Source organism: Eschrichtius robustus, chromosome 9, assembly GCF_028021215.1.
Source record: "Eschrichtius robustus isolate mEscRob2 chromosome 9, mEscRob2.pri, whole genome shotgun sequence".
Classification (NCBI taxonomy): domain Eukaryota; kingdom Metazoa; phylum Chordata; class Mammalia; order Artiodactyla; family Eschrichtiidae; genus Eschrichtius; species Eschrichtius robustus.
Window position 1 is genome coordinate 90,696,906 of NC_090832.1, and position 72,089 is coordinate 90,768,994.

Below are 72,089 nucleotides of genomic sequence, written 5' to 3' on the forward strand. Positions count from 1 at the left end.
AGAGGGCGGCAGCCTTTCTATGTCCCCACCATGGTAACTAGGGAAAAGCCCTTGCGGCCTGTGGTGTTTCTCGGTTATAAATTAGAGTGGAGTGTTCCCGGACAAACCCACACAAGCTGATGTCTCCTTACTTTTGTTGGATTTTTAAATTTAATTTTTAGTTTTTATTGGAGTAATTCCCCAGTGTGCACGTGGACCACTTCTACTTTGCGCATTCCTCGGTTGATGGACATTTTCATTGCTTCCAAGTGTTGGCTATGGTAAATATTGTTGGAGTGCAGGATTGCCAGCCTGTGACTTTTTGATTCTCATTTTCTCAGTTGATAGGCCCAGCAGTGGGTGTGACTGATTGACTGGTAGCACCGTGTTTCCCTTTTCAAAGCACCTTCTTTGTGTTTTCATTAGTGGCTCTTACCACGTCCCCCTTAGAATCGAGGGTATGCATTTCTCCACAATCGATTTAGCATTTATTGTTTGCTGCCTTTATGCTAATGGCCCTACTGGCTGCTGTGTGCTGATAGGGTTTTGTAATTTGGGTTTGCATGTCTTTGAAAATTCGTAAAACTCATCATGTTTCTCCACCGTTTTCTTTTCTGTTAAAAAAAAGGAAACAGGTGGGAGTACAATATATTTCTTGAAATTGTCTTCTTGGAAGGTTGCCCTATTTTGAAATTTTTGGTCGATTTTCCACCTCAGAATTTTTTTAGAGAGCAGGTGTCATTTCCCGAACTGCAAGTTTGGTGAATATTTAGTGACCCTTAGCAATGGGTTTAAAGCTGCTGTTGTGGGAAGTGGCCTCAAGCAGGCAGCATTTCTCCACTCCCAAATCTGGGTACTAGGGCAGCAGAGCCTTTCTGGAAGTCGTGTTCCTAGGTTGTAAATTAAATTGGAATGTGCCTGGAGAAACCCCCATAAGTTTATGTCTCATTATTTCTTCTTGGTTTTAAATTTTTTTTTAATTGTGGTAAAGCTTCGAATATTGTCTGTCCTAGGTGTACACAATCTGGTTCATTTGTACATTATATATGTCTATTCAAGTACAGATCCTCTTCCCATGTAAAATGTTACAGAGGGTTCCACAGACCTCCCTTGCTCCATGGTCGGTCTTTTTGAGATATGTATATACTATGTGTTTGTATACATAGAGCAACACTAATCTTAACTTATCCATTCCCCCCACCTTTCCTTTTAGATGAGCATAGTTTGTTTTCTAAGTCTGTGAGTGTCTTTCTCTGTGGAAATATATTCATTTGTGTCAGTTATTAGATAACGCCTATAAGTGATATCATAGAATACAGGTCTTTGGTTTCCGAGCTACCTCATGTTTCGTGACTATCTCCAGACCCATTTGTGGTGCCTCAAAAAGCAATGGTTCATTGTTTTCCATGGCTAATATTCCATTGTGTACATGGACCACTTCTTCTTTATCCATTCACCTCTTGTTGGATATTTTGATTGCTTCACTGTCTTGGCTATTGTGAATAAGGCTGCACTGCAGCTTTTGCGGCCTGTGTCTTCTCGATTCTTGTCTTCTCAGGTGAGAGGTCCAATGGTGCGCCTGCTGGATTGAATGGTACCTCCATTTTTACTTTTAAACACAGCTCCTTTCTCTTCTCATTATTGGCTGTTACCCCTTTACGTCTCACCAGCAGGTAGAGGGGATACAGTTCTTGAAAACCCCGTCAGCATTTATTGTTTGTAGACATTTTGCTGATGGTCAGTCGACTGGTCTAAGTTGAAACTTTTTGTAGATTAGATTGCATGGGTCTAACACTCCCTGAGGTTGAGCTTTTATCCATTTTCCTTTTTTTTTTAAAGAGCGTGAGTAAAACTTAACTCCTCATACTCTCTTCTTGAAACATTTGCCTGTTTTGAATGTTTTTGTCCATTCCCTACTTCAGCACAATTTTTTAGGGCAGGTGTCCTTTACAGCCCTGAGTCCTTGTGAATGTTAAGTGACCATTAGCTGTGAGTTTAAAGCTGCTCTTGCAGGAAACGGCCACAAGGTGGCAGCATTTCTCCTTTACCAAATTTGGTAACTGGGGAAACAGAGCCTTAATGGAAGTGGTGTTCTAGGTTGTAAATTCGAATGGAATGTGCCAGGAAAAAAGCACTTTATGTTTATGTCTCATTACTTCTTGTTCATAATTGTAATTTACTTTTTATTTTTTATCCCAGCAAATTTGATTACAATGGTTTGTTTGTTCTAGGTGTGCAAGATGTGGTTCTTTCACACATATACGTGTATCTATTCTTCCTCGCATCCTTTTCCCATGTAGGTTATGACACAATGTTGAGTAGTCTTCTCCTGGTCTTCCGTACGTCTTTGGTGATTATATATTTCACATGGTATGTATATCTCTGTTAACCCCAATATGGTAATGTATCCAATCCTCATCCCTTTCTATTTGGTGAACCATCAGTTTTTTTAATGAATCTGTGATTGCCTTTCTCTGTGGAAATATCTTCATTGGTATCAATTTTTAAGTAACTCCTAAAAGTGATATGATAGGATATGTGTCTTTTGCTTTCTCACTGACTACAGGTGGCGTGATTACGTCTAGACTCATGTATGGTGCTGCAAATGGCATTGTTTCATTTTTTTCACTAGCGAATATTCCATCTGTACATGGAGGAGTTCTTCTTTGTCCACCCATCTGTTGGTGGACTTTTTGGTTACTTCCATATCTTGGCTATCGTAATACTGTGCCATGCAGATTTGCCTGCCTGTGTCTTTCCAATTCTTTCTTCTTAGAGTATAGGTCGAGGTGTGGGCCTGCTGGATCATACGGTAGCTCAATGTTTACCTTTTTAAGGCACCTCCATTCTGTTCTCATTCGTGGCCCTTTTCAAGTTACGTCCCACTTGAAGTTGAGGGTATGCATTTCTCCACAACACCTTCAGCATTTATTGTTTGTAGTTTCCTTGCTGATGGTTATTCTGACATGTGTCAGCTGATACCTCTTTGTGGTTGAATTCGCCTGTGCCTCATAATCCGTTGAAATTGAGCTTTAAGGCATGTCCTTTTTTATTTTTCAACCTGTGATTACCCCTTAGTTCTTCAAAGTGTTCTCTTAAAGTATGTGTCACATTTTGAAATGTTTTGGCCATTACCTCCCTCAAGACATTTTGAGGGAAGGTTTCATTTACAGTTCTGCAGTACTTGTTCCTATGAAATGACCATTAGCACAGGCTTTAAAGCTGCTTTTGCAGGTAAATGCCAGAGGGCGGCAGCCTTTCTATGTCCCCACCATGGTAACTAGGGAAAAGCCCTTGCGGCCTGTGGTGTTTCTCGGTTATAAATTAGAGTGGAGTGTGCCCGGACAAACCCACACAAGCTGATGTCTCCTTACTTTTGTTGGATTTTTAAATTTAATTTTTAGTTTTTATTGGAGTAATTCCCCAGTGTGCACGTGGACCACTTCTACTTTGCGCATTCCTCGGTTGATGGACATTTTCATTGCTTCCAAGTGTTGGCTATGGTAAATATTGTTGGAGTGCAGGATTGCCAGCCTGTGACTTTTTGATTCTCATTTTCTCAGTTGATAGGCCCAGCAGTGGGTGTGACTGATTGACTGGTAGCACCGTGTTTCCCTTTTCAAAGCACCTTCTTTGTGTTTTCATTAGTGGCTCTTACCACGTCCCCCTTAGAATCGAGGGTATGCATTTCTCCACAATCGATTTAGCATTTATTGTTTGCTGCCTTTATGCTAATGGCCCTACTGGCTGCTGTGTGCTGATAGGGTTTTGTAATTTGGGTTTGCATGTCTTTGAAAATTCGTAAAACTCATCATGTTTCTCCACCGTTTTCTTTTCTGTTAAAAAAAGGAAACAGTTGGGAGTACAATATATTTCTTGAAATTGTCTTCTTGGAAGGTTGCCCTATTTTGAAATTTTTGGTCGATTTTCCACCTCAGAATTTTTTTAGAGAGCAGGTGTCATTTCCCGAACTGCAAGTTTGGTGAATATTTAGTGACCCTTAGCAATGGGTTTAAAGCTGCTGTTGTGGGAAGTGGCCTCAAGCAGGCAGCATTTCTCCACTCCCAAATCTGGGTACTAGGGCAGCAGAGCCTTTCTGGAAGTCGTGTTCCTAGGTTGTAAATTAAATTGGAATGTGCCTGGAGAAACCCCCATAAGTTTATGTCTCATTATTTCTTCTTGGTTTTAAATTTTTTTTTAATTGTGGTAAAGCTTCGAATATTGTCTGTCCTAGGTGTACACAATCTGGTTCATTTGTACATTATATATGTCTATTCAAGTACAGATCCTCTTCCCATGTAAAATGTTACAGAGGGTTCCACAGACCTCCCTTGCTCCATGGTCGGTCTTTTTGAGATATGTATATACTATGTGTTTGTATACATAGAGCAACACTAATCTTAACTTATCCATTCCCCCCACCTTTCCTTTTAGATGAGCATAGTTTGTTTTCAAGTCTGTGAGTGTCTTTCTCTGTGGAAATATATTCATTTGTGTCAGTTATTAGATAACGCCTATAAGTGATATCATAGAATACAGGTCTTTGGTTTCCGAGCTACCTCATGTTTCGTGATTATCTCCAGACCCATTTGTGGTGCCTCAAAGAGCAATGGTTCATTGTTTTCCATGGCTAATATTCCATTGTGTACATGGACCACTTCTTCTTTATCCATTCACCTCTTGTTGGATATTTTGATTGCTTCACTGTCTTGGCTATTGTGAATAAGGCTGCACTGCAGCTTTTGCGGCCTGTGTCTTCTCGATTCTTGTCTTCTCAGGTGAGAGGTCCAATGGTGCGCCTGCTGGATTGAATGGTACCTCCATTTTTACTTTTAAACACAGCTCCTTTCTCTTCTCATTATTGGCTGTTACCCCTTTACGTCTCACCAGCAGGTAGAGGGGATACAGTTCTTGAAAACCCCGTCAGCATTTATTGTTTGTAGACATTTTGCTGATGGTCAGTCGACTGGTCTAAGTTGAAACTTTCTGTAGATTAGATTGCATGGGTCTAACACTCCCTGAGGTTGAGCTTTTATCCATTTTCCTTTTTTTTTAAAAGAGCGTGAGTAAAACTTAACTCCTCATACTCTCTTCTTGAAACATTTGCCTGTTTTGAATTTTTTTGTCCATTCCCTACTTCAGCACAATTTTTTAGGGCAGGTGTCCTTTACAGCCCTGAGTCCTTGTGAATGTTAAGTGACCATTAGCTGTGAGTTTAAAGCTGCTCTTGCAGGAAACGGCCACAAGGTGGCAGCATTTCTCCTTTACCAAATTTGGTAACTGGGGAAACAGAGCCTTAATGGAAGTGGTGTTCTAGGTTGTAAATTTGAATGGAATGTGCCAGGGAAAAAGCACTTTATGTTTATGTCTCATTATTTCTTGTTCATAATTGTAATTTACTTTTTATTTTTTATCCCAGCAAATTTGATTACAATGGTTTGTTTGTTCTAGGTGTGCAAGATGTGGTTCTTTCACACATATACGTGTATCTATTCTTCCTCGCATCCTTTTCCCATGTAGGTTATGACACAATGTTGAGTAGTCTTCTCCTGGTCTTCCGTACGTCTTTGGTGATTATATATTTCACATGGTATGTATATCTCTGTTAACCCCAATATGGTAATGTATCCAATCCTCATCCCTTTCTATTTGGTGAACCATAAGTTTTTTTAATGAATCTGTGATTGCCTTTCTCTGTGGAAATATCTTCATTGGTATCAATTTTTAAGTAACTCCTAAAAGTGATATGATAGGATATGTGTCTTTTGCTTTCTCACTGACTACAGGTGGCGTGATTACGTCTAGACTCATGTATGGTGCTGCAAATGGCATTGTTTCATTTTTTTCACTAGCGAATATTCCATCTGTACATGGAGGAGTTCTTCTTTGTCCACCCATCTGTTGGTGGACTTTTTGGTTACTTCCATATCTTGGCTATCGTAATACTGTGCCATGCAGATTTGCCTGCCTGTGTCTTTCCAATTCTTTCTTCTTAGAGTATAGGTCGAGGTGTGGGCCTGCTGGATCATACGGTAGCTCAATGTTTACCTTTTTAAGGCACCTCCATTCTGTTCTCATTCGTGGCCCTTTTCAAGTTACGTCCCACTTGAAGTTGAGAGTATGCATTTCTCCACAACACCTTCAGCATTTATTGTTTGTAGTTTCCTTGCTGATGGTTATTCTGACAAGTGTCAGCTGATACCTCTTTGTGGTTGAATTCGCCTGTGCCTCATAATCCGTTGAAATTGAGCTTTAAGGCATGTCCTTTTTTATTTTTCAACCTGTGATTACCCCTTAGTTCTTCAAAGTGTTCTCTTAAAGTATGTGTCACATTTTGAAATGTTTTGGCCATTACCTCCCTCAAGACATTTTGAGGGCAGGTTTCATTTACAGTTCTGCAGTACTTGTTCCTATGAAATGACCATTAGCACAGGCTTTAAAGCTGCTTTTGCAGGTAAATGCCAGAGGGCGGCAGCCTTTCTATGTCCCCACCATGGTAACTAGGGAAAAGCCCTTGCGGCCTGTGGTGTTTCTCGGTTATAAATTAGAGTGGAGTGTTCCCGGACAAACCCACACAAGCTGATGTCTCCTTACTTTTGTTGGATTTTTAAATTTAATTTTTAGTTTTTATTGGAGTAATTCCCCAGTGTGCACGTGGACCACTTCTACTTTGCGCATTCCTCGGTTGATGGACATTTTCATTGCTTCCAAGTGTTGGCTATGGTAAATATTGTTGGAGTGCAGGATTGCCAGCCTGTGACTTTTTGATTCTCATTTTCTCAGTTGATAGGCCCAGCAGTGGGTGTGACTGATTGACTGGTAGCACCGTGTTTCCCTTTTCAAAGCACCTTCTTTGTGTTTTCATTAGTGGCTCTTACCACGTCCCCCTTAGAATCGAGGGTATGCATTTCTCCACAATCGATTTAGCATTTATTGTTTGCTGCCTTTATGCTAATGGCCCTACTGGCTGCTGTGTGCTGATAGGGTTTTGTAATTTGGGTTTGCATGTCTTTGAAAATTCGTAAAACTCATCATGTTTCTCCACCGTTTTCTTTTCTGTTAAAAAAAAGGAAACAGTTGGGAGTACAATATATTTCTTGAAATTGTCTTCTTGGAAGGTTGCCCTATTTTGAAATTTTTGGTCGATTTTCCACCTCAGAATTTTTTTAGAGAGCAGGTGTCATTTCCCGAACTGCAAGTTTGGTGAATATTTAGTGACCCTTAGCAATGGGTTTAAAGCTGCTGTTGTGGGAAGTGGCCTCAAGCAGGCAGCATTTCTCCACTCCCAAATCTGGGTACTAGGGCAGCAGAGCCTTTCTGGAAGTCGTGTTCCTAGGTTGTAAATTAAATTGGAATGTGCCTGGAGAAACCCCCATAAGTTTATGTCTCATTATTTCTTCTTGGTTTTAAATTTTTTTTTAATTGTGGTAAAGCTTCGAATATTGTCTGTCCTAGGTGTACACAATCTGGTTCATTTGTACATTATATATGTCTATTCAAGTACAGATCCTCTTCCCATGTAAAATGTTACAGAGGGTTCCACAGACCTCCCTTGCTCCATGGTCGGTCTTTTTGAGATATGTATATACTATGTGTTTGTATACATAGAGCAACACTAATCTTAACTTATCCATTCCCCCCACCTTTCCTTTTAGATGAGCATAGTTTGTTTTCTAAGTCTGTGAGTGTCTTTCTCTGTGGAAATATATTCATTTGTGTCAGTTATTAGATAACGCCTATAAGTGATATCATAGAATACAGGTCTTTGGTTTCCGAGCTACCTCATGTTTCGTGATTATCTCCAGACCCATTTGTGGTGCCTCAAAGAGCAATGGTTCATTGTTTTCCATGGCTAATATTCCATTGTGTACATGGACCACTTCTTCTTTATCCATTCACCTCTTGTTGGATATTTTGATTGCTTCACTGTCTTGGCTATTGTGAATAAGGCTGCACTGCAGCTTTTGCGGCCTGTGTCTTCTCGATTCTTGTCTTCTCAGGTGAGAGGTCCAATGGTGCGCCTGCTGGATTGAATGGTACCTCCATTTTTACTTTTAAACACAGCTCCTTTCTCTTCTCATTATTGGCTGTTACCCCTTTACGTCTCACCAGCAGGTAGAGGGGATACAGTTCTTGAAAACCCCGTCAGCATTTATTGTTTGTAGACATTTTGCTGATGGTCAGTCGACTGGTCTAAGTTGAAACTTTTTGTAGATTAGATTGCATGGGTCTAACACTCCCTGAGGTTGAGCTTTTATCCATTTTCCTTTTTTTTTAAAAGAGCGTGAGTAAAACTTAACTCCTCATACTCTCTTCTTGAAACATTTGCCTGTTTTGAATTTTTTTGTCCATTCCCTACTTCAGCACAATTTTTTAGGGCAGGTGTCCTTTACAGCCCTGAGTCCTTGTGAATGTTAAGTGACCATTAGCTGTGAGTTTAAAGCTGCTCTTGCAGGAAACGGCCACAAGGTGGCAGCATTTCTCCTTTACCAAATTTGGTAACTGGGGAAACAGAGCCTTAATGGAAGTGGTGTTCTAGGTTGTAAATTCGAATGGAATGTGCCAGGAAAAAAGCACTTTATGTTTATGTCTCATTACTTCTTGTTCATAATTGTAATTTACTTTTTATTTTTTATCCCAGCAAATTTGATTACAATGGTTTGTTTGTTCTAGGTGTGCAAGATGTGGTTCTTTCACACATATACGTGTATCTATTCTTCCTCGCATCCTTTTCCCATGTAGGTTATGACACAATGTTGAGTAGTCTTCTCCTGGTCTTCCGTACGTCTTTGGTGATTATATATTTCACATGGTATGTATATCTCTGTTAACCCCAATATGGTAATGTATCCAATCCTCATCCCTTTCTATTTGGTGAACCATAAGTTTTTTTAATGAATCTGTGATTGCCTTTCTCTGTGGAAATATCTTCATTGGTATCAATTTTTAAGTAACTCCTAAAAGTGATATGATAGGATATGTGTCTTTTGCTTTCTCACTGACTACAGGTGGCGTGATTACGTCTAGACTCATGTATGGTGCTGCAAATGGCATTGTTTCATTTTTTTCACTAGCGAATATTCCATCTGTACATGGAGGAGTTCTTCTTTGTCCACCCATCTGTTGGTGGACTTTTTGGTTACTTCCATATCTTGGCTATCGTAATACTGTGCCATGCAGATTTGCCTGCCTGTGTCTTTCCAATTCTTTCTTCTTAGAGTATAGGTCGAGGTGTGGGCCTGCTGGATCATACGGTAGCTCAATGTTTACCTTTTTAAGGCACCTCCATTCTGTTCTCATTCGTGGCCCTTTTCAAGTTACGTCCCACTTGAAGTTGAGAGTATGCATTTCTCCACAACACCTTCAGCATTTATTGTTTGTAGTTTCCTTGCTGATGGTTATTCTGACAAGTGTCAGCTGATACCTCTTTGTGGTTGAATTCGCCTGTGCCTCATAATCCGTTGAAATTGAGCTTTAAGGCATGTCCTTTTTTATTTTTCAACCTGTGATTACCCCTTAGTTCTTCAAAGTGTTCTCTTAAAGTATGTGTCACATTTTGAAATGTTTTGGCCATTACCTCCCTCAAGACATTTTGAGGGCAGGTTTCATTTACAGTTCTGCAGTACTTGTTCCTATGAAATGACCATTAGCACAGGCTTTAAAGCTGCTTTTGCAGGTAAATGCCAGAGGGCGGCAGCCTTTCTATGTCCCCACCATGGTAACTAGGGAAAAGCCCTTGCGGCCTGTGGTGTTTCTCGGTTATAAATTAGAGTGGAGTGTGCCCGGACAAACCCACACAAGCTGATGTCTCCTTACTTTTGTTGGATTTTTAAATTTAATTTTTAGTTTTTATTGGAGTAATTCCCCAGTGTGCACGTGGACCACTTCTACTTTGCGCATTCCTCGGTTGATGGACATTTTCATTGCTTCCAAGTGTTGGCTATGGTAAATATTGTTGGAGTGCAGGATTGCCAGCCTGTGACTTTTTGATTCTCATTTTCTCAGTTGATAGGCCCAGCAGTGGGTGTGACTGATTGACTGGTAGCACCGTGTTTCCCTTTTCAAAGCACCTTCTTTGTGTTTTCATTAGTGGCTCTTACCACGTCCCCCTTAGAATCGAGGGTATGCATTTCTCCACAATCGATTTAGCATTTATTGTTTGCTGCCTTTATGCTAATGGCCCTACTGGCTGCTGTGTGCTGATAGGGTTTTGTAATTTGGGTTTGCATGTCTTTGAAAATTCGTAAAACTCATCATGTTTCTCCACCGTTTTCTTTTCTGTTAAAAAAAAGGAAACAGGTGGGAGTACAATATATTTCTTGAAATTGTCTTCTTGGAAGGTTGCCCTATTTTGAAATTTTTGGTCGATTTTCCACCTCAGAATTTTTTTAGAGAGCAGGTGTCATTTCCCGAACTGCAAGTTTGGTGAATATTTAGTGACCCTTAGCAATGGGTTTAAAGCTGCTGTTGTGGGAAGTGGCCTCAAGCAGGCAGCATTTCTCCACTCCCAAATCTGGGTACTAGGGCAGCAGAGCCTTTCTGGAAGTCGTGTTCCTAGGTTGTAAATTAAATTGGAATGTGCCTGGAGAAACCCCCATAAGTTTATGTCTCATTATTTCTTCTTGGTTTTAAATTTTTTTTTAATTGTGGTAAAGCTTCGAATATTGTCTGTCCTAGGTGTACACAATCTGGTTCATTTGTACATTATATATGTCTATTCAAGTACAGATCCTCTTCCCATGTAAAATGTTACAGAGGGTTCCACAGACCTCCCTTGCTCCATGGTCGGTCTTTTTGAGATATGTATATACTATGTGTTTGTATACATAGAGCAACACTAATCTTAACTTATCCATTCCCCCCACCTTTCCTTTTAGATGAGCATAGTTTGTTTTCTAAGTCTGTGAGTGTCTTTCTCTGTGGAAATATATTCATTTGTGTCAGTTATTAGATAACGCCTATAAGTGATATCATAGAATACAGGTCTTTGGTTTCCGAGCTACCTCATGTTTCGTGACTATCTCCAGACCCATTTGTGGTGCCTCAAAGAGCAATGGTTCATTGTTTTCCATGGCTAATATTCCATTGTGTACATGGACCACTTCTTCTTTATCCATTCACCTCTTGTTGGATATTTTGATTGCTTCACTGTCTTGGCTATTGTGAATAAGGCTGCACTGCAGCTTTTGCGGCCTGTGTCTTCTCGATTCTTGTCTTCTCAGGTGAGAGGTCCAATGGTGCGCCTGCTGGATTGAATGGTACCTCCATTTTTACTTTTAAACACAGCTCCTTTCTCTTCTCATTATTGGCTGTTACCCCTTTACGTCTCACCAGCAGGTAGAGGGGATACAGTTCTTGAAAACCCCGTCAGCATTTATTGTTTGTAGACATTTTGCTGATGGTCAGTCGACTGGTCTAAGTTGAAACTTTTTGTAGATTAGATTGCATGGGTCTAACACTCCCTGAGGTTGAGCTTTTATCCATTTTCCTTTTTTTTTAAAAGAGCGTGAGTAAAACTTAACTCCTCATACTCTCTTCTTGAAACATTTGCCTGTTTTGAATGTTTTTGTCCATTCCCTACTTCAGCACAATTTTTTAGGGCAGGTGTCCTTTACAGCCCTGAGTCCTTGTGAATGTTAAGTGACCATTAGCTGTGAGTTTAAAGCTGCTCTTGCAGGAAACGGCCACAAGGTGGCAGCATTTCTCCTTTACCAAATTTGGTAACTGGGGAAACAGAGCCTTAATGGAAGTGGTGTTCTAGGTTGTAAATTCGAATGGAATGTGCCAGGAAAAAAGCACTTTATGTTTATGTCTCATTACTTCTTGTTCATAATTGTAATTTACTTTTTATTTTTTATCCCAGCAAATTTGATTACAATGGTTTGTTTGTTCTAGGTGTGCAAGATGTGGTTCTTTCACACATATACGTGTATCTATTCTTCCTCGCATCCTTTTCCCATGTAGGTTATGACACAATGTTGAGTAGTCTTCTCCTGGTCTTCCGTACGTCTTTGGTGATTATATATTTCACATGGTATGTATATCTCTGTTAACCCCAATATGGTAATGTATCCAATCCTCATCCCTTTCTATTTGGTGAACCATAAGTTTTTTTAATGAATCTGTGATTGCCTTTCTCTGTGGAAATATCTTCATTGGTATCAATTTTTAAGTAACTCCTAAAAGTGATATGATAGGATATGTGTCTTTTGCTTTCTCACTGACTACAGGTGGCGTGATTACGTCTAGACTCATGTATGGTGCTGCAAATGGCATTGTTTCATTTTTTTCACTAGCGAATATTCCATCTGTACATGGAGGAGTTCTTCTTTGTCCACCCATCTGTTGGTGGACTTTTTGGTTACTTCCATATCTTGGCTATCGTAATACTGTGCCATGCAGATTTGCCTGCCTGTGTCTTTCCAATTCTTTCTTCTTAGAGTATAGGTCGAGGTGTGGGCCTGCTGGATCATACGGTAGCTCAATGTTTACCTTTTTAAGGCACCTCCATTCTGTTCTCATTCGTGGCCCTTTTCAAGTTACGTCCCACTTGAAGTTGAGGGTATGCATTTCTCCACAACACCTTCAGCATTTATTGTTTGTAGTTTCCTTGCTGATGGTTATTCTGACATGTGTCAGCTGATACCTCTTTGTGGTTGAATTCGCCTGTGCCTCATAATCCGTTGAAATTGAGCTTTAAGGCATGTCCTTTTTTATTTTTCAACCTGTGATTACCCCTTAGTTCTTCAAAGTGTTCTCTTAAAGTATGTGTCACATTTTGAAATGTTTTGGCCATTACCTCCCTCAAGACATTTTGAGGGCAGGTTTCATTTACAGTTCTGCAGTACTTGTTCCTATGAAATGACCATTAGCACAGGCTTTAAAGCTGCTTTTGCAGGTAAATGCCAGAGGGCGGCAGCCTTTCTATGTCCCCACCATGGTAACTAGGGAAAAGCCCTTGCGGCCTGTGGTGTTTCTCGGTTATAAATTAGAGTGGAGTGTGCCCGGACAAACCCACACAAGCTGATGTCTCCTTACTTTTGTTGGATTTTTAAATTTAATGTTTAGTTTTTATTGGAGTAATTCCCCAGTGTGCACGTGGACCACTTCTACTTTGCGCATTCCTCGGTTGATGGACATTTTCATTGCTTCCAAGTGTTGGCTATGGTAAATATTGTTGGAGTGCAGGATTGCCAGCCTGTGACTTTTTGATTCTCATTTTCTCAGTTGATAGGCCCAGCAGTGGGTGTGACTGATTGACTGGTAGCACCGTGTTTCCCTTTTCAAAGCACCTTCTTTGTGTTTTCATTAGTGGCTCTTACCACGTCCCCCTTAGAATCGAGGGTATGCATTTCTCCACAATCGATTTAGCATTTATTGTTTGCTGCCTTTATGCTAATGGCCCTACTGGCTGCTGTGTGCTGATAGGGTTTTGTAATTTGGGTTTGCATGTCTTTGAAAATTCGTAAAACTCATCATGTTTCTCCACCGTTTTCTTTTCTGTTAAAAAAAAGGAAACAGTTGGGAGTACAATATATTTCTTGAAATTGTCTTCTTGGAAGGTTGCCCTATTTTGAAATTTTTGGTCGATTTTCCACCTCAGAATTTTTTTAGAGAGCAGGTGTCATTTCCCGAACTGCAAGTTTGGTGAATATTTAGTGACCCTTAGCAATGGGTTTAAAGCTGCTGTTGTGGGAAGTGGCCTCAAGCAGGCAGCATTTCTCCACTCCCAAATCTGGGTACTAGGGCAGCAGAGCCTTTCTGGAAGTCGTGTTCCTAGGTTGTAAATTAAATTGGAATGTGCCTGGAGAAACCCCCATAAGTTTATGTCTCATTATTTCTTCTTGGTTTTAAATTTTTTTTTAATTGTGGTAAAGCTTCGAATATTGTCTGTCCTAGGTGTACACAATCTGGTTCATTTGTACATTATATATGTCTATTCAAGTACAGATCCTCTTCCCATGTAAAATGTTACAGAGGGTTCCACAGACCTCCCTTGCTCCATGGTCGGTCTTTTTGAGATATGTATATACTATGTGTTTGTATACATAGAGCAACACTAATCTTAACTTATCCATTCCCCCCACCTTTCCTTTTAGATGAGCATAGTTTGTTTTCTAAGTCTGTGAGTGTCTTTCTCTGTGGAAATATATTCATTTGTGTCAGTTATTAGATAACGCCTATAAGTGATATCATAGAATACAGGTCTTTGGTTTCCGAGCTACCTCATGTTTCGTGATTATCTCCAGACCCATTTGTGGTGCCTCAAAGAGCAATGGTTCATTGTTTTCCATGGCTAATATTCCATTGTGTACATGGACCACTTCTTCTTTATCCATTCACCTCTTGTTGGATATTTTGATTGCTTCACTGTCTTGGCTATTGTGAATAAGGCTGCACTGCAGCTTTTGCGGCCTGTGTCTTCTCGATTCTTGTCTTCTCAGGTGAGAGGTCCAATGGTGCGCCTGCTGGATTGAATGGTACCTCCATTTTTACTTTTAAACACAGCTCCTTTCTCTTCTCATTATTGGCTGTTACCCCTTTACGTCTCACCAGCAGGTAGAGGGGATACAGTTCTTGAAAACCCCGTCAGCATTTATTGTTTGTAGACATTTTGCTGATGGTCAGTCGACTGGTCTAAGTTGAAACTTTTTGTAGATTAGATTGCATGGGTCTAACACTCCCTGAGGTTGAGCTTTTATCCATTTTCCTTTTTTTTTAAAAGAGCGTGAGTAAAACTTAACTCCTCATACTCTCTTCTTGAAACATTTGCCTGTTTTGAATTTTTTTGTCCATTCCCTACTTCAGCACAATTTTTTAGGGCAGGTGTCCTTTACAGCCCTGAGTCCTTGTGAATGTTAAGTGACCATTAGCTGTGAGTTTAAAGCTGCTCTTGCAGGAAACGGCCACAAGGTGGCAGCATTTCTCCTTTACCAAATTTGGTAACTGGGGAAACAGAGCCTTAATGGAAGTGGTGTTCTAGGTTGTAAATTCGAATGGAATGTGCCAGGAAAAAAGCACTTTATGTTTATGTCTCATTACTTCTTGTTCATAATTGTAATTTACTTTTTATTTTTTATCCCAGCAAATTTGATTACAATGGTTTGTTTGTTCTAGGTGTGCAAGATGTGGTTCTTTCACACATATACGTGTATCTATTCTTCCTCGCATCCTTTTCCCATGTAGGTTATGACACAATGTTGAGTAGTCTTCTCCTGGTCTTCCGTACGTCTTTGGGGATTATATATTTCACATGGTATGTATATCTCTGTTAACCCCAATATGGTAATGTATCCAATCCTCATCCCTTTCTATTTGGTGAACCATAAGTTTTTTTAATGAATCTGTGATTGCCTTTCTCTGTGGAAATATCTTCATTGGTATCAATTTTTAAGTAACTCCTAAAAGTGATATGATAGGATATGTGTCTTTTGCTTTCTCACTGACTACAGGTGGCGTGATTACGTCTAGACTCATGTATGGTGCTGCAAATGGCATTGTTTCATTTTTTTCACTAGCGAATATTCCATCTGTACATGGAGGAGTTCTTCTTTGTCCACCCATCTGTTGGTGGACTTTTTGGTTACTTCCATATCTTGGCTATCGTAATACTGTGCCATGCAGATTTGCCTGCCTGTGTCTTTCCAATTCTTTCTTCTTAGAGTATAGGTCGAGGTGTGGGCCTGCTGGATCATACGGTAGCTCAATGTTTACCTTTTTAAGGCACCTCCATTCTGTTCTCATTCGTGGCCCTTTTCAAGTTACGTCCCACTTGAAGTTGAGAGTATGCATTTCTCCACAACACCTTCAGCATTTATTGTTTGTAGTTTCCTTGCTGATGGTTATTCTGACAAGTGTCAGCTGATACCTCTTTGTGGTTGAATTCGCCTGTGCCTCATAATCCGTTGAAATTGAGCTTTAAGGCATGTCCTTTTTTATTTTTCAACCTGTGATTACCCCTTAGTTCTTCAAAGTGTTCTCTTAAAGTATGTGTCACATTTTGAAATGTTTTGGCCATTACCTCCCTCAAGACATTTTGAGGGCAGGTTTCATTTACAGTTCTGCAGTACTTGTTCCTATGAAATGACCATTAGCACAGGCTTTAAAGCTGCTTTTGCAGGTAAATGCCAGAGGGCGGCAGCCTTTCTATGTCCCCACCATGGTAACTAGGGAAAAGCCCTTGCGGCCTGTGGTGTTTCTCGGTTATAAATTAGAGTGGAGTGTTCCCGGACAAACCCACACAAGCTGATGTCTCCTTACTTTTGTTGGATTTTTAAATTTAATGTTTAGTTTTTATTGGAGTAATTCCCCAGTGTGCACGTGGACCACTTCTACTTTGCGCATTCCTCGGTTGATGGACATTTTCATTGCTTCCAAGTGTTGGCTATGGTAAATATTGTTGGAGTGCAGGATTGCCAGCCTGTGACTTTTTGATTCTCATTTTCTCAGTTGATAGGCCCAGCAGTGGGTGTGACTGATTGACTGGTAGCACCGTGTTTCCCTTTTCAAAGCACCTTCTTTGTGTTTTCATTAGTGGCTCTTACCACGTCCCCCTTAGAATCGAGGGTATGCATTTCTCCACAATCGATTTAGCATTTATTGTTTGCTGCCTTTATGCTAATGGCCCTACTGGCTGCTGTGTGCTGATAGGGTTTTGTAATTTGGGTTTGCATGTCTTTGAAAATTCGTAAAACTCATCATGTTTCTCCACCGTTTTCTTTTCTGTTAAAAAAAAGGAAACAGTTGGGAGTACAATATATTTCTTGAAATTGTCTTCTTGGAAGGTTGCCCTATTTTGAAATTTTTGGTCGATTTTCCACCTCAGAATTTTTTTAGAGAGCAGGTGTCATTTCCCGAACTGCAAGTTTGGTGAATATTTAGTGACCCTTAGCAATGGGTTTAAAGCTGCTGTTGTGGGAAGTGGCCTCAAGCAGGCAGCATTTCTCCACTCCCAAATCTGGGTACTAGGGCAGCAGAGCCTTTCTGGAAGTCGTGTTCCTAGGTTGTAAATTAAATTGGAATGTGCCTGGAGAAACCCCCATAAGTTTATGTCTCATTATTTCTTCTTGGTTTTAAATTTTTTTTTTAATTGTGGTAAAGCTTCGAATATTGTCTGTCCTAGGTGTACACAATCTGGTTCATTTGTACATTATATATGTCTATTCAAGTACAGATCCTCTTCCCATGTAAAATGTTACAGAGGGTTCCACAGACCTCCCTTGCTCCATGGTCGGTCTTTTTGAGATATGTATATACTATGTGTTTGTATACATAGAGCAACACTAATCTTAACTTATCCATTCCCCCCACCTTTCCTTTTAGATGAGCATAGTTTGTTTTCTAAGTCTGTGAGTGTCTTTCTCTGTGGAAATATATTCATTTGTGTCAGTTATTAGATAACGCCTATAAGTGATATCATAGAATACAGGTCTTTGGTTTCCGAGCTACCTCATGTTTCGTGACTATCTCCAGACCCATTTGTGGTGCCTCAAAGAGCAATGGTTCATTGTTTTCCATGGCTAATATTCCATTGTGTACATGGACCACTTCTTCTTTATCCATTCACCTCTTGTTGGATATTTTGATTGCTTCACTGTCTTGGCTATTGTGAATAAGGCTGCACTGCAGCTTTTGCGGCCTGTGTCTTCTCGATTCTTGTCTTCTCAGGTGAGAGGTCCAATGGTGCGCCTGCTGGATTGAATGGTACCTCCATTTTTACTTTTAAACACAGCTCCTTTCTCTTCTCATTATTGGCTGTTACCCCTTTACGTCTCACCAGCAGGTAGAGGGGATACAGTTCTTGAAAACCCCGTCAGCATTTATTGTTTGTAGACATTTTGCTGATGGTCAGTCGACTGGTCTAAGTTGAAACTTTTTGTAGATTAGATTGCATGGGTCTAACACTCCCTGAGGTTGAGCTTTTATCCATTTTCCTTTTTTTTTAAAAGAGCGTGAGTAAAACTTAACTCCTCATACTCTCTTCTTGAAACATTTGCCTGTTTTGAATGTTTTTGTCCATTCCCTACTTCAGCACAATTTTTTAGGGCAGGTGTCCTTTACAGCCCTGAGTCCTTGTGAATGTTAAGTGACCATTAGCTGTGAGTTTAAAGCTGCTCTTGCAGGAAACGGCCACAAGGTGGCAGCATTTCTCCTTTACCAAATTTGGTAACTGGGGAAACAGAGCCTTAATGGAAGTGGTGTTCTAGGTTGTAAATTCGAATGGAATGTGCCAGGAAAAAAGCACTTTATGTTTATGTCTCATTACTTCTTGTTCATAATTGTAATTTACTTTTTATTTTTTATCCCAGCAAATTTGATTACAATGGTTTGTTTGTTCTAGGTGTGCAAGATGTGGTTCTTTCACACATATACGTGTATCTATTCTTCCTCGCATCCTTTTCCCATGTAGGTTATGACACAATGTTGAGTAGTCTTCTCCTGGTCTTCCGTACGTCTTTGGGGATTATATATTTCACATGGTATGTATATCTCTGTTAACCCCAATATGGTAATGTATCCAATCCTCATCCCTTTCTATTTGGTGAACCATAAGTTTTTTTAATGAATCTGTGATTGCCTTTCTCTGTGGAAATATCTTCATTGGTATCAATTTTTAAGTAACTCCTAAAAGTGATATGATAGGATATGTGTCTTTTGCTTTCTCACTGACTACAGGTGGCGTGATTACGTCTAGACTCATGTATGGTGCTGCAAATGGCATTGTTTCATTTTTTTCACTAGCGAATATTCCATCTGTACATGGAGGAGTTCTTCTTTGTCCACCCATCTGTTGGTGGACTTTTTGGTTACTTCCATATCTTGGCTATCGTAATACTGTGCCATGCAGATTTGCCTGCCTGTGTCTTTCCAATTCTTTCTTCTTAGAGTATAGGTCGAGGTGTGGGCCTGCTGGATCATACGGTAGCTCAATGTTTACCTTTTTAAGGCACCTCCATTCTGTTCTCATTCGTGGCCCTTTTCAAGTTACGTCCCACTTGAAGTTGAGAGTATGCATTTCTCCACAACACCTTCAGCATTTATTGTTTGTAGTTTCCTTGCTGATGGTTATTCTGACAAGTGTCAGCTGATACCTCTTTGTGGTTGAATTCGCCTGTGCCTCATAATCCGTTGAAATTGAGCTTTAAGGCATGTCCTTTTTTATTTTTCAACCTGTGATTACCCCTTAGTTCTTCAAAGTGTTCTCTTAAAGTATGTGTCACATTTTGAAATGTTTTGGCCATTACCTCCCTCAAGACATTTTGAGGGCAGGTTTCATTTACAGTTCTGCAGTACTTGTTCCTATGAAATGACCATTAGCACAGGCTTTAAAGCTGCTTTTGCAGGTAAATGCCAGAGGGCGGCAGCCTTTCTATGTCCCCACCATGGTAACTAGGGAAAAGCCCTTGCGGCCTGTGGTGTTTCTCGGTTATAAATTAGAGTGGAGTGTTCCCGGACAAACCCACACAAGCTGATGTCTCCTTACTTTTGTTGGATTTTTAAATTTAATGTTTAGTTTTTATTGGAGTAATTCCCCAGTGTGCACGTGGACCACTTCTACTTTGCGCATTCCTCGGTTGATGGACATTTTCATTGCTTCCAAGTGTTGGCTATGGTAAATATTGTTGGAGTGCAGGATTGCCAGCCTGTGACTTTTTGATTCTCATTTTCTCAGTTGATAGGCCCAGCAGTGGGTGTGACTGATTGACTGGTAGCACCGTGTTTCCCTTTTCAAAGCACCTTCTTTGTGTTTTCATTAGTGGCTCTTACCACGTCCCCCTTAGAATCGAGGGTATGCATTTCTCCACAATCGATTTAGCATTTATTGTTTGCTGCCTTTATGCTAATGGCCCTACTGGCTGCTGTGTGCTGATAGGGTTTTGTAATTTGGGTTTGCATGTCTTTGAAAATTCGTAAAACTCATCATGTTTCTCCACCGTTTTCTTTTCTGTTAAAAAAAAGGAAACAGTTGGGAGTACAATATATTTCTTGAAATTGTCTTCTTGGAAGGTTGCCCTATTTTGAAATTTTTGGTCGATTTTCCACCTCAGAATTTTTTTAGAGAGCAGGTGTCATTTCCCGAACTGCAAGTTTGGTGAATATTTAGTGACCCTTAGCAATGGGTTTAAAGCTGCTGTTGTGGGAAGTGGCCTCAAGCAGGCAGCATTTCTCCACTCCCAAATCTGGGTACTAGGGCAGCAGAGCCTTTCTGGAAGTCGTGTTCCTAGGTTGTAAATTAAATTGGAATGTGCCTGGAGAAACCCCCATAAGTTTATGTCTCATTATTTCTTCTTGGTTTTAAATTTTTTTTTTAATTGTGGTAAAGCTTCGAATATTGTCTGTCCTAGGTGTACACAATCTGGTTCATTTGTACATTATATATGTCTATTCAAGTACAGATCCTCTTCCCATGTAAAATGTTACAGAGGGTTCCACAGACCTCCCTTGCTCCATGGTCGGTCTTTTTGAGATATGTATATACTATGTGTTTGTATACATAGAGCAACACTAATCTTAACTTATCCATTCCCCCCACCTTTCCTTTTAGATGAGCATAGTTTGTTTTCTAAGTCTGTGAGTGTCTTTCTCTGTGGAAATATATTCATTTGTGTCAGTTATTAGATAACGCCTATAAGTGATATCATAGAATACAGGTCTTTGGTTTCCGAGCTACCTCATGTTTCGTGACTATCTCCAGACCCATTTGTGGTGCCTCAAAGAGCAATGGTTCATTGTTTTCCATGGCTAATATTCCATTGTGTACATGGACCACTTCTTCTTTATCCATTCACCTCTTGTTGGATATTTTGATTGCTTCACTGTCTTGGCTATTGTGAATAAGGCTGCACTGCAGCTTTTGCGGCCTGTGTCTTCTCGATTCTTGTCTTCTCAGGTGAGAGGTCCAATGGTGCGCCTGCTGGATTGAATGGTACCTCCATTTTTACTTTTAAACACAGCTCCTTTCTCTTCTCATTATTGGCTGTTACCCCTTTACGTCTCACCAGCAGGTAGAGGGGATACAGTTCTTGAAAACCCCGTCAGCATTTATTGTTTGTAGACATTTTGCTGATGGTCAGTCGACTGGTCTAAGTTGAAACTTTTTGTAGATTAGATTGCATGGGTCTAACACTCCCTGAGGTTGAGCTTTTATCCATTTTCCTTTTTTTTTAAAAGAGCGTGAGTAAAACTTAACTCCTCATACTCTCTTCTTGAAACATTTGCCTGTTTTGAATGTTTTTGTCCATTCCCTACTTCAGCACAATTTTTTAGGGCAGGTGTCCTTTACAGCCCTGAGTCCTTGTGAATGTTAAGTGACCATTAGCTGTGAGTTTAAAGCTGCTCTTGCAGGAAACGGCCACAAGGTGGCAGCATTTCTCCTTTACCAAATTTGGTAACTGGGGAAACAGAGCCTTAATGGAAGTGGTGTTCTAGGTTGTAAATTCGAATGGAATGTGCCAGGAAAAAAGCACTTTATGTTTATGTCTCATTACTTCTTGTTCATAATTGTAATTTACTTTTTATTTTTTATCCCAGCAAATTTGATTACAATGGTTTGTTTGTTCTAGGTGTGCAAGATGTGGTTCTTTCACACATATACGTGTATCTATTCTTCCTCGCATCCTTTTCCCATGTAGGTTATGACACAATGTTGAGTAGTCTTCTCCTGGTCTTCCGTACGTCTTTGGTGATTATATATTTCACATGGTATGTATATCTCTGTTAACCCCAATATGGTAATGTATCCAATCCTCATCCCTTTCTATTTGGTGAACCATAAGTTTTTTTAATGAATCTGTGATTGCCTTTCTCTGTGGAAATATCTTCATTGGTATCAATTTTTAAGTAACTCCTAAAAGTGATATGATAGGATATGTGTCTTTTGCTTTCTCACTGACTACAGGTGGCGTGATTACGTCTAGACTCATGTATGGTGCTGCAAATGGCATTGTTTCATTTTTTTCACTAGCGAATATTCCATCTGTACATGGAGGAGTTCTTCTTTGTCCACCCATCTGTTGGTGGACTTTTTGGTTACTTCCATATCTTGGCTATCGTAATACTGTGCCATGCAGATTTGCCTGCCTGTGTCTTTCCAATTCTTTCTTCTTAGAGTATAGGTCGAGGTGTGGGCCTGCTGGATCATACGGTAGCTCAATGTTTACCTTTTTAAGGCACCTCCATTCTGTTCTCATTCGTGGCCCTTTTCAAGTTACGTCCCACTTGAAGTTGAGGGTATGCATTTCTCCACAACACCTTCAGCATTTATTGTTTGTAGTTTCCTTGCTGATGGTTATTCTGACATGTGTCAGCTGATACCTCTTTGTGGTTGAATTCGCCTGTGCCTCATAATCCGTTGAAATTGAGCTTTAAGGCATGTCCTTTTTTATTTTTCAACCTGTGATTACCCCTTAGTTCTTCAAAGTGTTCTCTTAAAGTATGTGTCACATTTTGAAATGTTTTGGCCATTACCTCCCTCAAGACATTTTGAGGGCAGGTTTCATTTACAGTTCTGCAGTACTTGTTCCTATGAAATGACCATTAGCACAGGCTTTAAAGCTGCTTTTGCAGGTAAATGCCAGAGGGCGGCAGCCTTTCTATGTCCCCACCATGGTAACTAGGGAAAAGCCCTTGCGGCCTGTGGTGTTTCTCGGTTATAAATTAGAGTGGAGTGTGCCCGGACAAACCCACACAAGCTGATGTCTCCTTACTTTTGTTGGATTTTTAAATTTAATTTTTAGTTTTTATTGGAGTAATTCCCCAGTGTGCACGTGGACCACTTCTACTTTGCGCATTCCTCGGTTGATGGACATTTTCATTGCTTCCAAGTGTTGGCTATGGTAAATATTGTTGGAGTGCAGGATTGCCAGCCTGTGACTTTTTGATTCTCATTTTCTCAGTTGATAGGCCCAGCAGTGGGTGTGACTGATTGACTGGTAGCACCGTGTTTCCCTTTTCAAAGCACCTTCTTTGTGTTTTCATTAGTGGCTCTTACCACGTCCCCCTTAGAATCGAGGGTATGCATTTCTCCACAATCGATTTAGCATTTATTGTTTGCTGCCTTTATGCTAATGGCCCTACTGGCTGCTGTGTGCTGATAGGGTTTTGTAATTTGGGTTTGCATGTCTTTGAAAATTCGTAAAACTCATCATGTTTCTCCACCGTTTTCTTTTCTGTTAAAAAAAAGGAAACAGTTGGGAGTACAATATATTTCTTGAAATTGTCTTCTTGGAAGGTTGCCCTATTTTGAAATTTTTGGTCGATTTTCCACCTCAGAATTTTTTTAGAGAGCAGGTGTCATTTCCCGAACTGCAAGTTTGGTGAATATTTAGTGACCCTTAGCAATGGGTTTAAAGCTGCTGTTGTGGGAAGTGGCCTCAAGCAGGCAGCATTTCTCCACTCCCAAATCTGGGTACTAGGGCAGCAGAGCCTTTCTGGAAGTCGTGTTCCTAGGTTGTAAATTAAATTGGAATGTGCCTGGAGAAACCCCCATAAGTTTATGTCTCATTATTTCTTCTTGGTTTTAAATTTTTTTTTAATTGTGGTAAAGCTTCGAATATTGTCTGTCCTAGGTGTACACAATCTGGTTCATTTGTACATTATATATGTCTATTCAAGTACAGATCCTCTTCCCATGTAAAATGTTACAGAGGGTTCCACAGACCTCCCTTGCTCCATGGTCGGTCTTTTTGAGATATGTATATACTATGTGTTTGTATACATAGAGCAACACTAATCTTAACTTATCCATTCCCCCCACCTTTCCTTTTAGATGAGCATAGTTTGTTTTCTAAGTCTGTGAGTGTCTTTCTCTGTGGAAATATATTCATTTGTGTCAGTTATTAGATAACGCCTATAAGTGATATCATAGAATACAGGTCTTTGGTTTCCGAGCTACCTCATGTTTCGTGATTATCTCCAGACCCATTTGTGGTGCCTCAAAGAGCAATGGTTCATTGTTTTCCATGGCTAATATTCCATTGTGTACATGGACCACTTCTTCTTTATCCATTCACCTCTTGTTGGATATTTTGATTGCTTCACTGTCTTGGCTATTGTGAATAAGGCTGCACTGCAGCTTTTGCGGCCTGTGTCTTCTCGATTCTTGTCTTCTCAGGTGAGAGGTCCAATGGTGCGCCTGCTGGATTGAATGGTACCTCCATTTTTACTTTTAAACACAGCTCCTTTCTCTTCTCATTATTGGCTGTTACCCCTTTACGTCTCACCAGCAGGTAGAGGGGATACAGTTCTTGAAAACCCCGTCAGCATTTATTGTTTGTAGACATTTTGCTGATGGTCAGTCGACTGGTCTAAGTTGAAACTTTTTGTAGATTAGATTGCATGGGTCTAACACTCCCTGAGGTTGAGCTTTTATCCATTTTCCTTTTTTTTTAAAAGAGCGTGAGTAAAACTTAACTCCTCATACTCTCTTCTTGAAACATTTGCCTGTTTTGAATTTTTTTGTCCATTCCCTACTTCAGCACAATTTTTTAGGGCAGGTGTCCTTTACAGCCCTGAGTCCTTGTGAATGTTAAGTGACCATTAGCTGTGAGTTTAAAGCTGCTCTTGCAGGAAACGGCCACAAGGTGGCAGCATTTCTCCTTTACCAAATTTGGTAACTGGGGAAACAGAGCCTTAATGGAAGTGGTGTTCTAGGTTGTAAATTCGAATGGAATGTGCCAGGAAAAAAGCACTTTATGTTTATGTCTCATTACTTCTTGTTCATAATTGTAATTTACTTTTTATTTTTTATCCCAGCAAATTTGATTACAATGGTTTGTTTGTTCTAGGTGTGCAAGATGTGGTTCTTTCACACATATACGTGTATCTATTCTTCCTCGCATCCTTTTCCCATGTAGGTTATGACACAATGTTGAGTAGTCTTCTCCTGGTCTTCCGTACGTCTTTGGGGATTATATATTTCACATGGTATGTATATCTCTGTTAACCCCAATATGGTAATGTATCCAATCCTCATCCCTTTCTATTTGGTGAACCATAAGTTTTTTTAATGAATCTGTGATTGCCTTTCTCTGTGGAAATATCTTCATTGGTATCAATTTTTAAGTAACTCCTAAAAGTGATATGATAGGATATGTGTCTTTTGCTTTCTCACTGACTACAGGTGGCGTGATTACGTCTAGACTCATGTATGGTGCTGCAAATGGCATTGTTTCATTTTTTTCACTAGCGAATATTCCATCTGTACATGGAGGAGTTCTTCTTTGTCCACCCATCTGTTGGTGGACTTTTTGGTTACTTCCATATCTTGGCTATCGTAATACTGTGCCATGCAGATTTGCCTGCCTGTGTCTTTCCAATTCTTTCTTCTTAGAGTATAGGTCGAGGTGTGGGCCTGCTGGATCATACGGTAGCTCAATGTTTACCTTTTTAAGGCACCTCCATTCTGTTCTCATTCGTGGCCCTTTTCAAGTTACGTCCCACTTGAAGTTGAGAGTATGCATTTCTCCACAACACCTTCAGCATTTATTGTTTGTAGTTTCCTTGCTGATGGTTATTCTGACAAGTGTCAGCTGATACCTCTTTGTGGTTGAATTCGCCTGTGCCTCATAATCCGTTGAAATTGAGCTTTAAGGCATGTCCTTTTTTATTTTTCAACCTGTGATTACCCCTTAGTTCTTCAAAGTGTTCTCTTAAAGTATGTGTCACATTTTGAAATGTTTTGGCCATTACCTCCCTCAAGACATTTTGAGGGCAGGTTTCATTTACAGTTCTGCAGTACTTGTTCCTATGAAATGACCATTAGCACAGGCTTTAAAGCTGCTTTTGCAGGTAAATGCCAGAGGGCGGCAGCCTTTCTATGTCCCCACCATGGTAACTAGGGAAAAGCCCTTGCGGCCTGTGGTGTTTCTCGGTTATAAATTAGAGTGGAGTGTTCCCGGACAAACCCACACAAGCTGATGTCTCCTTACTTTTGTTGGATTTTTAAATTTAATGTTTAGTTTTTATTGGAGTAATTCCCCAGTGTGCACGTGGACCACTTCTACTTTGCGCATTCCTCGGTTGATGGACATTTTCATTGCTTCCAAGTGTTGGCTATGGTAAATATTGTTGGAGTGCAGGATTGCCAGCCTGTGACTTTTTGATTCTCATTTTCTCAGTTGATAGGCCCAGCAGTGGGTGTGACTGATTGACTGGTAGCACCGTGTTTCCCTTTTCAAAGCACCTTCTTTGTGTTTTCATTAGTGGCTCTTACCACGTCCCCCTTAGAATCGAGGGTATGCATTTCTCCACAATCGATTTAGCATTTATTGTTTGCTGCCTTTATGCTAATGGCCCTACTGGCTGCTGTGTGCTGATAGGGTTTTGTAATTTGGGTTTGCATGTCTTTGAAAATTCGTAAAACTCATCATGTTTCTCCACCGTTTTCTTTTCTGTTAAAAAAAAGGAAACAGTTGGGAGTACAATATATTTCTTGAAATTGTCTTCTTGGAAGGTTGCCCTATTTTGAAATTTTTGGTCGATTTTCCACCTCAGAATTTTTTTAGAGAGCAGGTGTCATTTCCCGAACTGCAAGTTTGGTGAATATTTAGTGACCCTTAGCAATGGGTTTAAAGCTGCTGTTGTGGGAAGTGGCCTCAAGCAGGCAGCATTTCTCCACTCCCAAATCTGGGTACTAGGGCAGCAGAGCCTTTCTGGAAGTCGTGTTCCTAGGTTGTAAATTAAATTGGAATGTGCCTGGAGAAACCCCCATAAGTTTATGTCTCATTATTTCTTCTTGGTTTTAAATTTTTTTTTTAATTGTGGTAAAGCTTCGAATATTGTCTGTCCTAGGTGTACACAATCTGGTTCATTTGTACATTATATATGTCTATTCAAGTACAGATCCTCTTCCCATGTAAAATGTTACAGAGGGTTCCACAGACCTCTCTTGCTCCATGGTCGGTCTTTTTGAGATATGTATATACTATGTGTTTGTATACATAGAGCAACACTAATCTTAACTTATCCATTCCCCCCACCTTTCCTTTTAGATGAGCATAGTTTGTTTTCTAAGTCTGTGAGTGTCTTTCTCTGTGGAAATATATTCATTTGTGTCAGTTATTAGATAACGCCTATAAGTGATATCATAGAATACAGGTCTTTGGTTTCCGAGCTACCTCATGTTTCGTGACTATCTCCAGACCCATTTGTGGTGCCTCAAAGAGCAATGGTTCATTGTTTTCCATGGCTAATATTCCATTGTGTACATGGACCACTTCTTCTTTATCCATTCACCTCTTGTTGGATATTTTGATTGCTTCACTGTCTTGGCTAATGTGAATAAGGCTGCACTGCAGTTTTGCGGCCTGTGTCTTCTCGATTCTTGTCTTCTCAGGTGAGAGGTCCAATGGTGCGCCTGCTGGATTGAATGGTACCTCCATTTTTACTTTTAAACACAGCTCCTTTCTCTTCTCATTATTGGCTGTTACCCCTTTACGTCTCACCAGCAGGTAGAGGGGATACAGTTCTTGAAAACCCCGTCAGCATTTATTGTTTGTAGACATTTTGCTGATGGTCAGTCGACTGGTCTAAGTTGAAACTTTTTGTAGATTAGATTGCATGGGTCTAACACTCCCTGAGGTTGAGCTTTTATCCATTTTCCTTTTTTTTTAAAAGAGCGTGAGTAAAACTTAACTCCTCATACTCTCTTCTTGAAACATTTGCCTGTTTTGAATGTTTTTGTCCATTCCCTACTTCAGCACAATTTTTTAGGGCAGGTGTCCTTTACAGCCCTGAGTCCTTGTGAATGTTAAGTGACCATTAGCTGTGAGTTTAAAGCTGCTCTTGCAGGAAACGGCCACAAGGTGGCAGCATTTCTCCTTTACCAAATTTGGTAACTGGGGAAACAGAGCCTTAATGGAAGTGGTGTTCTAGGTTGTAAATTCGAATGGAATGTGCCAGGAAAAAAGCACTTTATGTTTATGTCTCATTACTTCTTGTTCATAATTGTAATTTACTTTTTATTTTTTATCCCAGCAAATTTGATTACAATGGTTTGTTTGTTCTAGGTGTGCAAGATGTGGTTCTTTCACACATATACGTGTATCTATTCTTCCTCGCATCCTTTTCCCATGTAGGTTATGACACAATGTTGAGTAGTCTTCTCCTGGTCTTCCGTACGTCTTTGGTGATTATATATTTCACATGGTATGTATATCTCTGTTAACCCCAATATGGTAATGTATCCAATCCTCATCCCTTTCTATTTGGTGAACCATAAGTTTTTTTAATGAATCTGTGATTGCCTTTCTCTGTGGAAATATCTTCATTGGTATCAATTTTTAAGTAACTCCTAAAAGTGATATGATAGGATATGTGTCTTTTGCTTTCTCACTGACTACAGGTGGCGTGATTACGTCTAGACTCATGTATGGTGCTGCAAATGGCATTGTTTCATTTTTTTCACTAGCGAATATTCCATCTGTACATGGAGGAGTTCTTCTTTGTCCACCCATCTGTTGGTGGACTTTTTGGTTACTTCCATATCTTGGCTATCGTAATACTGTGCCATGCAGATTTGCCTGCCTGTGTCTTTCCAATTCTTTCTTCTTAGAGTATAGGTCGAGGTGTGGGCCTGCTGGATCATACGGTAGCTCAATGTTTACCTTTTTAAGGCACCTCCATTCTGTTCTCATTCGTGGCCCTTTTCAAGTTACGTCCCACTTGAAGTTGAGGGTATGCATTTCTCCACAACACCTTCAGCATTTATTGTTTGTAGTTTCCTTGCTGATGGTTATTCTGACATGTGTCAGCTGATACCTCTTTGTGGTTGAATTCGCCTGTGCCTCATAATCCGTTGAAATTGAGCTTTAAGGCATGTCCTTTTTTATTTTTCAACCTGTGATTACCCCTTAGTTCTTCAAAGTGTTCTCTTAAAGTATGTGTCACATTTTGAAATGTTTTGGCCATTACCTCCCTCAAGACATTTTGAGGGCAGGTTTCATTTACAGTTCTGCAGTACTTGTTCCTATGAAATGACCATTAGCACAGGCTTTAAAGCTGCTTTTGCAGGTAAATGCCAGAGGGCGGCAGCCTTTCTATGTCCCCACCATGGTAACTAGGGAAAAGCCCTTGCGGCCTGTGGTGTTTCTCGGTTATAAATTAGAGTGGAGTGTGCCCGGACAAACCCACACAAGCTGATGTCTCCTTACTTTTGTTGGATTTTTAAATTTAATTTTTAGTTTTTATTGGAGTAATTCCCCAGTGTGCACGTGGACCACTTCTACTTTGCGCATTCCTCGGTTGATGGACATTTTCATTGCTTCCAAGTGTTGGCTATGGTAAATATTGTTGGAGTGCAGGATTGCCAGCCTGTGACTTTTTGATTCTCATTTTCTCAGTTGATAGGCCCAGCAGTGGGTGTGACTGATTGACTGGTAGCACCGTGTTTCCCTTTTCAAAGCACCTTCTTTGTGTTTTCATTAGTGGCTCTTACCACGTCCCCCTTAGAATCGAGGGTATGCATTTCTCCACAATCGATTTAGCATTTATTGTTTGCTGCCTTTATGCTAATGGCCCTACTGGCTGCTGTGTGCTGATAGGGTTTTGTAATTTGGGTTTGCATGTCTTTGAAAATTCGTAAAACTCATCATGTTTCTCCACCGTTTTCTTTTCTGTTAAAAAAAGGAAACAGTTGGGAGTACAATATATTTCTTGAAATTGTCTTCTTGGAAGGTTGCCCTATTTTGAAATTTTTGGTCGATTTTCCACCTCAGAATTTTTTTAGAGAGCAGGTGTCATTTCCCGAACTGCAAGTTTGGTGAATATTTAGTGACCCTTAGCAATGGGTTTAAAGCTGCTGTTGTGGGAAGTGGCCTCAAGCAGGCAGCATTTCTCCACTCCCAAATCTGGGTACTAGGGCAGCAGAGCCTTTCTGGAAGTCGTGTTCCTAGGTTGTAAATTAAATTGGAATGTGCCTGGAGAAACCCCCATAAGTTTATGTCTCATTATTTCTTCTTGGTTTTAAATTTTTTTTTAATTGTGGTAAAGCTTCGAATATTGTCTGTCCTAGGTGTACACAATCTGGTTCATTTGTACATTATATATGTCTATTCAAGTACAGATCCTCTTCCCATGTAAAATGTTACAGAGGGTTCCACAGACCTCCCTTGCTCCATGGTCGGTCTTTTTGAGATATGTATATACTATGTGTTTGTATACATAGAGCAACACTAATCTTAACTTATCCATTCCCCCCACCTTTCCTTTTAGATGAGCATAGTTTGTTTTCAAGTCTGTGAGTGTCTTTCTCTGTGGAAATATATTCATTTGTGTCAGTTATTAGATAACGCCTATAAGTGATATCATAGAATACAGGTCTTTGGTTTCCGAGCTACCTCATGTTTCGTGATTATCTCCAGACCCATTTGTGGTGCCTCAAAGAGCAATGGTTCATTGTTTTCCATGGCTAATATTCCATTGTGTACATGGACCACTTCTTCTTTATCCATTCACCTCTTGTTGGATATTTTGATTGCTTCACTGTCTTGGCTATTGTGAATAAGGCTGCACTGCAGCTTTTGCGGCCTGTGTCTTCTCGATTCTTGTCTTCTCAGGTGAGAGGTCCAATGGTGCGCCTGCTGGATTGAATGGTACCTCCATTTTTACTTTTAAACACAGCTCCTTTCTCTTCTCATTATTGGCTGTTACCCCTTTACGTCTCACCAGCAGGTAGAGGGGATACAGTTCTTGAAAACCCCGTCAGCATTTATTGTTTGTAGACATTTTGCTGATGGTCAGTCGACTGGTCTAAGTTGAAACTTTTTGTAGATTAGATTGCATGGGTCTAACACTCCCTGAGGTTGAGCTTTTATCCATTTTCCTTTTTTTTTAAAAGAGCGTGAGTAAAACTTAACTCCTCATACTCTCTTCTTGAAACATTTGCCTGTTTTGAATGTTTTTGTCCATTCCCTACTTCAGCACAATTTTTTAGGGCAGGTGTCCTTTACAGCCCTGAGTCCTTGTGAATGTTAAGTGACCATTAGCTGTGAGTTTAAAGCTGCTCTTGCAGGAAACGGCCACAAGGTGGCAGCATTTCTCCTTTACCAAATTTGGTAACTGGGGAAACAGAGCCTTAATGGAAGTGGTGTTCTAGGTTGTAAATTCGAATGGAATGTGCCAGGAAAAAAGCACTTTATGTTTATGTCTCATTACTTCTTGTTCATAATTGTAATTTACTTTTTATTTTTTATCCCAGCAAATTTGATTACAATGGTTTGTTTGTTCTAGGTGTGCAAGATGTGGTTCTTTCACACATATACGTGTATCTATTCTTCCTCGCATCCTTTTCCCATGTAGGTTATGACACAATGTTGAGTAGTCTTCTCCTGGTCTTCCGTACGTCTTTGGTGATTATATATTTCACATGGTATGTATATCTCTGTTAACCCCAATATGGTAATGTATCCAATCCTCATCCCTTTCTATTTGGTGAACCATAAGTTTTTTTAATGAATCTGTGATTGCCTTTCTCTGTGGAAATATCTTCATTGGTATCAATTTTTAAGTAACTCCTAAAAGTGATATGATAGGATATGTGTCTTTTGCTTTCTCACTGACTACAGGTGGCGTGATTACGTCTAGACTCATGTATGGTGCTGCAAATGGCATTGTTTCATTTTTTTCACTAGCGAATATTCCATCTGTACATGGAGGAGTTCTTCTTTGTCCACCCATCTGTTGGTGGACTTTTTGGTTACTTCCATATCTTGGCTATCGTAATACTGTGCCATGCAGATTTGCCTGCCTGTGTCTTTCCAATTCTTTCTTCTTAGAGTATAGGTCGAGGTGTGGGCCTGCTGGATCATACGGTAGCTCAATGTTTACCTTTTTAAGGCACCTCCATTCTGTTCTCATTCGTGGCCCTTTTCAAGTTACGTCCCACTTGAAGTTGAGGGTATGCATTTCTCCACAACACCTTCAGCATTTATTGTTTGTAGTTTCCTTGCTGATGGTTATTCTGACATGTGTCAGCTGATACCTCTTTGTGGTTGAATTCGCCTGTGCCTCATAATCCGTTGAAATTGAGCTTTAAGGCATGTCCTTTTTTATTTTTCAACCTGTGATTACCCCTTAGTTCTTCAAAGTGTTCTCTTAAAGTATGTGTCACATTTTGAAATGTTTTGGCCATTACCTCCCTCAAGACATTTTGAGGGCAGGTTTCATTTACAGTTCTGCAGTACTTGTTCCTATGAAATGACCATTAGCACAGGCTTTAAAGCTGCTTTTGCAGGTAAATGCCAGAGGGCGGCAGCCTTTCTATGTCCCCACCATGGTAACTAGGGAAAAGCCCTTGCGGCCTGTGGTGTTTCTCGGTTATAAATTAGAGTGGAGTGTGCCCGGACAAACCCACACAAGCTGATGTCTCCTTACTTTTGTTGGATTTTTAAATTTAATTTTTAGTTTTTATTGGAGTAATTCCCCAGTGTGCACGTGGACCACTTCTACTTTGCGCATTCCTCGGTTGATGGACGTTTTCATTGCTTCCAAGTGTTGGCTATGGTAAATATTGTTGGAGTGCAGGATTGCCAGCCTGTGACTTTTTGATTCTCATTTTCTCAGTTGATAGGCCCAGCAGTGGGTGTGACTGATTGACTGGTAGCACCGTGTTTCCCTTTTCAAAGCACCTTCTTTGTGTTTTCATTAGTGGCTCTTACCACGTCCCCCTTAGAATCGAGGGTATGCATTTCTCCACAATCGATTTAGCATTTATTGTTTGCTGCCTTTATGCTAATGGCCCTACTGGCTGCTGTGTGCTGATAGGGTTTTGTAATTTGGGTTTGCATGTCTTTGAAAATTCGTAAAACTCATCATGTTTCTCCACCGTTTTCTTTTCTGTTAAAAAAAAGGAAACAGTTGGGAGTACAATATATTTCTTGAAATTGTCTTCTTGGAAGGTTGCCCTATTTTGAAATTTTTGGTCGATTTTCCACCTCAGAATTTTTTTAGAGAGCAGGTGTCATTTCCCGAACTGCAAGTTTGGTGAATATTTAGTGACCCTTAGCAATGGGTTTAAAGCTGCTGTTGTGGGAAGTGGCCTCAAGCAGGCAGCATTTCTCCACTCCCAAATCTGGGTACTAGGGCAGCAGAGCCTTTCTGGAAGTCGTGTTCCTAGGTTGTAAATTAAATTGGAATGTGCCTGGAGAAACCCCCATAAGTTTATGTCTCATTATTTCTTCTTGGTTTTAAATTTTTTTTTAATTGTGGTAAAGCTTCGAATATTGTCTGTCCTAGGTGTACACAATCTGGTTCATTTGTACATTATATATGTCTATTCAAGTACAGATCCTCTTCCCATGTAAAATGTTACAGAGGGTTCCACAGACCTCCCTTGCTCCATGGTCGGTCTTTTTGAGATATGTATATACTATGTGTTTGTATACATAGAGCAACACTAATCTTAACTTATCCATTCCCCCCACCTTTCCTTTTAGATGAGCATAGTTTGTTTTCAAGTCTGTGAGTGTCTTTCTCTGTGGAAATATATTCATTTGTGTCAGTTATTAGATAACGCCTATAAGTGATATCATAGAATACAGGTCTTTGGTTTCCGAGCTACCTCATGTTTCGTGATTATCTCCAGACCCATTTGTGGTGCCTCAAAGAGCAATGGTTCATTGTTTTCCATGGCTAATATTCCATTGTGTACATGGACCACTTCTTCTTTATCCATTCACCTCTTGTTGGATATTTTGATTGCTTCACTGTCTTGGCTATTGTGAATAAGGCTGCACTGCAGCTTTTGCGGCCTGTGTCTTCTCGATTCTTGTCTTCTCAGGTGAGAGGTCCAATGGTGCGCCTGCTGGATTGAATGGTACCTCCATTTTTACTTTTAAACACAGCTCCTTTCTCTTCTCATTATTGGCTGTTACCCCTTTACGTCTCACCAGCAGGTAGAGGGGATACAGTTCTTGAAAACCCCGTCAGCATTTATTGTTTGTAGACATTTTGCTGATGGTCAGTCGACTGGTCTAAGTTGAAACTTTTTGTAGATTAGATTGCATGGGTCTAACACTCCCTGAGGTTGAGCTTTTATCCATTTTCCTTTTTTTTTAAAAGAGCGTGAGTAAAACTTAACTCCTCATACTCTCTTCTTGAAACATTTGCCTGTTTTGAATTTTTTTGTCCATTCCCTACTTCAGCACAATTTTTTAGGGCAGGTGTCCTTTACAGCCCTGAGTCCTTGTGAATGTTAAGTGACCATTAGCTGTGAGTTTAAAGCTGCTCTAGCAAGAAACAGCCACAAGGTGGCAGCATTTCTCCTTTACCAAATTTGGTAACTGGGGAAACAGAGCCTTAATGGAAGTGGTGTTCTAGGTTGTAAATTCGAATGGAATGTGCCAGGAAAAAAGCACTTTATGTTTATGTCTCATTACTTCTTGTTCATAATTGTAATTTACTTTTTATTTTTTATCCCAGCAAATTTGATTACAATGGTTTGTTTGTTCTAGGTGTGCAAGATGTGGTTCTTTCACACATATACGTGAATCTATTCTTCCTCGCATCCTTTTCCCATGTAGGTTATGACACAATGTTGAGTAGTCTTCTCCTGGTCTTCCATACGTCTTTGGTGATTATATATTTTACATGGTATGTATATCTCTGTTAACCCCAATATGGTAATGTATCCAATCCTCATCCCTTTCTATTTGGTGAACCATAAGTTTTTTTAATGAATCTGTGATTGCCTTTCTCTGTGGAAATATCTTCATTGGTATCAATTTTTAAGTAACTCCAAAAAGTGATATGATAGGATATGTGTCTTTTGCTTTCTCACTGACTACAGGTGGCGTGATTACGTCTAGACTCATGTATGGTGCTGCAAATGGCATTGTTTCATTTTTTTCACTAGCAAATATTCCATCTGTACATGGAGGAGTTCTTCTTTGTCCACCCATCTGTTGGTGGACTTTTTGGTTACTTCCATATCTTGGCTATCGTAATACTGTGCCATGCAGATTTGCCTGCCTGTGTCTTTCCAATTCTTTCTTCTTAGATTATAGGTCGAGGAGTGGGCCTGCTGGATCATACGGTAGCTCAATGTTTACCTTTTTAAGGCACCTCCATTCTGTTCTCATTCGTGGCCCTTTTCAAGTTACGTCCCACTTGAAGTTGAGGGTATGCATTTCTCCACAACACCTTCAGCATTTATTGTTTGTAGTTTCCTTGCTGATGGTTATTCTGACAAGTGTCAGCTGATACCTCTTTGTGGTTGAATTCGCCTGTGCCTCATAATCCGTTGAAATTGAGCTTTAAGGCATGTCCTTTTTTATTTTTCAACCTGTGATTACCCCTTAGTTCTTCAAAGTGTTCTCTTAAAGTATGTGTCACATTTTGAAATGTTTTGGCCATTACCTCCCTCAAGACATTTTGAGGGCAGGTTTCATTTACAGTTCTGCAGTACTTGTTCCTATGAAATGACCATTAGCACAGGCTTTAAAGCTGCTTTTGCAGGTAAATGCCAGAGGGCAGCAGCCTTTCTATGTCCCCACCATGGTAACTAGGGAAAAGCCCTTGCGGCCTGTGGTGTTTCTCGGTTATAAATTAGAGTGGAGTGTGCCCGGACAAACCCACACAAGCTGATGTCTCCTTACTTTTGTTGGATTTTTAAATTTAATTTTTAATTTTTATTGGAGTAATTCCCCAGTGTGCACGTGGACCACTTCTACTTTGCGCATTCCTCGGTTGATGGACATTTTCATTGCTTCCAAGTGTTGGCTATGGTAAATATTGTTGGAGTGCAGGATTGCCAGCCTGTGACTTTTTGATTCTCATTTTCTCAGTTGATAGGCCCAGCAGTGGGTGTGACTGATTGACTGGTAGCACCGTGTTTCCCTTTTCAAAGCACCTTCTTTCTGTTTTCATTAGTGGCTCTTACCACGTCCCCCTTAGAATCGAGGGTATGCATTTCTCCACAATCGATTTAGCATTTATTGTTTGCTGCCTTTATGCTAATGGCCCTACTGGCTGCTGTGTGCTGATAGGGTTTTGTAATTTGGGTTTGCATGTCTTTGAAAATTCGTAAAACTCATCATGTTTCTCCACCGTTTTCTTTTCTGTTAAAAAAAAGGAAATAGTTGGGAGTACAATATATCTCTTGAAATTGTCTTCTTGGAAGGTTGCCCTATTTTGAAATTTTTGGTCGATTTTCCACCTAAGAATTTTTTTAGAGAGCAGGTGTCATTTCCCGAACTGCAAGTTTGGTGAATATTTAGTGACCCTTAGCAATGGGTTTAAAGCTGCTGTTGTGGGAAGTGGCCTCAAGCAGGCAGCATTTCTCCACTCCCAAATCTGGGTACTAGGGCAGCAGAGCCTTTCTGGAAGTCGTGTTCCTAGGTTGTAAATTAAATTGGAATGTGCCTGGAGAAACCCCCATAAGTTTATGTCTCATTATTTCTTCTTGGTTTTAAATGTTTTTTTAATTGTGGTAAAGCTTCGAATATTGTCTGTCCTAGGTGTACACAATCTGGTTCATTTGTACATTATATATGTCTATTCAAGTACAGATCCTCTTCCCATGTAAAATGTTATAGAGGGTTCCACAGACCTCCCTTGCTCCATGGTCGGTCTTTTTGAGATATGTATATACTATGTGTTTGTATACATAGAGCAACACTAATCTTAACTTATCCATTCCCCCCACCTTTCCTTTTAGATGAGCATAGTTTGTTTTCTAAGTCTGTGAGTGTCTTTCTCTGTGGAAATATATTCATTTGTGTCAGTTATTAGATAACGCCTATAAGTGATATCATAGAATACAGGTCTTTGGTTTCCGAGCTACCTCATGTTTCGTGATTATCTCCAGACCCATTTGTGGTGCCTCAAAGAGCAATGGTTCATTGTTTTCCATGGCTAATATTCCATTGTGTACATGGACCACTTCTTCTTTATCCATTCACCTCTTGTTGGATATTTTGATTGCTTCACTGTCTTGGCTATTGTGAATAAGGCTGCACTGCAGCTTTTGCGGCCTGTGTCTTCTCGATTCTTGTCTTCTCAGGTGAGAGGTCCAATGGTGCGCCTGCTGGATTGAATGGTACCTCCATTTTTACTTTTAAACACAGCTCCTTTCTCTTCTCATTATTGGCTGTTACCCCTTTACGTCTCACCAGCAGGTAGAGGGGATACAGTTCTTGAAAACCCCGTCAGCATTTATTGTTTGTAGACATTTTGCTGGTGGTCAGTCGACTGGTCTAAGTTGAAACTTTCTGTAGATTAGATTGCATGGGTCTAACACTCCCTGAGGTTGAGCTTTTATCCATTTTCCTTTTTTTTTAAAAGAGCGTGAGTAAAACTTAACTCCTCATACTCTCTTCTTGAAACATTTGCCTGTTTTGAATGTTTTTGTCCATTCCCTACTTCAGCACAATTTTTTAGGGCAGGTGTCCTTTACAGCCCTGAGTCCTTGTGAATGTTAAGTGACCATTAGCTGTGAGTTTAAAGCTGCTCTTGCAGGAAACGGCCACAAGGTGGCAGCATTTCTCCTTTACCAAATTTGGTAACTGGGGAAACAGAGCCTTAATGGAAGTGGTGTTCTAGGTTGTAAATTCGAATGGAATGTGCCAGGAAAAAAGCACTTTATGTTTATGTCTCATTACTTCTTGTTCATAATTGTAATTTACTTTTTATTTTTTATCCCAGCAAATTTGATTACAATGGTTTGTTTGTTCTAGGTGTGCAAGATGTGGTTCTTTCACACATATACGTGTATCTATTCTTCCTCGCATCCTTTTCCCATGTAGGTTATGACACAATGTTGAGTAGTCTTCTCCTGGTCTTCCGTACGTCTTTGGTGATTATATATTTCACATGGTATGTATATCTCTGTTAACCCCAATATGGTAATGTATCCAATCCTCATCCCTTTCTATTTGGTGAACCATAAGTTTTTTTAATGAATCTGTGATTGCCTTTCTCTGTGGAAATATCTTCATTGGTATCAATTTTTAAGTAACTCCTAAAAGTGATATGATAGGATATGTGTCTTTTGCTTTCTCACTGACTACAGGTGGCGTGATTACGTCTAGACTCATGTATGGTGCTGCAAATGGCATTGTTTCATTTTTTTCACTAGCGAATATTCCATCTGTACATGGAGGAGTTCTTCTTTGTCCACCCATCTGTTGGTGGACTTTTTGGTTACTTCCATATCTTGGCTATCGTAATACTGTGCCATGCAGATTTGCCTGCCTGTGTCTTTCCAATTCTTTCTTCTTAGAGTATAGGTCGAGGTGTGGGCCTGCTGGATCATACGGTAGCTCAATGTTTACCTTTTTAAGGCACCTCCATTCTGTTCTCATTCGTGGCCCTTTTCAAGTTACGTCCCACTTGAAGTTGAGGGTATGCATTTCTCCACAACACCTTCAGCATTTATTGTTTGTAGTTTCCTTGCTGATGGTTATTCTGACATGTGTCAGCTGATACCTCTTTGTGGTTGAATTCGCCTGTGCCTCATAATCCGTTGAAATTGAGCTTTAAGGCATGTCCTTTTTTATTTTTCAACCTGTGATTACCCCTTAGTTCTTCAAAGTGTTCTCTTAAAGTATGTGTCACATTTTGAAATGTTTTGGCCATTACCTCCCTCAAGACATTTTGAGGGCAGGTTTCATTTACAGTTCTGCAGTACTTGTTCCTATGAAATGACCATTAGCACAGGCTTTAAAGCTGCTTTTGCAGGTAAATGCCAGAGGGCGGCAGCCTTTCTATGTCCCCACCATGGTAACTAGGGAAAAGCCCTTGCGGCCTGTGGTGTTTCTCGGTTATAAATTAGAGTGGAGTGTGCCCGGAGAAACCCACACAAGCTGATGTCTCCTTACTTTTGTTGGATTTTTAAATTTAATTTTTAGTTTTTATTGGAGTAATTCCCCAGTGTGCACGTGGACCACTTCTACTTTGCGCATTCCTCGGTTGATGGACATTTTCATTGCTTCCAAGTGTTGGCTATGGTAAATATTGTTGGAGTGCAGGATTGCCAGCCTGTGACTTTTTGATTCTCATTTTCTCAGTTGATAGGCCCAGCAGTGGGTGTGACTGATTGACTGGTAGCACCGTGTTTCCCTTTTCAAAGCACCTTCTTTGTGTTTTCATTAGTGGCTCTTACCACGTCCCCCTTAGAATCGAGGGTATGCATTTCTCCACAATCGATTTAGCATTTATTGTTTGCTGCCTTTATGCTAATGGCCCTACTGGCTGCTGTGTGCTGATAGGGTTTTGTAATTTGGGTTTGCATGTCTTTGAAAATTCGTAAAACTCATCATGTTTCTCCACCGTTTTCTTTTCTGTTAAAAAAAAGGAAACAGTTGGGAGTACAATATATTTCTTGAAATTGTCTTCTTGGAAGGTTGCCCTATTTTGAAATTTTTGGTCGATTTTCCACCTCAGAATTTTTTTAGAGAGCAGGTGTCATTTCCCGAACTGCAAGTTTGGTGAATATTTAGTGACCCTTAGCAATGGGTTTAAAGCTGCTGTTGTGGGAAGTGGCCTCAAGCAGGCAGCATTTCTCCACTCCCAAATCTGGGTACTAGGGCAGCAGAGCCTTTCTGGAAGTCGTGTTCCTAGGTTGTAAATTAAATTGGAATGTGCCTGGAGAAACCCCCATAAGTTTATGTCTCATTATTTCTTCTTGGTTTTAAATTTTTTTTTAATTGTGGTAAAGCTTCGAATATTGTCTGTCCTAGGTGTACACAATCTGGTTCATTTGTACATTATATATGTCTATTCAAGTACAGATCCTCTTCCCATGTAAAATGTTACAGAGGGTTCCACAGACCTCCCTTGCTCCATGGTCGGTCTTTTTGAGATATGTATATACTATGTGTTTGTATACATAGAGCAACACTAATCTTAACTTATCCATTCCCCCCACCTTTCCTTTTAGATGAGCATAGTTTGTTTTCAAGTCTGTGAGTGTCTTTCTCTGTGGAAATATATTCATTTGTGTCAGTTATTAGATAACGCCTATAAGTGATATCATAGAATACAGGTCTTTGGTTTCCGAGCTACCTCATGTTTCGTGATTATCTCCAGACCCATTTGTGGTGCCTCAAAGAGCAATGGTTCATTGTTTTCCATGGCTAATATTCCATTGTGTACATGGACCACTTCTTCTTTATCCATTCACCTCTTGTTGGATATTTTGATTGCTTCACTGTCTTGGCTATTGTGAATAAGGCTGCACTGCAGCTTTTGCGGCCTGTGTCTTCTCGATTCTTGTCTTCTCAGGTGAGAGGTCCAATGGTGCGCCTGCTGGATTGAATGGTACCTCCATTTTTACTTTTAAACACAGCTCCTTTCTCTTCTCATTATTGGCTGTTACCCCTTTACGTCTCACCAGCAGGTAGAGGGGATACAGTTCTTGAAAACCCCGTCAGCATTTATTGTTTGTAGACATTTTGCTGATGGTCAGTCGACTGGTCTAAGTTGAAACTTTTTGTAGATTAGATTGCATGGGTCTAACACTCCCTGAGGTTGAGCTTTTATCCATTTTCCTTTTTTTTTAAAAGAGCGTGAGTAAAACTTAACTCCTCATACTCTCTTCTTGAAACATTTGCCTGTTTTGAATTTTTTTGTCCATTCCCTACTTCAGCACAATTTTTTAGGGCAGGTGTCCTTTACAGCCCTGAGTCCTTGTGAATGTTAAGTGACCATTAGCTGTGAGTTTAAAGCTGCTCTAGCAAGAAACAGCCACAAGGTGGCAGCATTTCTCCTTTACCAAATTTGGTAACTGGGGAAACAGAGCCTTAATGGAAGTGGTGTTCTAGGTTGTAAATTCGAATGGAATGTGCCAGGAAAAAAGCACTTTATGTTTATGTCTCATTACTTCTTGTTCATAATTGTAATTTACTTTTTATTTTTTATCCCAGCAAATTTGATTACAATGGTTTGTTTGTTCTAGGTGTGCAAGATGTGGTTCTTTCACACATATACGTGAATCTATTCTTCCTCGCATCCTTTTCCCATGTAGGTTATGACACAATGTTGAGTAGTCTTCTCCTGGTCTTCCATACGTCTTTGGTGATTATATATTTTACATGGTATGTATATCTCTGTTAACCCCAATATGGTAATGTATCCAATCCTCATCCCTTTCTATTTGGTGAACCATAAGTTTTTTTAATGAATCTGTGATTGCCTTTCTCTGTGGAAATATCTTCATTGGTATCAATTTTTAAGTAACTCCAAAAAGTGATATGATAGGATATGTGTCTTTTGCTTTCTCACTGACTACAGGTGGCGTGATTACGTCTAGACTCATGTATGGTGCTGCAAATGGCATTGTTTCATTTTTTTCACTAGCAAATATTCCATCTGTACATGGAGGAGTTCTTCTTTGTCCACCCATCTGTTGGTGGACTTTTTCGTTACTTCCATATCTTGGCTATCGTAATACTGTGCCATGCAGATTTGCCTGCCTGTGTCTTTCCAATTCTTTCTTCTTAGATTATAGGTCGAGGAGTGGGCCTGCTGGATCATACGGTAGCTCAATGTTTACCTTTTTAAGGCACCTCCATTCTGTTCTCATTCGTGGCCCTTTTCAAGTTACGTCCCACTTGAAGTTGAGGGTATGCATTTCTCCACAACACCTTCAGCATTTATTGTTTGTAGTTTCCTTGCTGATGGTTATTCTGACAAGTGTCAGCTGATACCTCTTTGTGGTTGAATTCGCCTGTGCCTCATAATCCGTTGAAATTGAGCTTTAAGGCATGTCCTTTTTTATTTTTCAACCTGTGATTACCCCTTAGTTCTTCAAAGTGTTCTCTTAAAGTATGTGTCACATTTTGAAATGTTTTGGCCATTACCTCCCTCAAGACATTTTGAGGGCAGGTTTCATTTACAGTTCTGCAGTACTTGTTCCTATGAAATGACCATTAGCACAGGCTTTAAAGCTGCTTTTGCAGGTAAATGCCAGAGGGCAGCAGCCTTTCTATGTCCCCACCATGGTAACTAGGGAAAAGCCCTTGCGGCCTGTGGTGTTTCTCGGTTATAAATTAGAGTGGAGTGTGCCCGGACAAAACCACACAAGCTGATGTCTCCTTACTTTTGTTGGATTTTTAAATTTAATTTTTAATTTTTATTGGAGTAATTCCCCAGTGTGCACGTGGACCACTTCTACTTTGCGCATTCCTCGGTTGATGGACATTTTCATTGCTTCCAAGTGTTGGCTATGGTAAATATTGTTGGAGTGCAGGATTGCCAGCCTGTGACTTTTTGATTCTCATTTTCTCAGTTGATAGGCCCAGCAGTGGGTGTGACTGATTGACTGGTAGCACCGTGTTTCCCTTTTCAAAGCACCTTCTTTCTGTTTTCATTAGTGGCTCTTACCACGTCCCCCTTAGAATCGAGGGTATGCATTTCTCCACAATCGATTTAGCATTTATTGTTTGCTGCCTTTATGCTAATGGCCCTACTGGCTGCTGTGTGCTGATAGGGTTTTGTAATTTGGGTTTGCATGTCTTTGAAAATTCGTAAAACTCATCATGTTTCTCCACCGTTTTCTTTTCTGTTAAAAAAAAGGAAATAGTTGGGAGTACAATATATCTCTTGAAATTGTCTTCTTGGAAGGTTGCCCTATTTTGAAATTTTTGGTCGATTTTCCACCTAAGAATTTTTTTAGAGAGCAGGTGTCATTTCCCGAACTGCAAGTTTGGTGAATATTTAGTGACCCTTAGCAATGGGTTTAAAGCTGCTGTTGTGGGAAGTGGCCTCAAGCAGGCAGCATTTCTCCACTCCCAAATCTGGGTACTAGGGCAGCAGAGCCTTTCTGGAAGTCGTGTTCCTAGGTTGTAAATTAAATTGGAATGTGCCTGGAGAAACCCCCATAAGTTTATGTCTCATTATTTCTTCTTGGTTTTAAATGTTTTTTTAATTGTGGTAAAGCTTCGAATATTGTCTGTCCTAGGTGTACACAATCTGGTTCATTTGTACATTATATATGTCTATTCAAGTACAGATCCTCTTCCCATGTAAAATGTTATAGAGGGTTCCACAGACCTCCCTTGCTCCATGGTCGGTCTTTTTGAGATATGTATATACTATGTGTTTGTATACATAGAGCAACACTAATCTTAACTTATCCATTCCCCCCACCTTTCCTTTTAGATGAGCATAGTTTGTTTTCTAAGTCTGTGAGTGTCTTTCTCTGTGGAAATATATTCATTTGTGTCAGTTATTAGATAACGCCTATAAGTGATATCATAGAATACAGGTCTTTGGTTTCCGAGCTACCTCATGTTTCGTGATTATCTCCAGACCCATTTGTGGTGCCTCAAAGAGCAATGGTTCATTGTTTTCCATGGCTAATATTCCATTGTGTACATGGACCACTTCTTCTTTATCCATTCACCTCTTGTTGGATATTTTGATTGCTTCACTGTCTTGGCTATTGTGAATAAGGCTGCACTGCAGCTTTTGCGGCCTGTGTCTTCTCGATTCTTGTCTTCTCAGGTGAGAGGTCCAATGGTGCGCCTGCTGGATTGAATGGTACCTCCATTTTTACTTTTAAACACAGCTCCTTTCTCTTCTCATTATTGGCTGTTACCCCTTTACGTCTCACCAGCAGGTAGAGGGGATACAGTTCTTGAAAACCCCGTCAGCATTTATTGTTTGTAGACATTTTGCTGGTGGTCAGTCGACTGGTCTAAGTTGAAACTTTCTGTAGATTAGATTGCATGGGTCTAACACTCCCTGAGGTTGAGCTTTTATCCATTTTCCTTTTTTTTTAAAAGAGCGTGAGTAAAACTTAACTCCTCATACTCTCTTCTTGAAACATTTGCCTGTTTTGAATTTTTTTGTCCATTCCCTACTTCAGCACAATTTTTTAGGGCAGGTGTCCTTTACAGCCCTGAGTCCTTGTGAATGTTAAGTGACCATTAGCTGTGAGTTTAAAGCTGCTCTTGCAGGAAACGGCCACAAGGTGGCAGCATTTCTCCTTTACCAAATTTGGTAACTGGGGAAACAGAGCCTTAATGGAAGTGGTGTTCTAGGTTGTAAATTCGAATGGAATGTGCCAGGAAAAAAGCACTTTATGTTTATGTCTCATTACTTCTTGTTCATAATTGTAATTTACTTTTTATTTTTTATCCCAGCAAATTTGATTACAATGGTTTGTTTGTTCTAGGTGTGCAAGATGTGGTTCTTTCACACATATACGTGTATCTATTCTTCCTCGCATCCTTTTCCCATGTAGGTTATGACACAATGTTGAGTAGTCTTCTCCTGGTCTTCCGTACGTCTTTGGTGATTATATATTTCACATGGTATGTATATCTCTGTTAACCCCAATATGGTAATGTATCCAATCCTCATCCCTTTCTATTTGGTGAACCATAAGTTTTTTTAATGAATCTGTGATTGCCTTTCTCTGTGGAAATATCTTCATTGGTATCAATTTTTAAGTAACTCCTAAAAGTGATATGATAGGATATGTGTCTTTTGCTTTCTCACTGACTACAGGTGGCGTGATTACGTCTAGACTCATGTATGGTGCTGCAAATGGCATTGTTTCATTTTTTTCACTAGCGAATATTCCATCTGTACATGGAGGAGTTCTTCTTTGTCCACCCATCTGTTGGTGGACTTTTTGGTTACTTCCATATCGTGGCTATCGTAATACTGTGCCATGCAGATTTGCCTGCCTGTGTCTTTCCAATTCTTTCTTCTTAGAGTATAGGTCGAGGTGTGGGCCTGCTGGATCATACGGTAGCTCAATGTTTACCTTTTTAAGGCACCTCCATTCTGTTCTCATTCGTGGCCCTTTTCAAGTTACGTCCCACTTGAAGTTGAGGGTATGCATTTCTCCACAACACCTTCAGCATTTATTGTTTGTAGTTTCCTTGCTGATGGTTATTCTGACATGTGTCAGCTGATACCTCTTTTTGGTTGAATTCGCCTGTGCCTCATAATCCGTTGAAATTGAGCTTTAAGGCATGTCCTTTTTTATTTTTCAACCTGTGATTACCCCTTAGTTCTTCAAAGTGTTCTCTTAAAGTATGTGTCACATTTTGAAATGTTTTGGCCATTACCTCCCTCAAGACATTTTGAGGGCAGGTTTCATTTACAGTTCTGCAGTACTTGTTCCTATGAAATGACCATTAGCACAGGCTTTAAAGCTGCTTTTGCAGGTAAATGCCAGAGGGCGGCAGCCTTTCTATGTCCCCACCATGGTAACTAGGGAAAAGCCCTTGCGGCCTGTGGTGTTTCTCGGTTATAAATTAGAGTGGAGTGTGCCCGGAGAAACCCACACAAGCTGATGTCTCCTTACTTTTGTTGGATTTTTAAATTTAATTTTTAGTTTTTATTGGAGTAATTCCCCAGTGTGCACGTGGACCACTTCTACTTTGCGCATTCCTCGGTTGATGGACATTTTCATTGCTTCCAAGTGTTGGCTATGGTAAATATTGTTGGAGTGCAGGATTGCCAGCCTGTGACTTTTTGATTCTCATTTTCTCAGTTGATAGGCCCAGCAGTGGGTGTGACTGATTGACTGGTAGCACCGTGTTTCCCTTTTCAAAGCACCTTCTTTCTGTTTTCATTAGTGGCTCTTACCACGTCCCCCTTAGAATCGAGGGTATGCATTTCTCCACAATCGATTTAGCATTTATTGTTTGCTGCCTTTATGCTAATGGCCCTACTGGCTGCTGTGTGCTGATAGGGTTTTGTAATTTGGGTTTGCATGTCTTTGAAAATTCGTAAAACTCATCATGTTTCTCCACCGTTTTCTTTTCTGTTAAAAAAAAGGAAATAGTTGGGAGTACAATATATCTCTTGAAATTGTCTTCTTGGAAGGTTGCCCTATTTTGAAATTTTTGGTCGATTTTCCACCTCAGAATTTTTTTAGAGAGCAGGTGTCATTTCCCGAACTGCAAGTTTGGTGAATATTTAGTGACCCTTAGCAATGGGTTTAAAGCTGCTGTTGTGGGAAGTGGCCTCAAGCAGGCAGCATTTCTCCACTCCCAAATCTGGGTACTAGGGCAGCAGAGCCTTTCTGGAAGTCGTGTTCCTAGGTTGTAAATTAAATTGGAATGTGCCTGGAGAAACCCCCATAAGTTTATGTCTCATTATTTCTTCTTGGTTTTAAATGTTTTTTTAATTGTGGTAAAGCTTCGAATATTGTCTGTCCTAGGTGTACACAATCTGGTTCATTTGTACATTATATATGTCTATTCAAGTACAGATCCTCTTCCCATGTAAAATGTTATAGAGGGTTCCACAGACCTCCCTTGCTCCATGGTCGGTCTTTTTGAGATATGTATATACTATGTGTTTGTATACATAGAGCAACACTAATCTTAACTTATCCATTCCCCCCACCTTTCCTTTTAGATGAGCATAGTTTGTTTTCTAAGTCTGTGAGTGTCTTTCTCTGTGGAAATATATTCATTTGTGTCAGTTATTAGATAACGCCTATAAGTGATATCATAGAATACAGGTCTTTGGTTTCCGAGCTACCTCATGTTTCGTGATTATCTCCAGACCCATTTGTGGTGCCTCAAAGAGCAATGGTTCATTGTTTTCCATGGCTAATATTCCATTGTGTACATGGACCACTTCTTCTTTATCCATTCACCTCTTGTTGGATATTTTGATTGCTTCACTGTCTTGGCTATTGTGAATAAGGCTGCACTGCAGCTTTTGCGGCCTGTGTCTTCTCGATTCTTGTCTTCTCAGGTGAGAGGTCCAATGGTGCGCCTGCTGGATTGAATGGTACCTCCATTTTTACTTTTAAACACAGCTCCTTTCTCTTCTCATTATTGGCTGTTACCCCTTTACGTCTCACCAGCAGGTAGAGGGGATACAGTTCTTGAAAACCCCGTCAGCATTTATTGTTTGTAGACATTTTGCTGGTGGTCAGTCGACTGGTCTAAGTTGAAACTTTGTGTAGATTAGATTGCATGGGTCTAACACTCCCTGAGGTTGAGCTTTTATCCATTTTCCTTTTTTTTTAAAAGAGCGTGAGTAAAACTTAACTCCTCATACTCTCTTCTTGAAACATTTGCCTGTTTTGAATTTTTTTGTCCATTCCCTACTTCAGCACAATTTTTTAGGGCAGGTGTCCTTTACAGCCCTGAGTCCTTGTGAATGTTAAGTGACCATTAGCTGTGAGTTTAAAGCTGCTCTTGCAGGAAACGGCCACAAGGTGGCAGCATTTCTCCTTTACCAAATTTGGTAACTGGGGAAACAGAGCCTTAATGGAAGTGGTGTTCTAGGTTGTAAATTCGAATGGAATGTGCCAGGAAAAAAGCACTTTATGTTTATGTCTCATTACTTCTTGTTCATAATTGTAATTTAGTTTTTATTTTTTATCCCAGCAAATTTGATTACAATGGTTTGTTTGTTCTAGGTGTGCAAGATGTGGTTCTTTCACACATATACGTGTATCTATTCTTCCTCGCATCCTTTTCCCATGTAGGTTATGACACAATGTTGAGTAGTCTTCTCCTGGTCTTCCGTACGTCTTTGGTGATTATATATTTCACATGGTATGTATATCTCTGTTAACCCCAATATGGTAATGTATCCAATCCTCATCCCTTTCTATTTGGTGAACCATAAGGTTTTTTAATGAATCTGTGATTGCCTTTCTCTGTGGAAATATCTTCATTGGTATCAATTTTTAAGTAACTCCTAAAAGTGATATGATAGGATATGTGTCTTTTGCTTTCTCACTGACTACAGGTGGCGTGATTACGTCTAGACTCATGTATGGTGCTGCAAATGGCATTGTTTCATTTTTTTCACTAGCGAATATTCCATCTGTACATGGAGGAGTTCTTCTTTGTCCACCCATCTGTTGGTGGACTTTTTGGTTACTTCCATATCTTGGCTATTGTAATACTGTGCCATGCAGATTTGCCTGCCTGTGTCTTTCCAATTCTTTCTTCTTAGAGTATAGGTCGAGGTGTGGGCCTGCTGGATCATACGGTAGCTCAATGTTTACCTTTTTAAGGCACCTCCATTCAGTTCTCATTCGTGGCCCTTTTCAAGTTACGTCCCACTTGAAGTTGAGGGTATGCATTTCTCCACAACACCTTCAGCATTTATTGTTTGTAGTTTCCTTGCTGATGGTTATTCTGACATGTGTCAGCTGATACCTCTTTGTGGTTGAATTCGCCTGTGCCTCATAATCCGTTGAAATTGAGCTTTAAGGCATGTCCTTTTTTATTTTTCAACCTGTGATTACCCCTTAGTTCTTCAAAGTGTTCTCTTAAAGTATGTGTCACATTTTGAAATGTTTTGGCCATTACCTCCCTCAAGACATTTTGAGGGCAGGTTTCATTTACAGTTCTGCAGTACTTGTTCCTATGAAATGACCATTAGCACAGGCTTTAAAGCTGCTTTTGCAGGTAAATGCCAGAGGGCGGCAGCCTTTCTATGTCCCCACCATGGTAACTAGGGAAAAGCCCTTGCGGCCTGTGGTGTTTCTCGGTTATAAATTAGAGTGGAGTGTGCCCGGACAAACCCACACAAGCTGATGTCTCCTTACTTTTGTTGGATTTTTAAATTTAATTTTTAGTTTTTATTGGAGTAATTCCCCAGTGTGCACGTGGACCACTTCTACTTTGCGCATTCCTCGGTTGATGGACATTTTCATTGCTTCCAAGTGTTGGCTATGGTAAATATTGTTGGAGTGCAGGATTGCCAGCCTGTGACTTTTTGATTCTCATTTTCTCAGTTGATAGGCCCAGCAGTGGGTGTGATTGATTGACTGGTAGCACTGTGTTTCCCTTTTCAAAGCACCTTCTTTGTGTTTTCATTAGTGGCTCTTACCACGTCCCCCTTAGAATCGAGGGTATGCATTTCTCCACAATCGATTTAGCATTTATTGTTTGCTGCCTTTATGCTAATGGCCCTACTGGCTGCTGTGTGCTGATAGGGTTTTGTAATTTGGGTTTGCATGTCTTTGAAAATTCGTAAAACTCATCATGTTTCTCCACCGTTTTCTTTTCTGTTAAAAAAAAGGAAACAGTTGGGAGTACAATATATCTCTTGAAAATATCTTCTTGGAAGGTTGCCCTATTTTGAAATTTTTGGTCGATTTTCCACCTCAGAATTTTTTTAGAGAGCAGGTGTCATTTCCCGAACTGCAAGTTTGGTGAATATTTAGTGACCCTTAGCAATGGGTTTAAAGCTGCTGTTGTGGGAAGTGGCCTCAAGCAGGCAGCATTTCTCCACTCCCAAATCTGGGTACTAGGGCAGCAGAGCCTTTCTGGAAGTCGTGTTCCTAGGTTGTAAATTAAATTGGAATGTGCCTGGAGACACCCCCATAAGTTTATGTCTCATTATTTCTTCTTGGTTTTAAAATTTTTTTTAATTGGGGTAAAGCTTCGAATATTGTCTGTCCTAGGTGTACACAATCTGGTTCATTTGTACATTATATATGTCTATTCAAGTACAGATCCTCTTCCCATGTAAAATGTTACAGAGGGTTCCACAGACCTCCCTTGGTAGATGGTCGGTCTTTTTGAGATATGTATATACTATGTGTTTGTATACATATGGCAACACTAATCTTAACTTATCCATTCCCCCCAACTTTCCTTTTAGATGAGCATAGTTTGTTTTCTAAGTCTGTGAGTGTCTTTCTCTGTGGAAATATATTCATTTGTGTCAGTTATTAGATAACCCCTATAAGTGATATCATAGAATACAGGTCTTTGGTTTCCGAGTTACCTCATGTTTCGTGATTATCTCCAGACTCATTTGTGGTGCCTCAAAGAGCAATGGTTCATTGTTTTCCATGGCTAATATTCCATTGTGTACATGGACCACTTCTTCTTTATCCATTCACCTCTTGTTGGATATTTTGATTGCTTCACTGTCTTGGCTAATGTGAATAAGGCTGCACTGCAGTTTTGCGGCCTGTGTCTTCTCGATTCTTGTCTTCTCAGGTGAGAGGTCCAATGGTGCGCCTGCTGGATTGAATGGTACCTCCATTTTTACTTTTAAACACAGCTCCTTTCTCTTCTCATTATTGGCTGTTACCCCTTTACGTCTCACCAGCAGGTAGAGGGGACACAGTTCTTAAAAACCCCGTCAGCATTTATTGTTTTTAGACATTTTGCTGATGGTCAGTCGACTGGTCTAAGTTGAAACTTTTTGTAGATTAGATTGCATGGGTCTAACACTCCCTGAGGTTGAGCTTTTATCCATTTTCCTTTTTTTTTAAAAGAGCGTGAGTAAAACTTAACTCCTCATACTCTCTTCTTGAAACATTTGCCTGTTTTGAATGTTTTTGTCCATTCCCTACTTCAGCACAATTTTTTAGGGCAGGTGTCCTTTACAGCCCTGAGTCCTTGTGAATGTTAAGTGACCATTAGCTGTGAGTTTAAAGCTGCTCTTGCAGGAAACGGCCACAAGGTGGCAGCATTTCTCCTTTACCAAATTTGGTAACTGGGGAAACAGAGCCTTAATGGAAGTGGTGTTCTAGGTTGTAAATTCGAATGGAATGTGCCAGGAAAAAAGCACTTTATGTTTATGTCTCATTACTTCTTGTTCATAATTGTAATTTACTTTTTATTTTTTATCCCAGCAAATTTGATTACAATGGTTTGTTTGTTCTAGGTGTGCAAGATGTGGTTCTTTCACACATATACGTGTATCTATTCTTCCTCGCATCCTTTTCCCATGTAGGTTATGACACAATGTTGAGTAGTCTTCTCCTGGTCTTCCGTACGTCTTTGGTGATTATATATTTCACATGGTATGTATATCTCTGTTAACCCCAATATGGTAATGTATCCAATCCTCATCCCTTTCTATTTGGTGAACCATAAGTTTTTTTAATGAATCTGTGATTGCCTTTCTCTGTGGAAATATCTTCATTGGTATCAATTTTTAAGTAACTCCTAAAAGTGATATGATAGGATATGTGTCTTTTGCTTTCTCACTGACTACAGGTGGCGTGATTACGTCTAGACTCATGTATGGTGCTGCAAATGGCATTGTTTCATTTTTTTCACTAGCGAATATTCCATCTGTACATGGAGGAGTTCTTCTTTGTCCACCCATCTGTTGGTGGACTTTTTGGTTACTTCCATATCTTGGCTATTGTAATACTGTGCCATGCAGATTTGCCTGCCTGTGTCTTTCCAATTCTTTCTTCTTAGATTATAGGTCGAGGAGTGGGCCTGCTGGATCATATGGTAGCTCAATGTTTACCTTTTTAAGTTACCTCCATTCTGTTCTCATTCGTGGCCCTTTTCAAGTTACGTCCCACTTGAAGTTGAGGGTATGCATTTCTCCACAACACCTTCAGCATTTATTGTTTGTAGTTTCCTTGCTGATGGTTATTCTGACAAGTGTCAGCTGATACCTCTTTGTGGTTGAATTCGCCTGTGCCTCATAATCCGTTGAAATTGAGCTTTAAGGCATGTCCTTTTTTATTTTTCAACCTGTGATTACCCCTTAGTTCTTCAAAGTGTTCTCTTAAAGTATGTGTCACATTTTGAAATGTTTTGGCCATTACCTCCCTCAAGACATTTTGAGGGCAGGTTTCATTTACAGTTCTGCAGTACTTGTTCCTATGAAATGACCATTAGCACAGGCTTTAAAGCTGCTTTTGCAGGTAAATGCCAGAGGGCGGCAGCCTTTCTATGTCCCCACCATGGTAACTAGGGAAAAGCCCTTGCGGCCTGTGGTGTTTCTCGGTTATAAATTAGAGTGGAGTGTGCCCGGACAAACCCACACAAGCTGATGTCTCCTTACTTTTGTTGGATTTTTAAATTTAATTTTTAGTTTTTATTGGAGTAATTCCCCAGTGTGCACGTGGACCACTTCTACTTTGCGCATTCCTCGGTTGATGGACATTTTCATTGCTTCCAAGTGTTGGCTATGGTAAATATTGTTGGAGTGCAGGATTGCCAGCCTGTGACTTTTTGATTCTCATTTTCTCAGTTGATAGGCCCAGCAGTGGGTGTGACTGATTGACTGGTAGCACCGTGTTTCCCTTTTCAAAGCACCTTCTTTGTGTTTTCATTAGTGGCTCTTACCACGTCCCCCTTAGAATCGAGGGTATGCATTTCTCCACAATCGATTTAGCATTTATTGTTTGCTGCCTTTATGCTAATGGCCCTACTGGCTGCTGTGTGCTGATAGGGTTTTGTAATTTGGGTTTGCATGTCTTTGAAAATTCGTAAAACTCATCATGTTTCTCCACCGTTTTCTTTTCTGTTAAAAAAAAGGAAACAGTTGGGAGTACAATATATTTCTTGAAATTGTCTTCTTGGAAGGTTCCCCTATTTTGAAATTTTTGGTCGATTTTCCACCTCAGAATTTTTTTAGAGAGCAGGTGTCATTTCCCGAACTGCAAGTTTGGTGAATATTTAGTGACCCTTAGCAATGGGTTTAAAGCTGCTGTTGTGGGAAGTGGCCTCAAGCAGGCAGCATTTCTCCACTCCCAAATCTGGGTACTAGGGCAGCAGAGCCTTTCTGGAAGTCGTGTTCCTAGGTTGTAAATTAAATTGGAATGTGCCTGGAGAAACCCCCATAAGTTTATGTCTCATTATTTCTTCTTGGTTTTAATTTTTTTTTTAATTGTGGTAAAGCTTCGAATATTGTCTGTCATAGGTGTACACAATCTGGTTCATTTGTACATTATATATGTCTATTCAAGTACAGATCCTCTTCCCATGTAAAATGTTACAGAGGGTTCCACAGACCTCCCTTGCTCCATGGTCGGTCTTTTTGAGATATGTATATACTATGTGTTTGTATACATAGAGCAACACTAATCTTAACTTATCCATTCCCCCCACCTTTCCTTTTAGATGAGCATAGTTTGTTTTCTAAGTCTGTGAGTGTCTTTCTCTGTGGAAATATATTCATTTGTGTCAGTTATTAGATAACGCCTATAAGTGATATCATAGAATACAGGTCTTTGGTTTCCGAGCTACCTCATGTTTCGTGATTATCTCCAGACCCATTTGTGGTGCCTCAAAGAGCAATGGTTCATTGTTTTCCATGGCTAATATTCCATTGTGTACATGGACCACTTCTTCTTTATCCATTCACCTCTTGTTGGATATTTTGATTGCTTCACTGTCTTGGCTATTGTGAATAAGGCTGCACTGCAGCTTTTGCGGCCTGTGTCTTCTCGATTCTTGTCTTCTCAGGTGAGAGGTCCAATGGTGCGCCTGCTGGATTGAATGGTACCTCCATTTTTACTTTTAAACACAGCTCCTTTCTCTTCTCATTATTGGCTGTTACCCCTTTACGTCTCACCAGCAGGTAGAGGGGATACAGTTCTTGAAAACCCCGTCAGCATTTATTGTTTGTAGACATTTTGCTGGTGGTCAGTCGACTGGTCTAAGTTGAAACTTTCTGTAGATTAGATTGCATGGGTCTAACACTCCCTGAGGTTGAGCTTTTATCCATTTTCCTTTTTTTTAAAAGAGCGTGAGTAAAACTTAACTCCTCATACTCTCTTCTTGAAACATTTGCCTGTTTTGAATTTTTTTGTCCATTCCCTACTTCAGCACAATTTTTTAGGGCAGGTGTCCTTTACAGCCCTGAGTCCTTGTGAATGTTAAGTGACCATTAGCTGTGAGTTTAAAGCTGCTCTTGCAGGAAACGGCCACAAGGTGGCAGCATTTCTCCTTTACCAAATTTGGTAACTGGGGAAACAGAGCCTTAATGGAAGTGGTGTTCTAGGTTGTAAATTCGAATGGAATGTGCCAGGAAAAAAGCACTTTATGTTTATGTCTCATTACTTCTTGTTCATAATTGTAATTTACTTTTTATTTTTTATCCCAGCAAATTTGATTACAATGGTTTGTTTGTTCTAGGTGTGCAAGATGTGGTTCTTTCACACATATACGTGTATCTATTCTTCCTCGCATCCTTTTCCCATGTAGGTTATGACACAATGTTGAGTAGTCTTCTCCTGGTCTTCCGTACGTCTTTGGTGATTATATATTTCACATGGTATGTATATCTCTGTTAACCCCAATATGGTAATGTATCCAATCCTCATCCCTTTCTATTTGGTGAACCATAAGTTTTTTTAATGAATCTGTGATTGCCTTTCTCTGTGGAAATATCTTCATTGGTATCAATTTTTAAGTAACTCCTAAAAGTGATATGATAGGATATGTGTCTTTTGCTTTCTCACTGACTACAGGTGGCGTGATTACGTCTAGACTCATGTATGGTGCTGCAAATGGCATTGTTTCATTTTTTTCACTAGCGAATATTCCATCTGTACATGGAGGAGTTCTTCTTTGTCCACCCATCTGTTGGTGGACTTTTTGGTTACTTCCATATCGTGGCTATCGTAATACTGTGCCATGCAGATTTGCCTGCCTGTGTCTTTCCAATTCTTTCTTCTTAGAGTATAGGTCGAGGTGTGGGCCTGCTGGATCATACGGTAGCTCAATGTTTACCTTTTTAAGGCACCTCCATTCTGTTCTCATTCGTGGCCCTTTTCAAGTTACGTCCCACTTGAAGTTGAGGGTATGCATTTCTCCACAACACCTTCAGCATTTATTGTTTGTAGTTTCCTTGCTGATGGTTATTCTGACAAGTGTCAGCTGATACCTCTTTGTGGTTGAATTCGCCTGTGCCTCATAATCCGTTGAAATTGAGCTTTAAGGCATGTCCTTTTTTATTTTTCAACCTGTGATTACCCCTTAGTTCTTCAAAGTGTTCTCTTAAAGTATGTGTCACATTTTGAAATGTTTTGGCCATTACCTCCCTCAAGACATTTTGAGGGCAGGTTTCATTTACAGTTCTGCAGTACTTGTTCCTATGAAATGACCATTAGCACAGGCTTTAAAGCTGCTTTTGCAGGTAAATGCCAGAGGGCGGCAGCCTTTCTATGTCCCCACCATGGTAACTAGGGAAAAGCCCTTGCGGCCTGTGGTGTTTCTCGGTTATAAATTAGAGTGGAGTGTGCCCGGACAAACCCACACAAGCTGATGTCTCCTTACTTTTGTTGGATTTTTAAATTTAATTTTTAATTTTTATTGGAGTAATTCCCCAGTGTGCACGTGGACCACTTCTACTTTGCGCATTCCTCGGTTGATGGACATTTTCATTGCTTCCAAGTGTTGGCTATGGTAAATATTGTTGGAGTGCAGGATTGCCAGCCTGTGACTTTTTGATTCTCATTTTCTCAGTTGATAGGCCCAGCAGTGGGTGTGACTGATTGACTGGTAGCACCGTGTTTCCCTTTTCAAAGCACCTTCTTTGTGTTTTCATTAGTGGCTCTTACCACGTCCCCCTTAGAATCGAGGGTATGCATTTCTCCACAATCGATTTAGCATTTATTGTTTGCTGCCTTTATGCTAATGGCCCTACTGGCTGCTGTGTGCTGATAGGGTTTTGTAATTTGGGTTTGCATGTCTTTGAAAATTCGTAAAACTCATCATGTTTCTCCACCGTTTTCTTTTCTGTTAAAAAAAAGGAAATAGTTGGGAGTACAATATATCTCTTGAAATTGTCTTCTTGGAAGGTTGCCCTATTTTGAAATTTTTGGTCGATTTTCCACCTCAGAATTTTTTTAGAGAGCAGGTGTCATTTCCCGAACTGCAAGTTTGGTGAATATTTAGTGACCCTTAGCAATGGGTTTAAAGCTGCTGTTGTGGGAAGTGGCCTCAAGCAGGCAGCATTTCTCCACTCCCAAATCTGGGTACTAGGGCAGCAGAGCCTTTCTGGAAGTCGTGTTCCTAGGTTGTAAATTAAATTGGAATGTGCCTGGAGAAACCCCCATAAGTTTATGTCTCATTATTTCTTCTTGGTTTTAAATGTTTTTTTAATTGTGGTAAAGCTTCGAATATTGTCTGTCCTAGGTGTACACAATCTGGTTCATTTGTACATTATATATGTCTATTCAAGTACAGATCCTCTTCCCATGTAAAATGTTATAGAGGGTTCCACAGACCTCCCTTGCTCCATGGTCGGTCTTTTTGAGATATGTATATACTATGTGTTTGTATACATAGAGCAACACTAATCTTAACTTATCCATTCCCCCCACCTTTCCTTTTAGATGAGCATAGTTTGTTTTCTAAGTCTGTGAGTGTCTTTCTCTGTGGAAATATATTCATTTGTGTCAGTTATTAGATAACGCCTATAAGTGATATCATAGAATACAGGTCTTTGGTTTCCGAGCTACCTCATGTTTCGTGATTATCTCCAGACCCATTTGTGGTGCCTCAAAGAGCAATGGTTCATTGTTTTCCATGGCTAATATTCCATTGTGTACATGGACCACTTCTTCTTTATCCATTCACCTCTTGTTGGATATTTTGATTGCTTCACTGTCTTGGCTATTGTGAATAAGGCTGCACTGCAGCTTTTGCGGCCTGTGTCTTCTCGATTCTTGTCTTCTCAGGTGAGAGGTCCAATGGTGCGCCTGCTGGATTGAATGGTACCTCCATTTTTACTTTTAAACACAGCTCCTTTCTCTTCTCATTATTGGCTGTTACCCCTTTACGTCTCACCAGCAGGTAGAGGGGATACAGTTCTTGAAAACCCCGTCAGCATTTATTGTTTGTAGACATTTTGCTGGTGGTCAGTCGACTGGTCTAAGTTGAAACTTTGTGTAGATTAGATTGCATGGGTCTAACACTCCCTGAGGTTGAGCTTTTATCCATTTTCCTTTTTTTTTAAAAGAGCGTGAGTAAAACTTAACTCCTCATACTCTCTTCTTGAAACATTTGCCTGTTTTGAATTTTTTTGTCCATTCCCTACTTCAGCACAATTTTTTAGGGCAGGTGTCCTTTACAGCCCTGAGTCCTTGTGAATGTTAAGTGACCATTAGCTGTGAGTTTAAAGCTGCTCTTGCAGGAAACGGCCACAAGGTGGCAGCATTTCTCCTTTACCAAATTTGGTAACTGGGGAAACAGAGCCTTAATGGAAGTGGTGTTCTAGGTTGTAAATTCGAATGGAATGTGCCAGGAAAAAAGCACTTTATGTTTATGTCTCATTACTTCTTGTTCATAATTGTAATTTACTTTTTATTTTTTATCCCAGCAAATTTGATTACAATGGTTTGTTTGTTCTAGGTGTGCAAGATGTGGTTCTTTCACACATATACGTGTATCTATTCTTCCTCGCATCCTTTTCCCATGTAGGTTATGACACAATGTTGAGTAGTCTTCTCCTGGTCTTCCGTACGTCTTTGGTGATTATATATTTCACATGGTATGTATATCTCTGTTAACCCCAATATGGTAATGTATCCAATCCTCATCCCTTTCTATTTGGTGAACCATAAGTTTTTTTAATGAATCTGTGATTGCCTTTCTCTGTGGAAATATCTTCATTGGTATCAATTTTTAAGTAACTCCTAAAAGTGATATGATAGGATATGTGTCTTTTGCTTTCTCACTGACTACAGGTGGCGTGATTACGTCTAGACTCATGTATGGTGCTGCAAATGGCATTGTTTCATTTTTTTCACTAGCGAATATTCCATCTGTACATGGAGGAGTTCTTCTTTGTCCACCCATCTGTTGGTGGACTTTTTGGTTACTTCCATATCTTGGCTATTGTAATACTGTGCCATGCAGATTTGCCTGCCTGTGTCTTTCCAATTCTTTCTTCTTAGAGTATAGGTCGAGGTGTGGGCCTGCTGGATCATACGGTAGCTCAATGTTTACCTTTTTAAGGCACCTCCATTCTGTTCTCATTCGTGGCCCTTTTCAAGTTACGTCCCACTTGAAGTTGAGGGTATGCATTTCTCCACAACACCTTCAGCATTTATTGTTTGTAGTTTCCTTGCTGATGGTTATTCTGACATGTGTCAGCTGATACCTCTTTGTGGTTGAATTCGCCTGTGCCTCATAATCCGTTGAAATTGAGCTTTAAGGCATGTCCTTTTTTATTTTTCAACCTGTGATTACCCCTTAGTTCTTCAAAGTGTTCTCTTAAAGTATGTGTCACATTTTGAAATGTTTTGGCCATTACCTCCCTCAAGACATTTTGAGGGCAGGTTTCATTTACAGTTCTGCAGTACTTGTTCCTATGAAATGACCATTAGCACAGGCTTTAAAGCTGCTTTTGCAGGTAAATGCCAGAGGGCGGCAGCCTTTGTATGTCCCCACCATGGTAACTAGGGAAAAGCCCTTGCGGCCTGTGGTGTTTCTCGGTTATAAATTAGAGTGGAGTGTGCCCGGACAAACCCACACAAGCTGATGTCTCCTTACTTTTGTTGGATTTTTAAATTTAATTTTTAGTTTTTATTGGAGTAATTCCCCAGTGTGCACGTGGACCACTTCTACTTTGCGCATTCCTCGGTTCATGGACATTTTCATTGCTTCCAAGTGTTGGCTATGGTAAATATTGTTGGAGTGCAGGATTGCCAGCCTGTGACTTTTTGATTCTCATTTTCTCAGTTGATAGGCCCAGCAGTGGGTGTGACTGATTGACTGGTGGCACCGTGTTTCCCTTTTCAAAGCACCTTCTTTGTGTTTTCATTAGTGGCTCTTACCACGTCCCCCTTAGAATCGAGGGTATGCATTTCTCCACAATCGATTTAGCATTTATTGTTTGCTGCCTTTATGCTAATGGCCCTACTGGCTGCTGTGTGCTGATAGGGTTTTGTAATTTGGGTTTGCATGTCTTTGAAAATTCGTAAAACTCATCATGTTTCTCCACCGTTTTCTTTTCTGTTAAAAAAAAGGAAACAGTTGGGAGTACAATATATTTCTTGAAATTGTCTTCTTGGAAGGTTGCCCTATTTTGAAATTTTTGGTCGATTTTCCACCTCAGAATTTTTTTAGAGAGCAGGTGTCATTTCCCGAACTGCAAGTTTGGTGAATATTTAGTGACCCTTAGCAATGGGTTTAAAGCTGCTGTTGTGGGAAGTGGCCTCAAGCAGGCAGCATTTCTCCACTCCCAAATCTGGGTACTAGGGCAGCAGAGCCTTTCTGGAAGTCGTGTTCCTAGGTTGTAAATTAAATTGGAATGTGCCTGGAGAAACCCCCATAAGTTTATGTCTCATTATTTCTTCTTGGTTTTAAATGTTTTTTTAATTGTGGTAAAGCTTCGAATATTGTCTGTCCTAGGTGTACACAATCTGGTTCATTTGTACATTATATATGTCTATTCAAGTACAGATCCTCTTCCCATGTAAAATGTTACAGAGGGTTCCACAGACCTCCCTTGCTCCATGGTCGGTCTTTTTGAGATATGTATATACTATGTGTTTGTATACATAGAGCAACACTAATCTTAACTTATCCATTCCCCCCACCTTTCCTTTTAGATGAGCATAGTTTGTTTTCAAGTCTGTGAGTGTCTTTCTCTGTGGAAATATATTCATTTGTGTCAGTTATTAGATAACGCCTATAAGTGATATCATAGAATACAGGTCTTTGGTTTCCGAGCTACCTCATGTTTCGTGATTATCTCCAGACCCATTTGTGGTGCCTCAAAGAGCAATGGTTCATTGTTTTCCATGGCTAATATTCCATTGTGTACATGGACCACTTCTTCTTTATCCATTCACCTCTTGTTGGATATTTTGATTGCTTCACTGTCTTGGCTATTGTGAATAAGGCTGCACTGCAGCTTTTGCGGCCTGTGTCTTCTCGATTCTTGTCTTCTCAGGTGAGAGGTCCAATGGTGCGCCTGCTGGATTGAATGGTACCTCCATTTTTACTTTTAAACACAGCTCCTTTCTCTTCTCATTATTGGCTGTTACCCCTTTACGTCTCACCAGCAGGTAGAGGGGATACAGTTCTTGAAAACCCCGTCAGCATTTATTGTTTGTAGACATTTTGCTGATGGTCAGTCGACTGGTCTAAGTTGAAACTTTTTGTAGATTAGATTGCATGGGTCTAACACTCCCTGAGGTTGAGCTTTTATCCATTTTCCTTTTTTTTTAAAAGAGCGTGAGTAAAACTTAACTCCTCATACTCTCTTCTTGAAACATTTGCCTGTTTTGAATTTTTTTGTCCATTCCCTACTTCAGCACAATTTTTTAGGGCAGGTGTCCTTTACAGCCCTGAGTCCTTGTGAATGTTAAGTGACCATTAGCTGTGAGTTTAAAGCTGCTCTAGCAAGAAACAGCCACAAGGTGGCAACATTTCTCCTTTACCAAATTTGGTAACTGGGGAAACAGAGCCTTAATGGAAGTGGTGTTCTAGGTTGTAAATTCGAATGGAATGTGCCAGGAAAAAAGCACTTTATGTTTATGTCTCATTACTTCTTGTTCATAATTGTAATTTACTTTTTATTTTTTATCCCAGCAAATTTGATTACAATGGTTTGTTTGTTCTAGGTGTGCAAGATGTGGTTCTTTCACACATATACGTGAATCTATTCTTCCTCGCATCCTTTTCCTATGTAGGTTATGACACAATGTTGAGTAGTCTTCTCCTGGTCTTCCATACGTCTTTGGTGATTATATATTTTACATGGTATGTATATCTCTGTTAACCCCAATATGGTAATGTATCCAATCCTCATCCCTTTCTATTTGGTGAACCATAAGTTTTTTTAATGAATCTGTGATTGCCTTTCTCTGTGGAAATATCTTCATTGGTATCAATTTTTAAGTAACTCCAAAAAGTGATATGATAGGATATGTGTCTTTTGCTTTCTCACTGACTACAGGTGGCGTGATTACGTCTAGACTCATGTATGGTGCTGCAAATGGCATTGTTTCATTTTTTTCACTAGCAAATATTCCATCTGTACATGGAGGAGTTCTTCTTTGTCCACCCATCTGTTGGTGGACTTTTTGGTTACTTCCATATCTTGGCTATCGTAATACTGTGCCATGCAGATTTGCCTGCCTGTGTCTTTCCAATTCTTTCTTCTTAGATTATAGGTCGAGGAGTGGGCCTGCTGGATCATACGGTAGCTCAATGTTTACCTTTTTAAGGCACCTCCATTCTGTTCTCATTCGTGGCCCTTTTCAAGTTACGTCCCACTTGAAGTTGAGGGTATGCATTTCTCCACAACACCTTCAGCATTTATTGTTTGTAGTTTCCTTGCTGATGGTTATTCTGACAAGTGTCAGCTGATACCTCTTTGTGGTTGAATTCGCCTGTGCCTCATAATCCGTTGAAATTGAGCTTTAAGGCATGTCCTTTTTTATTTTTCAACCTGTGATTACCCCTTAGTTCTTCAAAGTGTTCTCTTAAAGTATGTGTCACATTTTGAAATGTTTTGGCCATTACCTCCCTCAAGACATTTTGAGGGCAGGTTTCATTTACAGTTCTGCAGTACTTGTTCCTATGAAATGACCATTAGCACAGGCTTTAAAGCTGCTTTTGCAGGTAAATGCCAGAGGGCAGCAGCCTTTCTATGTCCCCACCATGGTAACTAGGGAAAAGCCCTTGCGGCCTGTGGTGTTTCTCGGTTATAAATTAGAGTGGAGTGTGCCCGGACAAACCCACACAAGCTGATGTCTCCTTACTTTTGTTGGATTTTTAAATTTAATTTTTAATTTTTATTGGAGTAATTCCCCAGTGTGCACGTGGACCACTTCTACTTTGCGCATTCCTCGGTTGATGGACATTTTCATTGCTTCCAAGTGTTGGCTATGGTAAATATTGTTGGAGTGCAGGATTGCCAGCCTGTGACTTTTTGATTCTCATTTTCTCAGTTGATAGGCCCAGCAGTGGGTGTGACTGATTGACTGGTAGCACTGTGTTTCCCTTTTCAAAGCACCTTCTTTCTGTTTTCATTAGTGGCTCTTACCACGTCCCCCTTAGAATCGAGGGTATGCATTTCTCCACAATCGATTTAGCATTTATTGTTTGCTGCCTTTATGCTAATGGCCCTACTGGCTGCTGTGTGCTGATAGGGTTTTGTAATTTGGGTTTGCATGTCTTTGAAAATTCGTAAAACTCATCATGTTTCTCCACCGTTTTCTTTTCTGTTAAAAAAAAGGAAATAGTTGGGAGTACAATATATCTCTTGAAATTGTCTTCTTGGAAGGTTGCCCTATTTTGAAATTTTTGGTCGATTTTCCACCTAAGAATTTTTTTAGAGAGCAGGTGTCATTTCCCGAACTGCAAGTTTGGTGAATATTTAGTGACCCTTAGCAATGGGTTTAAAGCTGCTGTTGTGGGAAGTGGCCTCAAGCAGGCAGCATTTCTCCACTCCCAAATCTGGGTACTAGGGCAGCAGAGCCTTTCTGGAAGTCGTGTTCCTAGGTTGTAAATTAAATTGGAATGTGCCTGGAGAAACCCCCATAAGTTTATGTCTCATTATTTCTTCTTGGTTTTAAATGTTTTTTTAATTGTGGTAAAGCTTCGAATATTGTCTGTCCTAGGTGTACACAATCTGGTTCATTTGTACATTATATATGTCTATTCAAGTACAGATCCTCTTCCCATGTAAAATGTTACAGAGGGTTCCACAGACCTCCCTTGCTCCATGGTCGGTCTTTTTGAGATATGTATATACTATGTGTTTGTATACATAGAGCAACACTAATCTTAACTTATCCATTCCCCCCACCTTTCCTTTTAGATGAGCATAGTTTGTTTTCAAGTCTGTGAGTGTCTTTCTCTGTGGAAATATATTCATTTGTGTCAGTTATTAGATAACGCCTATAAGTGATATCATAGAATACAGGTCTTTGGTTTCCGAGCTACCTCATGTTTCGTGATTATCTCCAGACCCATTTGTGGTGCCTCAAAGAGCAATGGTTCATTGTTTTCCATGGCTAATATTCCATTGTGTACATGGACCACTTCTTCTTTATCCATTCACCTCTTGTTGGATATTTTGATTGCTTCACTGTCTTGGCTATTGTGAATAAGGCTGCACTGCAGCTTTTGCGGCCTGTGTCTTCTCGATTCTTGTCTTCTCAGGTGAGAGGTCCAATGGTGCGCCTGCTGGATTGAATGGTACCTCCATTTTTACTTTTAAACACAGCTCCTTTCTCTTCTCATTATTGGCTGTTACCCCTTTACGTCTCACCAGCAGGTAGAGGGGATACAGTTCTTGAAAACCCCGTCAGCATTTATTGTTTGTAGACATTTTGCTGGTGGTCAGTCGACTGGTCTAAGTTGAAACTTTCTGTAGATTAGATTGCATGGGTCTAACACTCCCTGAGGTTGAGCTTTTATCCATTTTCCTTTTTTTTTAAAAGAGCGTGAGTAAAACTTAACTCCTCATACTCTCTTCTTGAAACATTTGCCTGTTTTGAATTTTTTTGTCCATTCCCTACTTCAGCACAATTTTTTAGGGCAGGTGTCCTTTACAGCCCTGAGTCCTTGTGAATGTTAAGTGACCATTAGCTGTGAGTTTAAAGCTGCTCTTGCAGGAAACGGCCACAAGGTGGCAGCATTTCTCCTTTACCAAATTTGGTAACTGGGGAAACAGAGCCTTAATGGAAGTGGTGTTCTAGGTTGTAAATTCGAATGGAATGTGCCAGGAAAAAAGCACTTTATGTTTATGTCTCATTACTTCTTGTTCATAATTGTAATTTACTTTTTATTTTTTATCCCAGCAAATTTGATTACAATGGTTTGTTTGTTCTAGGTGTGCAAGATGTGGTTCTTTCACACATATACGTGTATCTATTCTTCCTCGCATCCTTTTCCCATGTAGGTTATGACACAATGTTGAGTAGTCTTCTCCTGGTCTTCCGTACGTCTTTGGTGATTATATATTTCACATGGTATGTATATCTCTGTTAACCCCAATATGGTAATGTATCCAATCCTCATCCCTTTCTATTTGGTGAACCATCAGTTTTTTTAATGAATCTGTGATTGCCTTTCTCTGTGGAAATATCTTCATTGGTATCAATTTTTAAGTAACTCCTAAAAGTGATATGATAGGATATGTGTCTTTTGCTTTCTCACTGACTACAGGTGGCGTGATTACGTCTAGACTCATGTATGGTGCTGCAAATGGCATTGTTTCATTTTTTTCACTAGCGAATATTCCATCTGTACATGGAGGAGTTCTTCTTTGTCCACCCATCTGTTGGTGGACTTTTTGGTTACTTCCATATCTTGGCTATCGTAATACTGTGCCATGCAGATTTGCCTGCCTGTGTCTTTCCAATTCTTTCTTCTTAGAGTATAGGTCGAGGTGTGGGCCTGCTGGATCATACGGTAGCTCAATGTTTACCTTTTTAAGGCACCTCCATTCTGTTCTCATTCGTGGCCCTTTTCAAGTTACGTCCCACTTGAAGTTGAGGGTATGCATTTCTCCACAACACCTTCAGCATTTATTGTTTGTAGTTTCCTTGCTGATGGTTATTCTGACATGTGTCAGCTGATACCTCTTTGTGGTTGAATTCGCCTGTGCCTCATAATCCGTTGAAATTGAGCTTTAAGGCATGTCCTTTTTTATTTTTCAACCTGTGATTACCCCTTAGTTCTTCAAAGTGTTCTCTTAAAGTATGTGTCACATTTTGAAATGTTTTGGCCATTACCTCCCTCAAGACATTTTGAGGGCAGGTTTCATTTACAGTTCTGCAGTACTTGTTCCTATGAAATGACCATTAGCACAGGCTTTAAAGCTGCTTTTGCAGGTAAATGCCAGAGGGCGGCAGCCTTTCTATGTCCCCACCATGGTAACTAGGGAAAAGCCCTTGCGGCCTGTGGTGTTTCTCGGTTATAAATTAGAGTGGAGTGTGCCCGGAGAAACCCACACAAGCTGATGTCTCCTTACTTTTCTGGATTTTTAAATTTAATTTTTAGTTTTTATTGGAGTAATTCCCCAGTGTGCACGTGGACCACTTCTACTTTGCGCATTCCTCGGTTGATGGACATTTTCATTGCTTCCAAGTGTTGGCTATGGTAAATATTGTTGGAGTGCAGGATTGCCAGCCTGTGACTTTTTGATTCTCATTTTCTCAGTTGATAGGCCCAGCAGTGGGTGTGACTGATTGACTGGTAGCACCGTGTTTCCCTTTTCAAAGCACCTTCTTTCTGTTTTCATTAGTGGCTCTTACCACGTCCCCCTTAGAATCGAGGGTATGCATTTCTCCACAATCGATTTAGCATTTATTGTTTGCTGCCTTTATGCTAATGGCCCTACTGGCTGCTGTGTGCTGATAGGGTTTTGTAATTTGGGTTTGCATGTCTTTGAAAATTCGTAAAACTCATCATGTTTCTCCACCGTTTTCTTTTCTGTTAAAAAAAAGGAAACAGTTGGGAGTACAATATATTTCTTGAAATTGTCTTCTTGGAAGGTTGCCCTATTTTGAAATTTTTGGTCGATTTTCCACCTCAGAATTTTTTTAGAGAGCAGGTGTCATTTCCCGAACTGCAAGTTTGGTGAATATTTAGTGACCCTTAGCAATGGGTTTAAAGCTGCTGTTGTGGGAAGTGGCCTCAAGCAGGCAGCATTTCTCCACTCCCAAATCTGGGTACTAGGGCAGCAGAGCCTTTCTGGAAGTCGTGTTCCTAGGTTGTAAATTAAATTGGAATGTGCCTGGAGAAACCCCCATAAGTTTATGTCTCATTATTTCTTCTTGGTTTTAAATTTTTTTTTAATTGTGGTAAAGCTTCGAATATTGTCTGTCCTAGGTGTACACAATCTGGTTCATTTGTACATTATATATGTCTATTCAAGTACAGATCCTCTTCCCATGTAAAATGTTACAGAGGGTTCCACAGACCTCCCTTGCTCCATGGTCGGTCTTTTTGAGATATGTATATACTATGTGTTTGTATACATAGAGCAACACTAATCTTAACTTATCCATTCCCCCCACCTTTCCTTTTAGATGAGCATAGTTTGTTTTCAAGTCTGTGAGTGTCTTTCTCTGTGGAAATATATTCATTTGGGTCAGTTATTAGATAACGCCTATAAGTGATATCATAGAATACAGGTCTTTGGTTTCCGAGCTACCTCATGTTTCGTGATTATCTCCAGACCCATTTGTGGTGCCTCAAAGAGCAATGGTTCATTGTTTTCCATGGCTAATATTCCATTGTGTACATGGACCACTTCTTCTTTATCCATTCACCTCTTGTTGGATATTTTGATTGCTTCACTGTCTTGGCTATTGTGAATAAGGCTGCACTGCAGCTTTTGCGGCCTGTGTCTTCTCGATTCTTGTCTTCTCAGGTGAGAGGTCCAATGGTGCGCCTGCTGGATTGAATGGTACCTCCATTTTTACTTTTAAACACAGCTCCTTTCTCTTCTCATTATTGGCTGTTACCCCTTTACGTCTCACCAGCAGGTAGAGGGGATACAGTTCTTGAAAACCCCGTCAGCATTTATTGTTTGTAGACATTTTGCTGATGGTCAGTCGACTGGTCTAAGTTGAAACTTTTTGTAGATTAGATTGCATGGGTCTAACACTCCCTGAGGTTGAGCTTTTATCCATTTTCCTTTTTTTTTAAAAGAGCGTGAGTAAAACTTAACTCCTCATACTCTCTTCTTGAAACATTTGCCTGTTTTGAATTTTTTTGTCCATTCCCTACTTCAGCACAATTTTTTAGGGCAGGTGTCCTTTACAGCCCTGAGTCCTTGTGAATGTTAAGTGACCATTAGCTGTGAGTTTAAAGCTGCTCTTGCAGGAAACGGCCACAAGGTGGCAGCATTTCTCCTTTACCAAATTTGGTAACTGGGGAAACAGAGCCTTAATGGAAGTGGTGTTCTAGGTTGTAAATTCGAATGGAATGTGCCAGGAAAAAAGCACTTTATGTTTATGTCTCATTACTTCTTGTTCATAATTGTAATTTACTTTTTATTTTTTATCCCAGCAAATTTGATTACAATGGTTTGTTTGTTCTAGGTGTGCAAGATGTGGTTCTTTCACACATATACGTGTATCTATTCTTCCTCGCATCCTTTTCCCATGTAGGTTATGACACAATGTTGAGTAGTCTTCTCCTGGTCTTCCGTACGTCTTTGGTGATTATATATTTCACATGGTATGTATATCTCTGTTTACCCCAATATGGTAATGTATCCAATCCTCATCCCTTTCTATTTGGTGAACCATCAGTTTTTTTAATGAATCTGTGATTGCCTTTCTCTGTGGAAATATCTTCATTGGTATCAATTTTTAAGTAACTCCTAAAAGTGATATGATAGGATATGTGTCTTTTGCTTTCTCACTGACTACAGGTGGCGTGATTACGTCTAGACTCATGTATGGTGCTGCAAATGGCATTGTTTCATTTTTTTCACTAGCGAATATTCCATCTGTACATGGAGGAGTTCTTCTTTGTCCACCCATCTGTTGGTGGACTTTTTGGTTACTTCCATATCTTGGCTATTGTAATACTGTGCCATGCAGATTTGCCTGCCTGTGTCTTTCCAATTCTTTCTTCTTAGATTATAGGTCGAGGAGTGGGCCTGCTGGATCATATGGTAGCTCAATGTTTACCTTTTTAAGGCACCTCCATTCTGTTCTCATTCGTGGCCCTTTTCAAGTTATGTCCCACTTGAAGTTGAGGGTATGCATTTCTCCACAACACCTTCAGCATTTATTGTTTGTAGTTTCCTTGCTGATGGTTATTCTGACAAGTGTGAGCTGATACCTCTTTGTGGTTGAATTCGCCTGTGCCTCATAATCCGTTGAAATTGAGCTTTAAGGCATGTCCTTTTTTATTTTTCAACCTGTGATTAACCCTTAGTTCTTCAAAGTGTTCTCTTAAAGTATGTGTCACATTTTGAAATGTTTTGGCCATTACCTCCCTCAAGACATTTTGAGGGCAGGTTTCATTTACAGTTCTGCAGTACTTGTTCCTATGAAATGACCATTAGCACAGGCTTTAAAGCTGCTTTTGCAGGTAAATGCCAGAGGGCGGCAGCCTTTGTATGTCCCCACCATGGTAACTAGGGAAAAGCCCTTGCGGCCTGTGGTGTTTCTCGGTTATAAATTAGAGTGGAGTGTGCCCGGACAAACCCACACAAGCTGATGTCTCCTTACTTTTGTTGGATTTTTAAATTTAATTTTTAGTTTTTATTGGAGTAATTCCCCAGTGTGCACGTGGACCACTTCTACTTTGCGCATTCCTCGGTTGATGGACATTTTCATTGCTTCCAAGTGTTGGCTATGGTAAATATTGTTGGAGTGCAGGATTGCCGGCCTGTGACTTTTTGATTCTCATTTTCTCAGGTGATAGGCCCAGCAGTGGGTGTGATTGATTGACTGGTAGCACCGTGTTTCCCTTTTCAAAGCACCTTCTTTGTGTTTTCATTAGTGGCTCTTACCACGTCCCCCTTAGAATCGAGGGTATGCATTTCTCCATAATCGATTTAGCATTTATTGTTTGCTGCCTTTATGCTAATGGCCCTACTGGCTGCTGTGTGCTGATAGGGTTTTGTAATTTGGGTTTGCATGTCTTTGAAAATTCGTAAAACTCATCATGTTTCTCCACCGTTTTCTTTTCTGTTAAAAAAAAGGAAAGAGTTGGGAGTACAATATATTTCTTGAAATTTTCTTCTTGGAAGGTTGCCCTATTTTGAAATTTTTGGTCGATTTTCCACCTCAGAATTTTTTTAGAGAGCAGGTGTCATTTCCCGAACTGCAAGTTTGGTGAATATTTAGTGACCCTTAGCAATGGGTTTAAAGCTGCTGTTGTGGGAAGTGGCCTCAAGCAGGCAGCATTTCTCCACTCCCAAATCTGGGTACTAGGGCAGCAGAGCCTTTCTGGAAGTCGTGTTCCTAGGTTGTAAATTAAATTGGAATGTGCCTGGAGAAACCCCCATAAGTTTATGTCTCATTATTTCTTCTTGGTTTTAAATTTTTTTTTAATTGTGGTAAAGCTTCGAATATTGTCTGTCCTAGGTGTACACAATCTGGTTCATTTGTACATTATATATGTCTATTCAAGTACAGATCCTCTTCCCATGTAAAATGTTACAGAGGGTTCCACAGACCTCCCTTGCTCCATGGTCGGTCTTTTTGAGATATGTATATACTATGTGTTTGTATACATAGAGCAACACTAATCTTAACTTATCCATTCCCCCCACCTTTCCTTTTAGATGAGCATAGTTTGTTTTCTAAGTCTGTGAGTGTCTTTCTCTGTGGAAATATATTCATTTGTGTCAGTTATTAGATAACGCCTATAAGTGATATCATAGAATACAGGTCTTTGGTTTCCGAGCTACCTCATGTTTCGTGATTATCTCCAGACCCATTTGTGGTGCCTCAAAGAGCAATGGTTCATTGTTTTCCATGGCTAATATTCCATTGTGTACATGGACCACTTCTTCTTTATCCATTCACCTCTTGTTGGATATTTTGATTGCTTCACTGTCTTGGCTATTGTGAATAAGGCTGCACTGCAGCTTTTGCGGCCTGTGTCTTCTCGATTCTTGTCTTCTCAGGTGAGAGGTCCAATGGTGCGCCTGCTGGATTGAATGGTACCTCCATTTTTACTTTTAAACACAGCTCCTTTCTCTTCTCATTATTGGCTGTTACCCCTTTACGTCTCACCAGCAGGTAGAGGGGATACAGTTCTTGAAAACCCCGTCAGCATTTATTGTTTGTAGACATTTTGCTGATGGTCAGTCGACTGGTCTAAGTTGAAACTTTTTGTAGATTAGATTGCATGGGTCTAACACTCCCTGAGGTTGAGCTTTTATCCATTTTCCTTTTTTTTAAAAGAGCGTGAGTAAAACTTAACTCCTCATACTCTCTTCTTGAAACATTTGCCTGTTTTGTATTTTTTTGTCCATTCCCTACTTCAGCACAATTTTTTAGGGCAGGTGTCCTTTACAGCCCTGAGTCCTTGTGAATGTTAAGTGACCATTAGCTGTGAGTTTACAGCTGCTCTTGCAGGAAACGGCCACAAGGTGGCAGCATTTCTCCTTTACCAAATTTGGTAACTGGGGAAACAGAGCCTTAATGGAAGTGGTGTTCTAGGTTGTAAATTCGAATGGAATGTGCCAGGAAAAAAGCACTTTATGTTTATGTCTCATTACTTCTTGTTCATAATTGTAATTTACTTTTTATTTTTTATCCCAGCAAATTTGATTACAATGGTTTGTTTGTTCTAGGTGTGCAAGATGTGGTTCTTTCACACATATACGTGTATCTATTCTTCCTCGCCTCCTTTTCCCGTGTAGGTTATGACACAATGTTGAGTAGTCTTCTCCTGGTCTTCCGTACGTCTTTGGTGATTATATATTTCACATGGTATGTATATCTCTGTTAACCCCAATATGGTAATGTATCCAATCCTCATCCCTTTCTATTTGGTGAACCATAAGTTTTTTTAATGAATCTGTGATTGCCTTTCTCTGTGGAAATATCTTCATTGGTATCAATTTTTAAGTAACTCCTAAAAGTGATATGATGGGATATGTGTCTTTTGCTTTCTCACTGACTACAGGTGGCGTGATTACGTCTAGACTCATGTATGGTGCTGCAAATGGCATTGTTTCATTTTTTTCACTAGCGAATATTCCATCTGTACATGGAGGAGTTCTTCTTTGTCCACCCATCTGTTGGTGGACTTTTTCGTTACTTCCATATCTTGGCTATCGTAATACTGTGCCATGCAGATTTGCCTGCCTGTGTCTTTCCAATTCTTTCTTCTTAGATTATAGGTCGAGGAGTGGGCCTGCTGGATCATACGGTAGCTCAATGTTTACCATTTTAAGGCACCTCCATTCTGTTCTCATTCGTGGCCCTTTTCAAGTTACGTCCCACTTGAAGTTGAGGGTATGCATTTCTCCACAACACCTTCAGCATTTATTGTTTGTAGTTTCCTTGCTGATGGTTATTCTGACAAGTGTGAGCTGATACCTCTTTGTGGTTGAATTCGCCTGTGCCTCATAATCCGTTGAAATTGAGCTTTAAGGCATGTCCTTTTTATTTTTCAACCTGTGATTACCCCTTAGTTCTTCAAAGTGTTCTCTTAAAGTATGTGTCACATTTTGAAATGTTTTGGCCATTACCTCCCTCAAGACATTTTGAGGGCAGGTTTCATTTACAGTTCTGCAGTACTTGTTCCTATGAAATTACCACTAGCACAGGCTTTAAAGCTGCTTTTGCAGGTAAATGCCAGAGGGCGGCAGCCTTTCTATGTCCCCACCATGGTAACTAGGGAAAAGCCCTTGCGGCCTGTGGTGTTTCTCGGTTATAAATTAGAGTGGAGTGTGCCCGGACCAACCCACACAAGCTGATGTCTCCTTACTTTTGTTGGATTTTTAAATTTAATTTTTAGTTTTTATTGGAGTAATTCCCCAGTGTGCACGTGGACCACTTCTACTTTGCGCATTCCTCAGTTGATGGACATTTTCATTGCTTCCAAGTGTTGGCTATGGTAAATATTGTTGGAGTGCAGGATTGCCAGCCTGTGACTTTTTGATTCTCATTTTCTCAGTTGATAGGCCCAGCAGTGGGTGTGATTGATTGACTGGTAGCACCGTGTTTCCCTTTTCAAAGCACCTTCTTTGTGTTTTCATTAGTGGCTCTTACCACGTCCCCCTTAGAATCGAGGGTATGCATTTCTCCACAATCGATTTAGCATTTATTGTTTCCTGTCTTTATGCTAATGGCCCTACTGGCTGCTGTGTGCTGATAGGGTTTTGTAATTTGGGTTTGCATGTCTTTGAAAATTCGTAAAACTCATCATGTTTCTCCACCGTTTTCTTTTCTGTTAAAAAAAAGGAAACAGTTGGGAGTACAATATATCTCTTGAAACTATCTTCTTGGAAGGTTGCCCTATTTTGAAATTTTTGGTCGATTTTCCACCTCAGAATTTTTTTAGAGAGCAGGTGTCATTTCCCGAACTGCAAGTTTGGTGAATATTTAGTGAACCTTAGCAATGGGTTTAAAGCTGCTGTTGTGGGAAGTGGCCTCAAGCAGGCAGCATTTCTCCACTCCCAAATCTGGGTACTAGGGCAGCAGAGCCTTTCTGGAATTCGTGTTCCTAGGTTGTAAATTAAATTGGAATGTGCCTGGAGACACCCCCATAAGTTTATGTCTCATTATTTCTTCTTGGTTTTAAATTTTTTTTTAATTGGGGTAAAGCTTCGAATATTGTCTCTCCTAGGTGTACACAATCTGGTTCATGTGTACATTATATATGTCTATTCAAGTACAGATCCTCTTCCCATGTTAAATGTTACAGAGTGTTCCACAGACCTCCCTTGCTTGATGGTCGGTCTTTTTGAGATATGTATATACTATGTGTTTGTATACATAGAGCAACACTAATCTTAACTTATCCATTACCCCCACCTTTCCTTTTAGATGAGCATAGTTTGTTTTCTAAGTC